Source organism: Centruroides sculpturatus, unplaced genomic scaffold, assembly GCF_000671375.1.
Source record: "Centruroides sculpturatus isolate CEXI.00-Female unplaced genomic scaffold, Cexi_2.0 scaffold1037, whole genome shotgun sequence".
Lineage (NCBI taxonomy): Eukaryota > Metazoa > Arthropoda > Arachnida > Scorpiones > Buthidae > Centruroides > Centruroides sculpturatus.
In genome coordinates this window covers 1-58,630 of record NW_019385488.1, presented here as the reverse complement: position 1 = coordinate 58,630, position 58,630 = coordinate 1, and the positions used below count along the sequence as shown (strand labels likewise).

General features: G+C 31.2%; 4 protein-coding genes across 8 annotated transcripts; 3 read left to right on the top strand and 1 right to left on the bottom strand.

Moving 5' to 3' along the window:
* Positions 1-9,715: 9,715 nt before the first annotated feature.
* On the bottom strand, positions 9,716-12,961 carry LOC111639454 (transmembrane protein 11, mitochondrial-like). Of its 3 annotated transcripts, none has more exons than XM_023385344.1 (3): positions 12,156-12,260; positions 11,223-11,299; positions 9,716-11,151 (listed from the first exon to the last, which is right to left on the bottom strand). In XM_023385344.1, exons 1-3 carry the CDS (start codon positions 12,213-12,215, stop codon positions 10,608-10,610), a joined length of 681 nt encoding a protein of 226 aa, XP_023241112.1. In that variant the 5' UTR covers positions 12,216-12,260; the 3' UTR covers positions 9,716-10,607. The 3 variants fall into 3 exon arrangements, with proteins under 3 accessions (XP_023241112.1, XP_023241114.1, XP_023241113.1); XM_023385346.1 differs by having other exon boundaries at positions 9,721-11,151; positions 12,249-12,330; XM_023385345.1 differs by lacking the exon at positions 12,156-12,260 and adding an exon at positions 12,907-12,961 and having other exon boundaries at positions 9,724-11,151.
* On the top strand, positions 12,581-19,434 carry LOC111639456. Of its 3 annotated transcripts, none has more exons than XM_023385348.1 (3): positions 12,581-12,773; positions 15,771-16,057; positions 18,876-19,434. In XM_023385348.1, exons 2-3 carry the CDS (start codon positions 15,773-15,775, stop codon positions 19,119-19,121), a joined length of 531 nt encoding a protein of 176 aa, XP_023241116.1. In that variant the 5' UTR covers positions 12,581-12,773; positions 15,771-15,772; the 3' UTR covers positions 19,122-19,434. The 3 variants fall into 3 exon arrangements, with proteins under 3 accessions (XP_023241116.1, XP_023241117.1, XP_023241115.1); XM_023385349.1 differs by lacking the exon at positions 12,581-12,773 and adding an exon at positions 12,937-12,995; XM_023385347.1 differs by lacking the exon at positions 12,581-12,773 and adding an exon at positions 12,955-13,009.
* Positions 19,435-28,422: 8,988 nt separating this feature from the next.
* LOC111639449 (vinculin-like) lies at positions 28,423-55,068 on the top strand. Its single transcript, XM_023385339.1, has 22 exons — positions 28,423-28,636; positions 35,976-36,083; positions 36,490-36,661; positions 36,785-36,930; positions 38,829-38,997; positions 43,603-43,757; positions 43,850-44,068; positions 44,148-44,340; positions 44,923-45,068; positions 48,855-48,947; positions 49,026-49,095; positions 49,196-49,344; positions 53,038-53,103; positions 53,192-53,303; positions 53,399-53,596; positions 53,670-53,761; positions 53,845-53,944; positions 54,035-54,159; positions 54,246-54,361; positions 54,444-54,567; positions 54,785-54,875; positions 55,001-55,068. Exons 1-22 carry the CDS (start codon positions 28,580-28,582, stop codon positions 55,045-55,047), a joined length of 2,748 nt encoding a protein of 915 aa, XP_023241107.1. The 5' UTR covers positions 28,423-28,579; the 3' UTR covers positions 55,048-55,068.
* Positions 55,069-57,185: 2,117 nt separating this feature from the next.
* On the top strand, positions 57,186-58,626 carry LOC111639448 (vinculin-like; the record flags this gene model as incomplete). The annotated part of the gene is made up of 4 exons (XM_023385337.1): positions 57,186-57,359; positions 57,452-57,670; positions 57,750-57,942; positions 58,525-58,626. Coding segments are annotated over exons 1-4 (616 nt in total), but the record flags the coding sequence as incomplete, so codon positions are not given.
* Positions 58,627-58,630: the final 4 nt, after the last annotated feature.

Sequence of the window (58,630 nt, the reverse complement as noted above, 5' to 3'; positions counted from 1 at the left end):
AAAAAAACGAAAGAAATGCGTTAATTTTGAAGAAAAAGCTTCAAAGTTTAACTTCCTTTGTCTCGCCCTTCTGTGAAATTTAACACCGATGACTCATTGTTTACACTTCTGGATGATCTTGAACACAGCTGGAGTTGGATTTCCCGGGGCATTTTCATAGACGTCGCGGGAGGACAAGGGTTTAAAGTAGGGTGAACACTAGCTGGCCGTATATTTTTAAATATTTTTGAAAAATTTAGAGACTTAAAAAACATTCCAAAAATTCAAAAAAAAAATTTTCAAAAAAGGCCTTAAGGACCCTGTTTTATGTAACGCTATGTAACCTGCCCGGGTTAACTCGGGCGAGGAACTAAAGTTGTTTTAATTAACTCTTCACATCCAGATGTCAGTGATTTGTTTTTAGAGTGAGCTTTTGCAATTCGGGGATTCCCCTTGTACACGATATCATCGACAAGTCGCTATTACATCATTCTGAGTCTCGCATTGAAAGGTATAAACTGTAATTGTTTTAAAATTAAATTTTATTTTAGCGGTGTTTTGTTCATTTTTATAATAAGTAGTTGTTTTGGTTTTATGCGATTTTAGAAAATTACGGAACGTATCCCTACTTTTTCAAGGCAAGTAAAGTCTTTTTTTATGCGAATTTTTTTATATGCGCTTTTCTGTAGAACGTATCCACCGCATAAAACGAGACCTTACAGTACTTCGGTGGGTTGACGTCATTCAGCTGACCAATCAGGGCTTTGTCCCATCTAGATATTTAGTCGCACGTTTTTAAACTGAACGTACAACTATAATGCACAGGAGAAATAATTGCTAGATGGCGCCTAGTCGACACGAATTTTTTTATACAAGCTGAATAAAGAAAACCATTGTCACTCGCAATATGAAAATTTCTTTGGCAAATTAATTATAATTTCATACTATTGCTGCAATATTTTCAATTAGGGAACTTCACGCTTCTAGTCTATCCAACAAACTACAGACATCACTATTGCAAAAAGCACTGTTAACGTAAAATATGCCAATTTATGTCTTAAGCACCCTTGGAAAATAACTGATTCATTCATTTTTCCTATATTTAGCATTTTTATTAGCTTTTTCATTACGAAGGGAGTCTGGCCCCTGGACTCTTCCTTGGTTTTAATTTTAGTTTTTGCTCTTTCTGTCCTGTGGGCACTAAGAGGGCCTTTTCTAGCAATTCCATTATGGGTTCAATTCGGCCAGGCCCACAATGGAGCGGCCGGATTGTGAAGGACGGGGGCCGACATATCCGGTCGGATCACCCCGAAAAATTCCCAGGTTCGTCCGGATTCTAATCCGGGTCCCTAGAGTGGCCGAGCATCCGGCCGTCACAAAATATATATTTGCCTGATGGGACTTGTTCAAACAGCACGGGAATACATATCGATTGGCGTAAGCGCCGGCACCTATGAATATGAAGGGAGGAAACCGATCAATCCTACCGGCGCTTCTGGAAATTTCGCGACCTTTCAGTGGGCCCATCCGCTATTGATTGTGATTGGTCGAGATATAAACCGTAATGCATTTCATGTCCGTGTCCGCATAAAAAGGGTGACTGGTATTGATGTTATGTTTTCCGGACCACAAAAATCATCTGTTAAGGAGGACGACCACTTTAGAGAAGTGTCCGTTAAAATAATTTTTACTGTATATATTTGCGTTTGTATATGTTTAAAAATTTATATTATTTATATTAAAAACTTTTGATAAATATAAATGTAAGAAACTATTCAAATTATCGAAACTATATAATAAATATAGCCTACGACATTTTATATACTGTATAAATAATTTAAATCTTTCCTTATATTTTTCCTCGTATTAACTTGATATTTTGCAAACATTGTATATATTGGCCTTGAGCCATTTCTGTTTATATCAGCTTAAGATTAATTGAAAGAAAAACATAAAATATTTAAAGAATTATACTAACAGTTTATATATATAAAAGATCAATTAATACAATTAAAATTTAAAGCACTTTTTCTTCCTACGTAGGAACTCATGACACAATTAAGTTCTTAATATTTTGATATACTGTAATTTATTAAAATTAGAAAGATGACTTGAAACTTTTAACTTGTTAAACTTGAAATTGTTTCTCAATCAAAGTTTATCTGCAATCGATAACATGAGATTTTAGTTATGATAAAATTGACGTTGTATGTTTTACAAAATGGTTACTACAAAATATTTATGTAAAAGTTAAACGCGTTATTTCTGAGTTATGTTTTCTTTATCGGTTACAGTGGATTCATTTAATATTTATTTATTACTNATACATGCTGTGATTCTGAAAGTGCTGTCTTAGGCTGTGTACACACTAGGCGTTTTTAAACGCGCGTTTTAAAGAACCAAGAGTTCTACATAGGCATACACACTCAAACGCGCGTTTATAGATTTTTCTTAAAATGCACGTTTTTCAGGCGCTTTAGTAGAACTCTTGGTTATTTAAAACGCGCATTTAAAAACGCCTAGTGTGTATGCAGCCTAAGACAGCACTTTCAGAATCACAGCATGTATGTAAGCAGAGATGTAGGGATCATTTGTGCAGCTAAAGCTTGTTACTGCTTGCAAGTAATAAGGAAAATGCTAGTAGAAGTGAAAAGTGGTATGTCTGTAAATGAGTATGACAAATTAGTAAACACATTGAAGGCATTACATAAGCTAAAACAAGCTTGATTCTAGTTTTCCTGGAAGCCATTCAAAAGTGCTTTCAAAAATTATATTCATCAGTAATTGGAATGTAAGTAGGAGTTGCAGGTTCAAATCCCACTCTGAGCTGATTCTTTTCTTCTAGATTATTCTAAACAGTTTTTCTGTTCAATTGACAAAGAAATTTTTTGCATAATATCAACCAAATCCAATTTATTATCCATGCATTCCTGATGTTGTAATATAGCAAGGGTAGTTCAGTTGTATTAAAGCTGAAGAAGTTGTAGTTCAACCATTTTGTGCAGCAAAATATTCCTGATAGCAAAATTGCTTACTATAAAGCCATCTTGTCAACAGATCAAGCAGTAAACCTAAAAAAGCAGAAATGCTATTTGCTTCTGGATTCAAGAGTCTAGAAATATGCCTCAGTTAAGTAAACATATATTTGAAGATTATGAATATCTCCTAGTAGAACAGAAGTTGAATGATCTTCCCATATTTTAAGATTTTTCAACCAGGCAAGTTACCTATAGAACAAAATCTGGAAATACATTTACAATTGAATTTCAACATATTTAGTATGGTAAATCACAAACATGTTTATTATGTCTGAGAAAAGTGATAAAGATGGATAAATTTTTAATGCAAACAATTTTTTAGGAAAATAAAATCAAATATCAACAATCTTTGGTCAAATTATGTATATAAATTGAAAGAGAGTAAATAAAATGAGTTTTGTATTGTTATATTGCCATTTCTCAAAAAACTGAAAAATGTAAGTAAATTTAATAAAAAATGCATATTTTCAAATGTATCACTGCATTATATATGTTTAAAATTTGCACAATTCTGGTTCAAATTAAAATATCAAGGAAGTTCATTAGTCATGACAATTTTACATTTCAGAATGATAAATGTTGAAATAGTTTATTTATGTAAAATCAGACTTAAGTAGTTTTTAAGTAATATATAATTTTATTTCATTTATATATTATTACAAAAAGTATAGTCAAATTAAAAATCTTTACCAATTATCATCCATACATTATAAAAATCTATTTAATTTCTTAATAAAATAAAATATTACGTTAGAAATTGTTAATATTTGCAGTTTCATATACATTATTAACAAAATTAGGGAGTCAAAATTTTGTTATATTCCTTAAACTCATAGTAGTTAGTAATCAGTTAATTGTATATTAACTGACGAAAGCATGCTGCAAATAAGCAGCACAGCTATTTCTCCATTCACCAAGAAAGATCCGAGATTTAATCAAACAAGATAATTTTAGAATTTTTTTTAATAAATAACTTTAATCAGAGTTTTACTCTATCTTCAATTCCAGACAATCCTTGCTTTTACTCAATAATAAAACAGAATTTTTATCCAAGTTACAATAAAATATGTATATGTTTAATAATATAATTTGTGCATTTCTGGATAAAATAGAAATTATTATATTTCTAGTGCTATAGTTCTACCACTATATTTCTACTGTTTTTTCTAGAAATAAGTATGCTCTGTAAGAGCTTTACTATGTTAAAGGATACTGGAACCATAACAAATGTAAATTGTTTACGCAAAAGATATATTTTGAATGATAAAATTACAAGAGAGAAATTATGTAATGTAAATAATATGAATAAACAAATAGCATATACAATTCAATATTTTATACATAAATATAATTTTTAAAGTAAGGAGCATGACATAAGAGTATTAGGATCATTTCTGAAATTCTTAATATTATCATTTGATTATTTATTTTCTTACCAGATTCCTATTGATCGAAGATAAATGCCTTCTGATCGCTAGAAACCTGGACAACCTTCTCAACGTGGACATGTTAAAATCACATACTGTGCAGAACTCCCCCTAGGAGTGATCGCGATATTGATTTTTAAAAATAAATGTAAAATTATCCGATTTAATTAAATAATTAAAAATTATTATCTATAAATATTAAGTTGTTTCCGATTATCAATAATTGAATTAAATATTTAATCTAAAAAATATACAGTCGACCCCCCTATAACGTGGGTTCCTATAACGGAAATTCCTATAACGTAGCGAAAAAATTGCGGCAGTATTCGTATAAAGGGATTCGTAAAACGTCGTCGCCGACTCGTGTCGCGACAAGATTGGTCGAATCTGGACCAATAGTGGATGAGCAGCCGAAGTACTTTCCTCTGTCCAGCGCCACGCTACAGAAAGTTTAGGCGGGTAAATTGAGTTTGCTATCGTCTGTACAGTATGTAAATTAGGTACCGTAAGTCTAATGCAGCACTAATTTTATACATTTTTTGTGAAAGAAACATTTCTTATTCAACGGCCATAAAAATTATTTCTATTAATGATGTCTCCAAAGGTCAACGAATTTTTCGCAGAAAAATAATTTATCAGAAAACGCGGCCGCCGTTTGGTGCGCTGCTCCGCGACGAAAACAAGCGTAAGCAACGGCATAGTCGAACGGTGCACACTCGGTAAGTAATCCTACAATTTTTTGTTTATAGCATAGTTTATACGGAGTATTGCCAAAAAATTATACGTGTTTTGGAAATGTTGAGTCGAATTAGTCTATAATCGGTTAATTTTATAGAAGAAAACCTTTCAAACAGCCTTAGTCCGTAAATTTCACACGTGTAGGGCTGTGATTGGCTCATGTCTTTAAGGATTCCTACAACGTAAAATTCTTATAAAGTGGAACGTATCTAAGCGTTATAGGGGAGTCTACTGTATATATATAAAAGTCGTCGGGTCTTTACCCAAGGGTCCGAGTTCGAATCCGAACTATACTCGTGCTATTTTTTAAGGACAATCTGGATCACTCATACTGAGAGTTAGATCTACATATTTATATAATGGGAATATTTTAAGCACGTGTGACTATATATTTAGATGTCACAACGCGCTGATTGGTCAGCTGAATGACGTCAACCTACTAAAATCGGAAATGTTGATCGATCAGCCTAAACTTTGTATTGTTGTTGTTGTTGTGAGAGCGGGCAGATATTATATAATAGTTATAGACATTTCTTCTAACTTGTAAAACTTAATAAAAAACACTTATTTATAATTTCACTAGCTCTTGTGTGCATTGACATTAATTGAAAATTTTGCAATAATTTTAACATTAAACTAAGTTACGTGATATGAAAGATTTTAATGCTGAGACATTTTTAAACATAAAGAAGTAACTTTTATCTGTTTTGTATTTTTTTTAAGCTTTTTTGTACATTTACTTTAATAATAAAATAATCAAAAACAACAAATATAAATTGCAAATTAAGTTTTTTTTTTACATTCTTTATTAGACAATACAGTATTTTTAACTTTACAGAAACTTGTATTTAATGTTTTATATACTGTATATATATATATATTACAACAGAATATGCTAAGTGAAAATGCAGATTAGTTAACAATATAATGTATATTTTCACCTAAACATAATCCATACTTTTTAATGCATAATTGTTAAAACATTTAAAATAATAAGTTATTTTTTCTACAAATTCTCTAATACATTCGAATCAAATCCTGTGAAAACTTAAATATAGACACTGGATATATATTTTTCTATGCAACCAGGTATACAGCACATATAAGGCATCTAGAAATAGTTATTCATTAGTATGGTAATATTATTTTAACAAAAAATAAAAAGGATTAAAAAAATAGTTTACTATGAAAACATTACAGTACAAATGTAGCATTACTTTTTCCTAACACATATTGATAAAGAATTTCCATGATGAAATGTATGGAAATTCTTATTTAAAACATATATAACTATTATATTCAAAGGAATTTAAATACTTACAGTTTTATTAATTGTTAAATAATTTATACAAGAATTCTATACTTTTAATTTGAGAAATGGTCACACAAATTTGATTAAACATATTTACACATATATCCACGATGGAACTGGATATATGAAATTTCTGTAAATTTGAAAAGTATTGTTTCTTAACACACAGATTTTGAACTGACATTCAAAAGCACAAAATGTCTATTGACAGAAAGAACTGTCAATTCTAACTAAAACATTAAAAAAAATTCTGATAAGAGTAATCTATGGAGAATATTCTTTATTCAAAATTGTTCAACAATTTTTACATTTAAACTTTATAATTTGTTAAGCAAGATTTGTGAAAATTTCTCTTTCAGAGGTATACAAAACTTAGTTAATTTTATTGTTTCATCTAACTATATTAAGTGCATATGACAAATTCAAAGAATATTCTGACTTATCTTAATTATAAATTTCGTCCTTTCTCAAACTTTTTATGAATAATATCTGTAACAAAGTATAAATTTTGTTATTTATTATCTGTGCACGTAAATTTAAAACACTAATCGCACTATTAAAATGGTCTATTGTGTATGATTTGGTTCAGAGGTGCATAAAGATCAAGTATGAAGTTAAATGTTAAAAAAATAATAATCAGCTGTATTTTCACTTTATACTCACTCCAAATTACGACAACTAGAAAAAAATAATCTATTTCGTCATGATTCGTTCTGACGACCACAAAATATAATCTATACTGTAAGGTCTCTTTTTATGCGGATTATTTTTATGCGATTTTGAAGTTGTGCGGTTTGTATTTCATCCAAAAATTTTTTGGACAAACATACATATAGGCTTGTTTAGGAAGCCCGTGTATAGATAGTCTCCAAAAATCGTGGAACGCTCAAAGCTCACTCCATTTGTTCCACTGACATATAACGTTTATGGATGTAAAGGACAGCTAGATCTACCTTAATCGCTTTAGTTCCTAGCAATTTTTGATATAAATGTAATTAAACATAAAAAATACTTAAAACTGAAAAAAAACAAAAGAAATGCGTTAATTTTGAAGAAAAAGCTTCAAAGTTTAACTTCCTTTGTCTCGCCCTTCTGTGAAATTTAACACCGATGAGTCATTGTTTACACATCTGGATGACCTTGAACACAGCTGGAGTTGGATTTCCCGGGGCATTCTCATAGACGTCGCGGGAGGACAAGGGTTTAAAGTAGGGTGAACACTAGCTGGCCGTATATTTTTAAATATTTTTAAAAAATTTGGAGACTTAAAAAACATTCCAAAAATTCAAAAAAAAAATTCCAAAATGGCCTTAAGGACCGTGTTTTATGTAACGCTATGTAACCTGCCCGAGTTAACTCGGGCGAGGAACTAAATGGGTTTTAATTAACTCTTCACATCCAGATGTCAGTGATTTGTTTTTAGAGTGAGCTTTTGCAATTCGGGGATTCCCCTTGTACATGATACTATCGACAAGTCGCTATTACATCATTCTGAGTTTCGCATTGAAAGGTATAAACTGTAATTGTTTTAAAATTAAATTTTATTTTAGCGGTGTTTTGTTCATTTTTATAATAAGTAGTTGTTTTGGTTTTATGCGATTTTAGAAAATTACGGAACGTATCCCTACTTTTTCAAGGCAAGTAAAGTCTTTTTTTATGCGAATTTTTTTATATGCGCTTTTCTGTAGAACGTATCCACCGCATAAAACGAGACCTTACAGTACTTCGGTGTGTTGACGTCATTCAGCTGACCAATCAGGGCTTTGTCCCATCTAGATATTTAGTCGCACGTTTTTAAACTGAACGTACAACTATAATGCACAGGAGAAATAATTGCTAGATGGCGCCTAGTCGACACGAATTTTTTTATACAAGCTGAATAAAGAAAACCATTGTCACTCGCAATATGAAAATTTCTTTGGCAAATTAATTATAATTTCATACTATTGCTGCAATATTTTCAATTAGGGAACTTCACGCTTCTAGTCTATCCAACAAACTACAGACATCACTATTGCAAAAAGCACTGTTAACGTAAAATATGCCAATTTATGTCTTAAGCACCCTTGGAAAATAACTGATTCATTCATTTTTCCTATATTTAGCATTTTTATTAGCTTTTTCATTACGAAGGGAGTCTGGCCCCTGGACTCTTCCTTGGTTTTAATTTTAGTTTTTGCTCTTTCTGTCCTGTGGGCACTAAGAGGGCCTTTTCTAGCAATTTCATTATGGGTTCAATTCGGCCAGGCCCACAATGGAGCGGCCGGATTGTGAAGGACGGGGGCCGACATATTCGGTCGGATCACCCCGAAAAATTCCCAGGTTCGTCCGGATTCTAATCCGGGTCCCTAGAGTGGCCGAGCATCCGGCCGTCACAAAATATATATTTGCCTGATGGGACTTGTTCAAACAGCACGGGAATACATATCGATTGGCGTAAGCGCCGGCACCTATGAATATGAAGGGAGGAAACCGATCAATCCTACCGGCGCTTCTGGAAATTTCGCGACCTTTCAGTGGGCCCATCCGCTATTGATTGTGATTGGTCGAGATATAAACCGTAATGCATTTCATGTCCGTGTCCGCATAAAAAGGGTGACTGGTATTGATGTTATGTTTTCCGGACCACAAAAATCATCTGTTAAGGAGGACGACCACTTTAGAGAAGTGTCCGTTAAAAGAATTTTTACTGTATATATTTGCGTTTGTATATGTTTAAAAATTTATATTATTTATATTAAAAACTTTTGATAAATATAAATGTAAGAAACTATTCAAATTATCGAAACTATATAATAAATATAGCCTACGACATTTTATATACTGTATAAATAATTTAAATCTTTCCTTATATTTTTCCTCGTATTAACTTGATATTTTGCAAACATTGTATATATTGGCCTTGAGCCATTTCTGTTTATATCAGCTTAAGATTAATTGAAAGAAAAACATAAAATATTTAAAGAATTATACTAACAGTTTATATATATAAAAGATCAATTAATACAATTAAAATTTAAAGCACTTTTTCTTCCTACGTAGGAACTCATGACACAATTAAGTTCTTAATATTTTGATACACTGTAATTTATTAAAATTAGAAAGATGACTTGAAACTTTTAACTTGTTAAACTTGAAATTGTTTCTCAATCAAAGTTTATCTGCAATCGATAACATGAGATTTTAGTTATGATAAAATTGACGTTGTATGTTTTACAAAATGGTTACTACAAAATATTTATGTAAAAGTTAAACGCGTTATTTCTGAGTTATGTTTTCTTTATCGGTTACAGTGGATTCATTTAATATTTATTTATTACTAAGTAAATGAAATATTGTTTAACACGATTAGTATTTTAAATTTTAATGTACATATTTCTTTATTTTTTGAGGTTTTTGACCCTTACGTTGACTCCAGGACCCTTGTGATCCCCGGTCTTCAGTTTAATAATTGGTTTTATAGAGTTTTCATTTCTCGTGCGATTGTTTTACTACAAAATACTAAATTTTTATAATTATGTTTTGCTCTTATAATTTATATATGTTTACACTATGAATCGGGTACATTTTGTTTCTTTTCGGTATTCACTATAACTATTAAAGACATTATTATTAATAATAAAAAATGTGCAATTTTAATATTTAGTTTGATATGTACTGCTTCTTTAAACAGTTAACCACTACTATGTGGTGAAATTTTACCAGAATACAGGCTTAACTAAAATGTAAATGTCTGTATAATATAAATTGTCTTTGCCATTTATAGTCATTTAATTAAATAGGGATAAGACATTCTTCACAGCAGGCACCGTCTGTGGCAGATCACCCAGTGTTGCATTGTCGTAGCCCATTAAAGTAAACCAACATCCAAAGGATGGAGAGTTGTAACTTTAAAATATTTGCAATTTTTTTAAATTTTAACTGGACGAATATTACTTAATTGTATACAAATCGATCAATAGAAACGTTTTATATAAACCATAAACATATTAAGGAGAAATACTGAAAACAATTTTATTCTTTTGTATGATTAAAAAATTTGGGACGAGACTAATTAATAATTTATATTGTCATCGTAGCCATAACATTTTAAAAATTTGTAAAAAAGAAAAATTAGCATTTTTCGGCAGCTATTACGAAATTGCCACTTTCATGCAATTTATAGAGATTCCAAGCGCACAAACCAATTGCAGAAACCGGTACAACAATCCTACAAAATGTTTTCCAGTAGGAGGCTTCTTTAATTAAAACGGTTGGGCATCTCGTTGACACGTAGTGAAGCGGTAGGTTCGATCTATTGACGGGATCTTTCTCTACTTTGTATTTGCTGCAAGGATCAAATTGCCAAGCAAATCCATATATCGAGGAACATAGGAAGGTGAAGGTACCGAGCGAACCGTATAAAAATGGCTTCTCCGGCCAATAGTATGCCGTTGCGAGGGTACTTAAACCGGATATTATTATCAATTTATGCAAGAAATTTCCAAAAACAATCCAAACCGATGCCATTTCGCCAATATCAGGCGGTTCTATGATTATGATTCTTGCACCGAATCCCATCGCTCTCTCCATTTCGTTATCTGCCGTCTCGGATGTTCCGTCCCAATTTACATGATCGGAGAAGACTATGAAGATCCCCTGTTGCTTCAGTTTGTCTCTAAACAAAGATTTTTATATTTTGAAATAAGAATTGTTACAAAAATATATCTTTGGTTTATGCAAACTTACTTTATTTCTGCGATACTTGTATCGGGAATGCTTTTAGAAACAATTCTTTTGCATCTGCTTGCTCTCTCCATTATAATCTTAAATGAAATCAGAAAAATTGTAAATTGGTGACTTTTTAGATAAAAACTAAAGAATTGTTCGTTTTTTTAAGTAAAAATTGATTAAACAATTGCTTGTTAGATGAATTTAACAATGCAATATTGTTACATTAAGCTGAATCAATCACTCAAACAATGGTTAATTCATGAAATATGTTGCGGCCGGATGGCCGAGCGGTCAAGGTGGCAACCTACCGCTTTGGGGACCTGGATTCGAATCCAAACGGGTCGAAAAAACCCCAGGAATTTTTCGGGGGGCGGTCCGTTCGGATATGTCGGGCCCCGTCCCTCACCACCCAACAGCCCCATTGTGGGCCTGGCCGAACCCATAATGGGCTTAGCAAAAAAAGGCCCTCTTAGTGACCACAGGGCGGAAAGAGTTAAAAAAAAATTCATGAAATATTTTTTTCAATATTTAAAGCGTAGTAAATAAGCTAATAATATATTTCATTTGAAATGAAACGGACCATTGGCTTGTTTAGCTGCTTGTCACCTAGAAGTACCCTAAAACCATCTGTGATAAACGTGAAGATGAAATTAGAAATTTTCGTGGTAGGCTAGTATAAAGGTTGGAATATCCACTGAACAAAATGATACATGTGGGTTTAAAAATTTTCATCATCTTTATAGGGAGCTTGTAATCATCAACACGTGTTAAATCCCTTTCTTTGTTCAACACTGTTGAATAAAAGTGGGGCAGATAAAATTTGTAGACTCGTGACTTGTCCATAGATTTTCCCATAAACTCGAGAACATGAGTTAACACATTCTTGCCCCAAGCCTTCAATTGATATTGCCTAAATTATTAAAATTTGATTACAAAAGTGCTGCTTACAACGTTTAAAACACGTTTAAACGGTTTACAACGGGTAACAGCGCATGATATACGACACATCTAAATTACATCGAACAGATATCGACACTTTACCGTTAACTCATTCAATTTCCAATCCAGTTTTAGAAAAAACGATGTTTAATTTCACACGGTAACGTTCGAAACTCGTTTTCCATTACTGTGTTCGAAATTCTTTTTTTTCTTAACATTTTTTTTTTTAATTTTTAATTTTGGCATTCCTCGAAACCAAACACATACAATAAATAATAGAAAAGTTAGTAAACATGTATAAACATATTCATTGTAATATTAAACATGTATGAATTACGAAATAAAATATCGATTTCGCTAAAAATAGTAGTAAAAATAACTGGCGTCCAGTTAACGAAAAAGTACCGAGATATCAAATATGTGTCTCAAATTAACTCGTGTCTCAGTTTCAGACCGATTTGCATTTAACACACAAATATTGTTATTGCAGTAGCAAAGATATTCTATACTTCTGGAGGAATATCATTTCCATTTGAAGTAAACACGTAACATCCTTGTGTAGTAATTGTGAATGGGATTATCGAGATAAGTCCGAGATACCCAAGACAATTTCAAGTGAATTAATAAGTAAGTTACTTATAAAGTGATTCACTTGATATGGGATTTAGCGTAAAGGTTATATTAGATAATTTAATCGTATACATGTCTTCAATAAATTACGTTTATAGCAATAAATTAAATTAAACATCAAATTATTTACCTAGCTCTAAAAATTTTCAAAAATGTTCCGAGAAAAATCAAATTATTTCAAATTTAAACGGAAAAGAATCAGAATTTTGGAATTAAAATGTAACGTAATTAAGGTATTATGGTTATTTTTTATTTGTAAATTAATTTTTATTTTATATAATCCGCTTTTTTATATTGTTATTATAATTATTACAATAATTTTCCTACGAAGAAACACGTTTTACATTTTATGTATGTCTACCTTGTTGGCACTGAGCGCCTTTTAACTTAAGGGGTTAATCAAGCCTGTTGTGTGTTCGGCCAGGTCCACAATAGGAGCGATCGGGTGGTGAGGGGCGGGGTCTATCATATCCGAGATGGACCGACCACCGTAAAGTCATGTGATTGCTTGTCAGGAATCGACCTCGGTCACCCCATAGTGACACGTTAACCGCTCTAGGGACTTTGAAAGAAATCGAAAAACTCAGGAATTTTTCGGAGGTGATCCATCTTGAATATATTGGGTCCCATTCCTCACCACCTGGTTGAATCTACGATGGGATTGATTAAAAGGCCATTTTAGTGTTCACAGTCATATCAGTGGCCAAGTGGACAAAAGAAGTGAGGCTCGAACCAGCGATTGGTCGCTGGTTCGAGCCTCATCAACGGGCAGGCCCGTGGAGTTTTGCAGCTTTTCTTCGTGTGTCTAAAACTTAAATAAGTGTAGTTTTCCAAGGAAAGTCTTCCCGGAAAGCACACTCTTCTTGGCAAATCTCTCACGTGTCACATTATCGTAACCAACCTAAATTTTACTGTTAACAAAAATATATGAATTAAACTTTTATTATAAATATATGGAATCGGCCGAAAACGATGAGGAAGGAAGAATGACGAAAGTGAAAAGACGTGAGGATGCGAGTTCAATTTTAATCAATGAATTATAAAAAATAAATTAATGAAATGGCATTTCTGTAATTATTTGATTTTTTGTTCGGACCACCTACCGAAACTTCCTGAAAAGATTTTCGACCCGTCCAAATTCGATTCCGAGTCCTTTTATAGCGGCAGCTGCTACCTTAACCGCTCGGCCTTCGTAATTGTTTGATTAAAGTAATCGGACATCTTAATTTTCCGGACAAGTCCTACACTCGAGCTTTATTCTGTTGATTTTTAATAATTTCCAATTTTTTGGGACGGACATGTAAATATTTAAACTTTACAACAAAATACGTTGATTTACTAGTCGAACAAGAAGGAGCAAGCGGGACATTCATACAGTACCCCGCTTGCTTCTTCCTGTTCGATTGATCAGAGCAGTGGATTACTCCGCTCTCTATTCGGTTCACTGAGAATAACTGCATTCGGAATAGTTTTTCTGCTCTAGCTTAAGAGTAACAATTGTTCTAAATCATTCGCCGCCATTATTAGATTTTCTCAATTTATCTGAAGAATCATCATTGAATGACAAGGAATGTCATTTTTTCGAGTTACGGGAATGACTCCTCACCAAATTAAATAAAAAAAAAAAACGAGTTGCTTATCTTTCCCGGCTACATTTAAAATTTTGGTGACGACATCTGTTATGATATTTTATTTTAAAAACGTTTTATACTTTTATTATAAAATGAGAAGAAGGTTAATTTCAGTGATAAAAATAAGTTTTATAAAATATTATAAATGCTAATAATGAGTAAAATATTAAGTCCGATCCCGCTCGAGTTTTTTTTTCCTCTCTTTCCGCTCTGTGGGGACTGGGAGAGCCTCTTGGGGCAGGCCCATTATGGGTTCGGTCAGGCCCACAATGGGGGGCCGGGTGATGAGGGGCGGGACCCGACATATCCAAACGGACCACCTAGTTCGTTTGGATATGTCGATTCCTTGACCTGTCCGGATTCGAGCCCGGGTCCCCCAGAGCGATGGTCTGCCACCTTGACCGCTCGGCTATCCGGCCTCCCACTCGAGTTATGACACCTAACCCCTGTATCTTTCCATCTTCTCATCTTTTAACCACAAAAATTTAATTTCAAAAATCCCTCTAATACACAAACATCCCTGAAAAATTTCAGAAATTTTCGAGAAAAAGCACAAGAGTTATTAAGCTTCGACGAGGGTGAATAAAATCGTGTCTCGCTACACACACAAACATTTCATACATAAAGAAACCACCCCGATTTTTTTTAATTACATTTCTCGGCGTTTCAAGATCCCCAGAATCCAAAAATGTAAAAACTTGGGAAAGTCATTTTTTGACCGACTGCCATACTTTTCCTCTGTTATATGCAGTATAATAGAGCCGGGAAAGTAATTGCGTGTTCAATAAAATTTTATAACTTTCTATGCTATTTAATTAACCATTTTTGAACTTATTTCTATATATATACAGTTGTTATGATGCTCGGAGATGCAGGGTTTAACCTAGTTTCCCTTATCCTCTAGTTGTGTCACTGGTGTAAAGCAGTAGTATATTTTTGTTTATTGTCTGTACAAGAAGTGATAAATGAAAAAACGCTTTTATTATATTATTAATTTTATGTTTAGTATCGAAATTCATTGTAATATTTCGTTCCCAACTGGTAAATGAAGTTTCAGTGCGACTGCAACTGATTTTTATTAACGTTACACAGAAATTTTAATATTAAGAGAAAAACATGGTGTCAGTCAGCGCAAAGAAAATTAAATAATTAACTAATGAATTTATTTTAATTTATAATTTTTATACTTTTACTTGAATAAATGCAAATTTAATTTAATTAATTAATTTTTAAGTTTTTAGTTTTTATTATAACATTTTTAAACAATGAAAGATTAAATAATATACCGCTTTTTCATATTATATTGGAACAATTGAAAAATCAAGAGTTGGATAATGAAATAATCACTGTGATTTTTCTTCAGAAATGGACGATTCCTCTTCGACAGACAGTTCCAGGACCAAAAAATTGCCCATTACGAGAGACGTACTGGAAAATATTCTTCCTTTAGGAAACTCTTTCGCTTCTTCCTCTAGAAATTCTGAAATGCCAAATCACAATTTCAAGAATAACTTTACTTACGCCATTTATGAACGAACTATGCCTGCCAGCAATTCTTTGGCATTTAATGATTGTCTTCCTTCTACATCTGGAATTCATAAAGAATCGTGTAAACAAGCAAAGAAGAAAACAAAACAGAAAGTTAAACAAGTAAGTATATATCTATACTAATATTATAAAGAGGTAAAGTTTGTAAGTTTGGATGAACTCATCCGATTTCAAAAATTCTTTTACCAATATTTAGAATGGACCTTCAGGGTGGGCATAAGCTGTATATTATTCCGTTAAAAATTCATATAAATTAAAACATATCATCTAGGTAAGTGTTATATTTTTGGTGTCAGCGGGAGGCGAGGGGCAAGACGCGTACGTATACGAGATAGGTAACCGCGCGGCACAGTCACGTGATCGGCGAGATACGCAGTGTACGTGTCCGAACTTGTATATTATATAGATGTCGAAATCCCCCCGCGGGGTAGAGAGACAAGATTAAGGCTTACCGTGAAGAACTTGTCTTCTATTATAATATTTTAGATGCGGTTTTTTTGCGTTTTTGATTGCGTTTTAATAGGGTACGTCAAGAGAATGTACACTAAAAAGGGATTTTTCGAAATTCCTCCCGCGGGGAGTGTTATACATTTATAATAGATACATTTTGAGCCACAGCAACGCGTGGCAGGGTACAGTTAGTTTTTAAAATAAATTAATCATCTTTATCTCTCTGGAGATAAAGTGTATTTCATTACACTAACTATCCATCTCTGTGGAAGGTAGGGCCATTGGTAGGCCCTACCTTCCACAGAAATGGATAAAATCACTGAACACCGGTATCTGATCCTAGATTCACGTTTGACCAATGGGCTGGCTGCGTGGAGTATTTGTGTCTAATACCTAAATAAAGGCTAGTTTTCTCATAAAATGCAGTCCCTACAGACAACTCCGTTGTCAGACCGCCCTTACTTTGTTCTGAGCTAAAATTTGCATTAATTAAATGTTTGTTCCTCAATAATTCTCATGTCAGGGAATCTTAAAATAATGTTTCCTTGACTTCAATGGCTTGAAAAACTTACCAAAATAGCCGATAATTCGATGACACTAAGTGAGTGAAAAGTAGAGAAACCGGATCACTGAATTGGAGAATGACCAAAATTTCTTTGTGATGGCTGATGACCACTGCGGTCGTATTTCAGGATCTCTATACTCTAAAAATAATAATTTCCTGCTAAATGTGTTTACTAAAATATTTTTATTTTTATGAAGAATTATATCAAAAAACGCAATTTCCAAGTAGAAAAAATTCCATCTTCTTCCAGAACGCGCAAACGACAGGTAGTTTGACAATAAACCATTTTAGTAATTTTACATTCAACAGAGATGTCTTCATTATTCTACTTGTACTTGTGAATGTCATGTAACTGAAGAGCAACACCAAAGAACAAAAAATAAACGACATGAGAGACAGTCAAAGAATTCTATTCATAAAGGTCCATCTAATATTGACATGATTATAATCGACGGATAGAAATGTTAGTATTTTGCATACAGAATATACATATAAAATTTAGATTTTATAGAGTGGGATGGAAAGTAACTAGTCATGAGAAATCGTTAAAATTTTTGTACTATAAACACAATACTGTAATAATAAAATTAATGTGTGCATGTATGTAAATCAATGAAATTTTGTGATTTCTGTATCGAAAGTGCGGGCATTGATCGAGAAAGGCCGCACACTCAGTGGCAAGAAAAGATGGTCGACCACTTGTCTATTCAGGAGCGAGCGCAGATTGCTATACGCTATGAGAAGTGGCGTAGCGTAGTGGAGGTCCCGGGCGGCACTTTTTAGGGGGCGGCAAAATTTCACAATAAATAATAATAATATCTTCTAAAAACTTGAACCATTTCATCACATATTTTCGTCGCACCTACGATTCGGACCGATCGAAATGAGTACGGAATAGTGTTACCATCCGGACAGTCCGGGATATATCGTGCACGACCCGTCGACTTTTTTTTTTTTTTTGCTTGTACGGATCATTCGTATTCATATACACCTCCAATATCCAATAGAGCTAAGAAGTCATCTGGTTACTTACGTTAACCCTACCCAAGTCTCCCTAGTCGCTAACTGTAACTGATTTAGAACCGGCATGCACTGCACATTATTCTTCGCATTGCAAAATGGCATACGCATGCGTCAGAACAAACCTCACCTGCCGTCCGGGTCAGCGATTTTAAAAACGTGGCAACACTAGCACGGAATTTTTCATTACTTATTCTGTGACGAAACTGAATTTTAGTCTTTTAAATTGAGATACCTAAATAAGGGGACGGCGAAATTTTCCTTTGCCCCCGGCGGCTGACATCCACGCTACGTCACTGGCTATGAGGTATGGAAATCAGTGGTTACTGTTTAGAGATGGTGGCGTACGGTGAAGGGATGACGTGCCACATTCCATTTAGAAATAATCAAGAATTGTCGTTCGAAGCTAATTATAAAAGGTTCGGTTCAGAGAAATGGCAGTCCATCCATGTCGTTATTCCCGGTTGTTTAATGAAGTTGGTGGATGGTGTCAGAGCCTACATTGAATTTTAAGGAAAGCTTCCATATTTCTGTTTAATACAGTACAAGAAAAATAATTTTCATTATCCTTTGCTTTAAAAATGTACAAATTATAGCGATTTCTCAATGCCTAATTACTCCCCACCCACCCACCCTGTAAAAATCGTGTCATTCAATAATTATTAGGGATTGCGATATTAAGAATTCTTATTGCATACGACTTGAATTTTAGATACATTTAGGATGCTAATTAATTAATACCTGAACAGATACCGGTGTAGTTTCAAAGTAGAAAGTTCTCTAGGTTGCACCTCATTGGCAGATCGCTTTTGTGTTGCGTAGCATTAGCCTATGAAACACTTATTTTAGTTACAAATTTTAATAATAATAATATTTATATTATAGGAAAATTGGAACAGTGAAACAAATTTTAGAGACGAAAGTAATATAGAAGACCGACAAAATGCAACTGAATTAAATGGCAATGAACAGGAAGAGCAAGAAGTGTTTATTCCATCGCGACAAATCGAAAATTCGGAAAGGGAATCAGACCTAAATATCTTTAACAATATTTATTATTTCGGATACGCATTTTACGCATTTGTTAAAAGTTTTATGGAAGAATTCGTCAGTGTCATAAAACAGCTGTAAATCATCTTTCTGAACATTTATTCAGACAGTTACCTCTATTAAAATTTGTTATTTCCTACGACAAGACAGATACTTACAGTTGTTTGAAAAACTGTTAGAGAAAAAACTGATTATTTTAATAATTTGGAACTCAGAGGGTATAAATGCGCTTTAAATTGTCCATCATTCAATGTTGGTATAATTTTTTCGGCATATTTTTCACTTTTGTTTAAACGACAACGTTTTCTTTTTCCGTTTGTTTCAAAATTTTAAAACTAATTCGTAGCCTGAACGGCGAATAATAAAAAAGCATACTATCGTTCGTGTTGCTTTATCAAGAGTACTGTTTGTTTATTCCCACAAGCTCCGAGAACAACGCGGTATGTTCTGTCACGTGATACTCATTCTCGGATCACTCGTTTCGATCGAAATAACAAATGCTCCCTCATTGAACACGTTGGTACCACGTGATATTTTAATATGTTCTTGTTGCCAGTTTGTGTTCACATAATTCGAGACTAACCGGCCTGATTAGGAGTTTCTGATCCAGAATATCTCATATTTCGTCTGACCAACTAAAATCTCCTGAGTTAATTAATTTTATCAATAGATACTGGAGAATATCTCTTGTTACATAAACATAGAAACCTTAGTGTTTCTATACATTTATTTTGTTTAATTAGCACCCTCAGCACCGCTGTTCAAAATCTCCGGCAACTTTCGGTTGCTGCCAGAGTGCTTCCAGTGCAAGCATCTTTTTCGGTGCTCCATATGCCAGCAAAAAAGATGGCAGCCACCACAAAGTTCGTAAGAGCTGTATTTTGCGTTGACAATTTTGAATTTAATTTATTTGTTGATGAATAAACCCCGAATAAATTAAAATTCCGTTAGTATATTAATAGAATATTTTAATATACTTGTATATTTACGTAAGACATCACATAATTTGTTTTAGTTGTTAAAGTGTAATCTTAGGATTGATTTAATTATTTAAAACGCCTACGAAAATTTAAAAAATCTTTATCCCATTTTTTCTTTTCGAAATACTGTATTCATTTATCATTAAGCTGTTCTCATTAAATAAGTTCAAAAATAAATTTAACGTAACGTGGAAATCCACATCATTCGCCATTTTTGTCGGCGTTTGTGTTCTCTCGAAAACGCCAGCATCTCACTGGATTGATGCTGAGATTTTGAATACGCCCATTGTTATCGTTGACTGACCTATAGAAAAATCAAATTTCACATTTCATTTAGCACTCGAATTCTGACATAAGAAGAGTTTTACATGTGAGAATATTTACGACATAGATCAGAATGAAAATAGCTAATAAAATCAATACAGTAATTCCTCCATTTACGCGAGTAATTGGTTCCACGAATACCGTGCTCAAAGGGAGCCATGAAATGTTGTCTAAATAGAGATCGTTTTTAAATATATTATTTTAATATCACTGAGATAGAAAAGTTTTAACTAAAAACTTTTTAAAATATAGATCTATTTACTTTTCTCAGATTGTTAGTTAATTATTAGCTATGATAATCACTTGTAAGAAAAGGAATTAGGGAATAATTTGTAAGATTAACTTACGAGTTAGATTAAATGAATATTTTGAATTGATGGAGACTAAAGTATATTTGAACAATCGGCATAAACGACCAGATTTAATAGTAACCACAAAGAAGAATATTTGGATACTTTTAACTTTAAAGGATTTATATTTATCATTTGAGATCAGTTTGTAAGTTGCTGTACCTGCAGTGGATAGCGCATTGGACTTCTATTCCAAAGGTCCCGGGTTCGAATCCCTGTAGTGATGTACAATACAGTAGAGCGTCGATTATCCGAATCAATCGGGGACGGGTTGTTCAGGGAAAAAAGAACTGATATTTCGGATAACCGATTGTGTACGAAAAAATACATTAATTTATTCCATGTTGAAATTTTTCTCCGTTGCGTGTCGCTTCGCGTTGAATTTTCGTCGATGTTAAGCCTAACGAAGACTATTGTATCGTTAAAAATTATTTTTTTTATTTTATTTTGTTCGTACAAAATATATTTATTTTGTACGAACAAAATAAATATATTGAAAAATATAAAAACAATAAAAAATTATACTTCAGAAGTTAATTTAGTATCAAAAACGTAAAATATTTGAGTAGCCAAAGATTGCAGCGCCACAGCACTGGCGAAAATTTAAATTTTCCGACTGGAATTCTTTTGGATAATCGACGCTCTACTGTATTTGTATTTTTGACGGTCAGATGGTTGGGACGGTAAAAGACTGCTGGTCTAGGAGTCCAGTTCGAAAGAAGGACCAAGGGTTGTATTTTGGGCTGTATCTCTCGCATGCGAGAGAAAGAGATGCGGTTCTATTCGTACAGTCTGATTGGCAATGACATCATTCGTACATACAGTAATGTTGAAGATCGCACGTATTTTTCAGATACTCTCTACAGTGGCGTGACATGGATGTCAGCCGCTCGGGGCGGAGGAAAATTTCGCCGCCTCCTTATTTAGGTATCTCAATTTAAAAGACTAAAATTCAGTTTCGTCACAGAATAAGTAATGAAAAATTCTTTGCTCATTTCAATCGGTCCGAATCGTAGATGCGACAAAAATATGAAATGAAATGGTTCAAATTTTTACAAGATATTATTATTTATTGTGAAATTTTGCCGCCGCCCCACTACGCTACGCCACTGACTCTCTAGACCAGGGGTGGCCAACAAGTCGATCGCAAAACCAATTTTGGTCGATCGCTCGCGATGTCTTAACTTAATGTGTTACACTTGTGAGTTGTAACCGAACGCAACGCGTGAACGTAACGCACAAACGCAACTGTAATGATATCGGACCTCCTCGTTCTTCCTCAGATGCGGTTTTGTCGGTCCATGTGCAATCCATTTGCGTACAGTTGTAAAAGGGGAATAAGAAATGTAGACAAAGGTCATAAAACTGAAAAAAAGAAGGGACAGAGAGAGTAGGTCAAGACACGGTAGAGAGAGGAAGGGTGAAGTGGTGGTCCTCGAAAGTGTCAACGTTGAGTTTTAATTTTTCTTCTGTTTAAAATGTAAGTTTTTTTTTTTTCGTGTTTTAAACTAAATTGTGGCTTTTCTTATCTATCTAAACATAGTATGTATTTCACACCTCCCGCCCCCTCGCCACTTAGACCAGGGATGGGCAACCTTTTTCTGTATAAGGGCCACATTTCAAAACTTTTGAACTGATGCGGGCCGCATACAAGATAAAAGAGGGGGCAAATGCCGGCAAATTACAATTATTTATTCATATATATTTATAAATTAGAATAGGTGTACTTAATTTAGCTTCTAGAACTGATGTAAACCTAATGCATCGAAAATATTTGATTCAATATTAGTCATTGCTAGTTTAAAATTAGTTTCGAGGTGAGTCTGTTTAGCCGGTTTCTCGTTGTAATTTTTACTAAAGTCATTGCACGAAAAACTATTCATATACATAAGTTGTAGAAAATAACGTTTGAATTTTTGCTACATACTTCTTAAGCTAGGAAATTGATATATTTATACACATTTTATGCGATTCGGGCCACGGGATGCCCATCCCTGACTTAGACTATGCCTACGACAACGAGTCGATCGCGACATATTTTTAAGATAAAAAGTAGATCTTATGTACACAAAAGTTGGCCACCCCTGCTCTAGACAGACGACTTCCACAGCTCGATTCCTCAATAATTCTCTGGAGGTTGAAGAAATGAAAGCAACATATAAGTTTGGAAGAAAGGAATGGCAGTTTGGACATCTGCTTTTTGACTGCGGTTATAGCGATCGTGAATTCCGAGAGTTACGATGCCATCTCGTTATCCGATGAAATGTTTATAAAAAATATTTGGCTGAAGAAGAATATTGTTAGAGAGGTTTAATATTATGTAATTGTGAGGGACAAACAGACCCACAATAAAGTGTTATTTTAAATTTTAATTATTGGGAAAGTCAATCATCTAAATTCGAGCGTTTCATCAAGTTAGGCTAAAAGCCATAAAAATTTATTTCCCACGAAGTTGGTTCCTGGTTGAGGAGGATCCAGCTAGTCAGTGATGTGTCACCCGGAACTTTCGATAAAGTGCCCACATTGGACGCTAGACTCTTAACAACCGCCTGACCTCATGGGAAAAACCCAAGAGGAATAACAAAGGAGAACGAAAAAAACCATCCAAAATCAGTCGTCTTCCAAAGTCCCTCAAGGATTAAACCCGTGAACCCGAATCCTGACGTAAACCCGTGCACCCGAATTAAGAAGTAACACCGTGACAAAAGTAACACCGTGCCTCTTTAAGAATCTCATCCCATTTCCGTGCCTCCACACCTCCGTGCTCCAGTTAAAGGACAAGAATTTTAGCGAACATTCCATCGGCGCCGTCATCTTACTACGGATCTTCAACTCCGAAGAAGGTATTTATTAACTCACGATTCGGTTGTAAACTCTCTTTCGAACGGACTAGTAATAATTAATATTATTTTAATTAATTAAGGGGAACGAATGTGCACAGTGGGAAGAAGAAAGTGAAAGTGATGATGAATTAGATTGTGAAGAAGAATTAAGGGGAACGTTAGTCATGCTTGATATCGAGTATATCTGTATTTTCTTTTGTTATAATTAAAATTGTTATTTATTTGTTACTATAGGGTCCGAGTAAGTCACTTCCTCGTCTCTCTCCTCACCTCTACTCCGAATCCAACCGCTCACCCGCTACCGCTCACGTGACGTAAAGTCGCGATTTTCGAGTCCTGCGAGATTCGGCGGTGTCACATCCTCCACGTGGTGTCAAAGAGACACCGACCCTACGGTCACATAATGTTTTACACCCAATCTGTAAGAACTCCTCACGATCATATTCGGACTACAGTACTGTAGAAATTCAAGTTCTGGCAGTACTACGGCTATACGCGACAGGTAGGAGAAATAATTATTATGTAAAATTAGAAGTATTACACTTAGTAATGTGGAGTGCCAAATTAAAAACAATATTTCTCTCCAAATTATTTTTGCCGCAAGTTAGATTTTGCAATAAACGTGATGGCAGTAATTATTACGTCAGTAACTTGCTTGATATAAAAAAAAATACTACTTTGTTACGTACCATAATCTGGGAGTTTTAAAGATTGTAAGCATATGGCTTTATGGTGACAAGTCCTCGTGTATGTGTATAGCGATTTTGGTTTGATTTTGATGCCCAATACAAAATTATAGGCTTAAATAGCAAATTTTCCGGTGCCAACCATGATTTATTTATCTGGAACCGTAGTGACTATTTGCAAATGCCCATTTCCTGTTTGGCGAGAATGAATGGCTCATGAGCAAGTATTGTACATTTTTTGAGTTTTCGACATGCAAATACTCCATTTTTGTTTGACTTCTAGATGATTCAGAGTATCCATTTATAGCCGTAACTAATGACACCAGGTTTTCACCCAGCAAATCACCCTGGGGAGCACAATATAATAGATCACTGGAATCCAGTAAATTGTTCAGCGTTGCATTGGCGGGTATAAGCAGTTTGCAAATATTTTAACATTGAATACGTACTGTTTTAATACTTACAAAAGGGCATCGTATTATATGTGCCTGTGACATTTTGCATAATATATGTGTAGAACAGTGATTCTCAACATTTTTTTCGTCGCGGTACACTTTTAATAATTTAAAAATTTGGCGGAACACACAGTTACTTCGGTAAGTACCGTAGTACAACCGGTGACGTCATAACAGTGATTTTTAAACGTAGTTGGTTATTTACGTGACATTTTCTAAACGTCATAGTAACTACCGGCAGTTACCGGTAACACCACTTACAATTTCCAAACGCGCCGTAGGAAGGTAGAACCGATTAAACTACTTGTCTGATGTCGCTTATGTATGCAATGGCGGCACACTTCAAAAATCTAGCGGCACACTAAAGTGCCGCGGCACAATGGTTGAGAATCACTGGTGTAGAACATGATGTTCTGTCTCTGGAAGAGAAATCTGCAATATGATGTTCCGACAATGGATAAGAACGACTTGTTCAAAGGTTTCTACAAGAAGATAGATAAGTGAAAAACTAACTTGGGCCTATTCAAAATTATTTTCTGTAAGTAGAGACAAGATGCTTTATTCACCTCTTTACAATAATAAAAGTTTTGTATAGACACAAAGATTCTTCTTATTCACCGTAAACAATGAATGGGTACACTGTTGTTATTGATATGTTTGAAGGCAAATTGATTAGTGCTTTCAGCTCCTCACCCAGTTTCTCTAACCGACTACCCAAACTTTTTAGACCATCAACCACGTTGGTTACCGTTGTTTCCATGAATTCCTGACTCCTTACGAAATCTTCTAGTGTTTGATTGTTTAACTTCCTTTGCTATATTTTGCTGTGAGTGACCGTTTTCGATTACACAGATTCGGAGTCTTCATTCGACGGGCGGAGATTCACCTATGAATAACTACGTATTGGCATACCAGCGATATGCCAAAATCATTTAACTTGCTATATATATAATAATATTGATATCTAAGTTTATCTGCTAAATAATAATTTACTGTAGTATTGATTCAATGAAATACTGTATATGATTATAGTAAATTTAGTAATGCATAATACAATATTCTTATAGTCCAAGATTTCTTGTTCTTTCTCTTCTTCTGGAATTCGAGCATCTTGGTCATGTGGGATCATTTCGGTAGGAACGTTTATTCCTAATCTGACAACTTTGTTTGTCCCTTGAAGAATTATAGTATTATGACTAATGGGATTTGTGGTAGAGTTAAATAACTAAATATGAAGTTTACATATGAAACAAAGATGTATTCTATATATTACTTACATCGTATTTTTTAAAACGATTTTATGTAAATAAAGTACGTAGTTTAGTTCTAGAGTTATCAATTTAATTTACGTCGGATTCATATTCTTCCCGTTCTTTGGTTTCCTATACCGGAAACGACTGATCAGAATGAGTCCCATAGATGTATTCCTCCCACGGATGTTCCTCGGTACCATCTTGCCCTCGTGTCTTAAGTGAAGAATAAGATAAATATTGTAACAAAATTAACAGGCATAAAAGGCTGTTAATGACAACTTATGGCTCTTGTTGAGATTAGTATAACGAATAGTTCGGAAATGGCTAACGAGTTACATTTCCGAACTTGTCTCTATCCCTTGGGTGCAGTTGCCTACTAGTTGGAAGACAATAGCGAAAAACAGGAAAAAAAGAAGTTGTAAGGAAATTGTTATAGTGCAGTGAAAATTGCAAGAATTCTATAACGTTGGGAGTGATTCCCGATGTAATAGAGTTCAGTTTTCCTTTTCTGTGACAGAAAAGGAACGTTAAACTGAAAGTTCGTTATAAATGTATTCACGAAAAGTGGAAAATTTTGTGATGAGTTCCAATGGAGGTTGGGTCGAAGAAAATCTAAAAGTTCGTTATTACGTGGTTCGTTATACGATTTCACTGTACCATAATTATAATTGATTATTTGCATTATTGATTCTGAATTTGTTATAATAAACTAAAAATTGTGGCAAAATCATTTTATGATCCAAGAGACTTTTTCCTTCTTGATTTAATTAATTATACTTTACCATCAATTTACAGACCTTAAACTTTTCATTTAAATGCGTATAATTATCGATAAATCACACAAAATAAAGATAAATAAATGAATAAAATTTTTCATATTTTCTTACATAAAAATTTTTATTATGTTGAAATTTAAAATAATTATTAATTTATCAATACATAAAAACTTAATTTAAAAAATGTATCGTGTATAATCTCTACGTAAGTATGGACACTGATCAATGTAACATACAAATAAATTAATTTATAAAATATTCATGCTTGTCATAATTAAAAAGAGAAAAATTCATCCTATATTAAAATGTTTTTATTTAAATATACCGTGTCTGAATATTAGAAAAATATTCAATTAAACATACAAAAATGTTAAGTTAATGAATACTTTACAAGTACTGTATAATATATCTATCAAATATTCAATAAACAGTAGTAGATGATTTGAATAAAAGTATTAGAATAAAATTAATATAATTAAATATATTTCAGCTGGACATACACAAATAAATACTGTATATAAATTGATTTATTATATATCAAATTAAATGATTCTGTGAAAAATTAATTGAAAGTTATGTACTACATAAATTGATAAAAATTTAAAATATGAATTAAAGATACTATAAATATTGTTCTATTCTCTTAGTTTTAATTTTATACTTAAAAATCAAAATTATTATACTGTATAATTTGATGGTGGAAATGATCATTTTTTTAAGCTGATTATTTATTGTCTAAGTTATAAAATTTGTCTTTTATTAAATCTTTAATTTATATCATAGATAAAGATAGAATTTATATGAAAGTTTGGATATAAATTAGCTTTATAAAGATTGTTTATATCACGTTTTTACTTTATCTACACTATAAATAAACTGCGTACAGTGTAAGATCAACTGATCTATAAGTGGCGAAATACTAACCATTATAAAAATTTCTAAATGATTTCTAAATTACCAAGATTAATGTCTGAATTATGTAAGATTCCTAAGCTTACACAATGGATTAATTATTTAAAAGATGGCCACTATATTTTACAACCGCAAAATTATACATAAAAAATAATTATTTTTTATACATAAAATGGTTTTATATATTAAAAAAACAATTCTTTGAATTATGTTTTATATATAAAACGGAAATTTGTTATCTTTAATTACGTTTCCAGTATATTGTTAACATGTTTGTTATATTTTAAATCCATTTAATAAAGGAATTAGTAGCGTCTGTTATATATAAAGTATCATAAAAAAAATTTATGTCAATGATAAACTAATACGCCTTTGTTAATCAACGATATGTTGACATTTGTTATAAAAACACCCATTTCGTTTCTCTCACCCTACTTACTTCCTGACATTCAGAGCTTCCATGTATGGTCAAGCAAAGCGTAGGAAATGTAGAAGCTCACACCCACTTTGCCTGATACTATAGAAGTGGAAAGCTAAAGTGGCTTTAAATAAACCATCAGTTTATTCATTAAAAAAGACATTCGAAACGCTAAATAATGCCTTTTATAATATTCAATATTAGTTTTTTTCCCGTAAAAGAAACGCTAATTCGCTAACTCTCCTAAACACTAGTTCGAATATAATACGAATGTTTTTATTGGACGAGGTTCAGAATGAGAATTGAATTACTCAATCGTGACTGGTGACACAGATCACTGTGTTGGTGGTGCGCGGAATTCTGACGTCACAGAGGTTTGGCAAAATGTGAAATAAGAGGGCGCTTTCGTTGTCAGACGAAGAAGGTCGTCTACCATTAAGCACGCAAGAAAAATCGGATAAAAACTAATGCATATATTGCACTTTTGCATTAAGAAATTTGATTTGATTAGTTCATTTTTATAAAGAAGAATTTCGTGTAAGATGCCCGTCTTTCATACGAAGACAATCGAAAGTATTTTGGAGCCTGTTGCACAACAGGTGAGTTTTTTCTTTTATTTTTTAAAGTTATTTCTACATTAACGGCTGTAAAATAATATCTGTTATTCGAATAACATTACGCAAACTCCAATTATTACACTATTTAGTACAATTACGAACAAACAATGAATCTTATATTTATAAAAATATATAAGCCGCAAACAAGGCGTTCTATACGTAAATCATGTTAAGTTCAAAGCTAAATTGGACGAATTTTTCTATTATTTTTTACTTGTTTTCGATTAAATTAAGCTATTCTACTGTTAAAAGACACGTTAATTGTGTAAATGAACGCTACATATTAAAATCTGTCAGTTACAATAATCATTTGTATATAAAAGAGCGTTTTTTAGTTAAAAAGCCGCTTAAAATATACAAAGAAATTTTTAAAAGAAACGTTTAACATAATTTACTGTTGTAAAACGGGTTTTATTATTATTACTATTATTATTATTCATTATTTCATTTTAATATTTATAAACTTGCACCATTGACTCGTTTTTGGATTCAGACTAATGTAAATTATCGGGTGAAAACTTTAGAGCTGTTTTTCCTTCTGAGTTAACGTAAACATTGTTAACAGATGTCGAAGTAAAACAGCATCCCTTCTCCTTCCTAATTTCCAAATATAGAGAAGTGAATGTCTGGATATGATGTAACAGGACACACCTTCTTCCAAGTAATGTGACGTAATAACGTTAGTGGTCAGTTTTTGAAATGTAATTCGATAGTTATTTTATATGATTTTCTCGAAGAGTTCAAATCGTAGTCCAAGGACGGTGTGGGTTGTCAACCGTACTTTACTTCTTAAATATGCTAGCATAATGTTAATGAAGTGTGCGCGGGCTGCCAAACAAGTTCAACCGCCTTCACGTTTGTGATGATGCAAATTGCGTCATCGTTACGTCACTTACACAAATATTCTACCTGTAATGGGAATTATACGTATGTATGCTGGTGTACACTTTATTATTGTTAAAATACACACAGTACATAAATCAACTGTCAAAATTAATTCTTAAGTGGTAAGACTGCAAAATGTTAACTTCAAAGATTTTGGCAGTGTTCTCGGTTGGGTTATATTTATTGCACATGACTCACGGCACGTGTTTCTTCTTTTTTTGAATGACCGTTCTTCACTGTGTAAAAATTTATTTAATAAATTTAAAATATAACATATAGTATATAATTTTTTCGACATATTTGTCTGTAAGGAATTAATTAAAAAGTTTAGTTTTAGCTTGCGAATGTATACGTAGAATACCGAGATTGGTAAATGCAGAAAAAGAGGACCTTAAAATTGCCGGATCTACTAATAGTCGCCCTGCTGTCGTCATTCACGTTGTTCCTCCCACATTCCTAGATAACAGGTGTCATTCCACACGAAAAATAGCGTACGTGTTGCCGCTTGTCTTTTAGACACGAATAAACTTTTATTTTTCACCGGAAGTCTAAATAAAACTGAGATTCGTCTTACAAAGCTAAGGGTTAAATTCTAAAATAAGAATGAACGTACTAAATATATTCACCTTTTTTTTTTGTATTTTATTCATAAAATTTCACGTACTGCTGTTTGCTTCCAACGAAGAATCAATATCGTTTCATTACATTTAACTACAATATGATCAGTGTTACTCGATTTGGAGCGCTCGAAAGTGTCGTATTATTTTTGTTTTCTTGTATTATCTGAAGTTAATTTGAAATAAACGAGGGTAACCAAACCACGTGTCACCTCGTTAATTTTATATTAAAGTTATTAAATTAAAAAAAAATTGAAATTGTCAGAGTTATTTTTATGTTTTTGAGGTTGTTGGAAACTTTATACACTCGTAAAAAAATCAATTCATGTAGTAGTTGAGAAATTTAAAAAATTGGCAGAATTTTCTGTGTTATCTATGAGGCGCGCGACAAGCATGACGACGTGACGCGCGTTAAGCGTGTCGCGATGTCAACTCGCGTTAAGTTCTGTCGTGACATTTGCTGCTTGTTTTAAAATAAAATATAATTATATATTATTGCTTAGATGTGCTATTACAGCAACGAGAAACCGATTGATTCAATTGATAAAAAAAAAGAGTTGAAGAGATTAATTAATCATTTTGTACATATTCAACAAGCATATTTTAATTCTAAAATGTGGCCAAAGATATTAAGTTACATATAATTTATGGAGAATAATTTTATCTTAAAAAGAAATTGGATATTTTGAAATAGTTAAATTTTATATTATTTTTTTAATGTTAAATAAGTTAGTAATAATTCAATCTCTCCTAATGTCACAATATGCAAAATGAAAAATTTTCTTTTAAAATTTTGGATTAAAGCCAATATGTACTACTTTATTATTAAAAGTATTTTCATTATTTATACAAATATATCTGAATAATGAAAAAATTAGCATTTACCCCTATTAAACAACAAATAAAATTAAAATTTATAATAATAAAATGTTAAATTGATTTCTTAAAATGTATATTTTACATTTTTGATAGTTTGATTTTGTAGATGTCTGCAGAAAATTTTAGTGGGAGATGAAGCTTGGAGACAATTACATCAATATATTTTTTTTAATTATTGGTTTTTTCGGCAGATAGATTGTAGAATATAGTACAGTATTGCATTAAAGTGTCACGTAGTTGAGAGTGTAAGGTTACGTACCTTAGTCACTTTTAGGATTATAATTTGTGGAATGTTTTATTTCATTCCAGTGGAAGGCAAGTGCCGTGTATACTCCTCTGCAGATGCCCATTTGATTTACTTAAATTTTTTAAAACTAGTTCATTTCTAACATTTAACATTAATGAAACTTGAACAATTCAATCTAAAAACTAATCATGGCATTCCATATCAATAAACGAATAAATTTAATTCATAATCATATTGATATATGTGTATATATATATATTTTAATTTGTAGTACATGTTACTAGATGAAAAAATAAATGAATAATATTAGCTTAAACTTTACAAATTTAAATCAGCATCCAGTGTTTTTTATAACATAAATATTCATTATATATTATCCTTTTTGTCTTTATTTAATATGGCTGTTTACAGGAATACTATTCATAATGATTATTTAGCAATTTATATTCTACTTCCTTGAATCTATTCCAATCTCTTTATTTTTGTTTTTAGTAGACTATCGTTGTTTATATAGACCGTAAAATAAACCGATAATATTTAAGCAAGAATATAGAATTCTTAAAATATAAAAAATGAGCATAAATAAATGAATTAAGAAAGAAGAAATATAAATAAATATTTTCTTTTATATATATTTATATAGTGAAAAACATGTTTTTAATCCTTAAGATAAACAATTTGATGTAAAATTTTTTATAAAAGTTTATGCTGATTAATGCAGATCTAAAAAACATTTCTTTTGCATCAGAATATTTTTTCTTCAATCCTTTTAATTATATTATATATGTATTTAGTGTATGATTATCTAATAATAATTAAGACAATTATTAAAAATTAAACATTGCTACCATATACTTTCATACAGATTAAATATTGTAATATTATATTTGATCACAAGAAGTAACTTTTCAAATTTAAAACTTAAATTGATTAGAAAATTCAAATTCGAAATCAGAAAGCTTTGATTAGAATTATGCATAATGAGTCTGCAAAGTTTGATTATAATATCTGTATTTATATACATGAATCTTGTATATTATCCACATCAACAGACTTTGCAAAAGGATCAAAATCTATATGATGATGCAACAATAAGTTACTAGTACTATTGTTTATTATCATTCAGAATTTAATAATTTTAAATTGCTGGATAGAAATCACTTTAGATTAATAAGAAATATTTTGTTAATCACTTTTTAATTGTTTCTAATTAATATTAAAAATGTATTAATATACAATAAAGATTTTGTTATGGTAATAAAGGTTTCAAACAATAGAATAAATAGGCAATTTACTATATTTTTGTTAATTTTTATTAAGGAAAAACAAAAAACAGACAATTTTTTATCATAAAAAAACTATACAAATTTTTATTAGTAAAGGAAAAATTAATGACAGTTGTTCAACAATAAAATATCTGAAAATATAAAGTTTCTCATATAAACAATTGAGGATCTTAAAAATTTATTACTATAAAGCAAGTGTTTTTCCTACATGAAAAAGCTATCACCAGGCTAATCTCTTATTAAAAAGAACAGAATAATAAAAATCAAAATACTGTACTAATTTATAACATTCTGCAAAGACTTGATATAGCTTTTAAATCAATTTAATACAGTGGAACCTCGGTATACGACCTTAATCCATTCCTGATGTTTGGATTTATACCGAATAGGACGTATACCAAACCAACCTTTCCCATAAGAAGTAATGTAAAAATGATTAATCCGTTCTCATAAAAAATGGCTGGCTTTAAACATCTCACTTTCCTGGCTAGTACCTGCTTGATTTTTCGTGAGATCAGCGTGTATCTTTTTAGCTTTCTCGCAAATAATTGCTTCTGATACACTGTCTCCAGCACATTGTTTTTCAGTTATCCAAAGCAAAAGCAATTTCTCAACATGATCTAATTCTTCGATCTCTTTTTAGAAATTGATTTAACCCCTTTCGCAATGTTATCAGATTTAATAATGTCTTTATTTTTCACGATTGTCGATATCGTCATTCTCGGAATACGGAATGCAACAGTTAAAATCTCGAACACGCATGCCACCTTCATATTTCTCAACAATCTCTTTATCAGTTCCATTGTGATTCTAGTCATTTCTTTAGTTTTCTGTTGCTTTTGGGTTGCCTTTTTGCAATTCATGATTAATAAAAATAACAAAATTTTACATACAAATTAAAATCAGAAGAAATTTATCAAAGTTATAAACTGTGGCACAGCAAACGTCTAGTCTGGTCTAGTACACTGTTCATAACTAGTAGCTACTTGTTCATAGATGGTACGTATAATTGAATTAAGTCTTATACCGAGCAAAATTTGTTTCATCCAAACAGGATGTATTCTGAATTGGACGTATTCTAAAGCAGACGTATACTGAGGTACCACTGTATAAGATACCTGCAAAAATAATAGTGAATATCAGTGTATAGATGTGGATAAAAATTTATTTATAGACATTGTAGACATTGATTTCACGTAACTAAAAGTTTAAAAAACTGGCAGTTGGAAATATTTTAGATTAAGAATGCAGTCATTCCACACAATCTTGTATAATCTTGTTTTCTTGCAGAACAGAAAAAGCAAACTTAATCATCACATATCTACCATATTTTATGGCATATAAGAGATATCCTCATTTCAGCACAGAATATTTAGGATAAAAAGTGTTTAGTGTATGTAAACCATCCTGCACTTTTGGTACTTGACTCACAAACTATTTTTTAATGTATTGTGGTTAAAGGTTCTTGAATTTGTGTGATTCATTCCAGTAATTTGTTAAGAAGATAGTTTATTCTGGTTAAGAAAGCAAAATTAAAATGCACACCTTTATTTATTATGGAAAAAGTAGAAGTTTAAAATAAATCATTTACAATTAAAATTTACCATTAAAACATTCTACATGAATACATATGAAAGCTGCTTAGCTATAGCAAAATAATAATAACAAGTTTAATTAAACAAAACCATTTTTATTCAAGAATTGGGTTTGGTAGAAGTTACTTGCAACTTACTGAAGGCTGTTTGGGAAATTCATTAGACCAGTGATGGGCAAACTACGGCCCGCGGGCCAGATGCGGCCCCCTGAAATGTTCTATCCGGCCCGCGCGACATTATTCCTAATCTGACGAGTAAAAAAGAATACAGGCTGTGGTGGTTGAGGCACCACTTAACTTGAGTGTTCGTTGATTATATAAAATAACCGAAGCTTTATATCTCACCATGAAAGTTTATTTACAATCATGTACAAAATTTTGTTTTACACTTATTGAGTAAAAGCTCGATCGGTTACAAACATGCTTCGGTACAGAACATCCACTCATCGTGCGTAGCGTAGCCAAAAGAGAGAAAAAGAAATATGGCGGACGGCCTGCACATGTTTTTATAGCGCCACCTGGATTTTCAGATGCAGCGCTAGGTTACCATTATATTGGCCCGCCTAAAGTTTTCTTCTTTTCCTTTGGCCCGCTCTCTAAAAAGTTTGCCCATCACTGCATTAGACTATGGAAGATCGCAACTTCATATATAAGATACAGAGCAATTTTTATGAGCCCTTTTTTGGGAACAAGTTGAATCTTACATGCTGTAAAATGTGGTTTTTAAAATAAAATCTATGTTTTCTTTTATATAATATGATATTTTGATGTATAACATAGATGTAATATAGATTTAAGCCATAAAAATCTTTATTGGTAAACAGAATTTCATCAACTGAAAAATCCATAGGCATCTAAAGTTTTTTTGAGTTACTGTATTTGTTGCAGAAGACCTTTTCCCTATGTCTGTTACAATTTGTTTTATTGAATATGTTAATCCAGTTATTAAATTGTAGACACATTTTATATTTGTCCTGTGATATAACAAATATTATATTTTTAAACTTTTAAAAATTGTATTAATTAAAATACAGTACTATATAGTTTATTTTATTTTTTTTAAATATAAATAAAAAGTTATATAAAATTTTGATTTGTTGTAGGTTACATTTACAGGGTGTATAAAAAGTTACTGTACAGTGAGAAATTCGTAATGACATTAAAGTTATACACATAGTATTGCATACAAGACCTATAAGTTGTCCATTTGGTACAAGTTGACCAGTTACATGCATGCAATAATGTACAATACAACTTATACAACTTATAGGTCTTGGACACCCTGTCCTTAAATAGATATTCAATCTTTTATGTGACATGTTACACTAAATAATTTGTGCTGCTAAATTTTACAGCCTATGATATCTATATTTTTGTCTTTTAATGTAGAATTTATCAACTGATAAAATTTTATTACAATAATTTTTGTTTGAAGTAGTAGTAATAAAATATATTTAAATAGGCTGTTTTTTCAATTTATTATTAAATTTAACATATTAAGAATGCATTAAAGCTAAAATATTTGCATTATATCATTAACCAAAATGAAATATTGGTTATTAGCTAATTATTAAAATTAGTAAATTAAATAGCAGTTTATAATTAAAATTATTATTACTGTAGTGCATCTGTAATATGAATCAATTAAAATTGAATAATATTGATTATTGTTTGTTTTTTAAACTGAAATTTAGTGCATAAACCTTTTATAAAATAATTTTTATTAAGAAATTCTAAGAAATCCAGTGAAAAATTCTAATATTGAGTTAATGAAGGAGAAAATTAGTATAAATATATTAAAAATATTATTCAGGTATCTAGACTGGTGATTTTACATGAAGAAGCCGAAGATGGAAATGCTATGCCAGATTTGTCGAGACCAGTTCAAGCTGTTAGCAAAGCAGTGGCCAATTTAATAAAGGTAACATTAAGAAACAGTTATAAAGATTATTATATCAAAATTTTTTATTTTGTCATAAAGTTTTGGTTAATATAAAATTTAAAATTTGTGAGAAGAATTGAAGATTTGTGAGGGGAAGATGTGAAAATTGTAATATGAAATATCTATAAATATTGGTATTACTGTTGTTACTATGTAGTAGCCATTAAAATCATTATTATAAATATTCAGCATACATTAAAAAGAATATTCATTAGAGCATTGTGTATAACATTACATCTTAATTATTTGATTTTAAAAATCAAATTGAGTAATTTATTCAGAATTTTAATTAAATATCTGTGAAGAAATAAAGAAAACAATTAAATATTAAAATTTTAGTTTCCTATTATTGAATATTTTTCATCAGCATTTTATTGAAATCTAGGTTGGAAGAGATACAATTAATAGCAGTGATGATATGATATTAAGACAAGATATGCCTTCAGCTCTCCAGAGAGTTGAACAGGCATCCAAACTTCTGGAAGAAGCATCTCAAATGCTAAAAGCAGATCCTTTTTCTCAACCAGCAAGAAAAACACTCATTGAAGGATCAAGAGGTAAATATTGTAATATATCTAATTATGTCTGTTTAATTAAAATGGAATCTATTCATATTGTAGATATGGTCATTAATAAAATAACCTTTAAAAATTCTAATTATTAAAATTTTTACATAAAAGGCATTTTACAAGGAACTTCAGCACTTTTATTGTGCTTTGATGAGTCTGAAGTAAGAAAAATAATTCATGAGTGCAAAAAAGTTTTGGATTATCTTGCAGTGGCAGAAGTAATTGAAAGTATGGAAGATCTTGTCCAATTTGTAAAGGTAAAATAATTTATCATCATTATAATAAAATTTATTTATTTATTTTTAAAAATTATACAATAGCATTCCTTTGAAACATATGATTACTGTCCCCATTACAACAACCCCCTTGCATATACAGAATACATGCAAAGTTATTTGAATACTAATTAGAAAAATTTCAACACTTGTTCTGTTACTTTAGTCAAAAGTGAGGTAACATAATTTTAATTTTATACTAAATTCAATCATATACATTACTTAGTTTTATATTATTTAGAAAATTAGTCATTTCAGTTAATAGTAAAATAAATTGTATAAGAAAAACTTTGAATAGCTATTAAAAATTTTTAACTGTTTTAAAAAATTTTATTAATGTAGTTAAAAATAAAAACATTTTAATGTATAAAATATAAACTCATAAAGCTACATTATTATAAATGATTATCCAATATCAAACCTCTTTTGGCACTGGAAGCCATGTGATTTTTGGTTGAGAGGACACTTAACACTTCACTATCACAAATGAGAACTTTTAATCTCTATTTTCAGTAATATTGAACTTCTCAAAAATTTATTGTACTTGATAACCTTGTCACTACATTTTACCAAGCAAGAACCAAATCTACTGGTGAAAAGGTTAAAAATTGAGATTTATCAATGACATGTTGGAAATTTGGCAGTCAAAAAGAAAGTATCATACTGCATGTGAAACGCATACTGCAATCAATTTTGGCCAGCTTTTGAACACACTGTTTATTACTTCAGGTTTTACACCTTCAGAATGAGGACAATGGCACTGCTGAAGATAAAGAAGATATACTGTCATTCTGAAAATATTGTAGTGTATAAAAATCATTGATTTGACACGCTTATTAATATTACCTGTTCATAGCTGCAGATTTGTAAAAAATTCTGTCAAGATTATAATTTACTAGTTTTACTGAGTAATTTGTCACTTGGCTGTGTATAAGCACCCCATTACGTAGAAAAGTCAGGCTAGTATAAGTTAGCAGCACTTCATTATGCATGCATGAATGAAACTAGCTACTGGTACATCCCAAATTCCTCAGTGAGTGAAAGGTAAATGACAGTTCATTCTCTCAGTTGAGTCAGATTTTCATAATTACTTAGGCCTATACATAGTACAATGTTAGCATACTATGTATAAATAAATAATTCTACAGTCCTTCATTCATTTTATCCAGTATCCTTTCCTTTAAAAAGTTTTTAAATTAAAAAATTCTTTTTGGGAGGCTACTGCCCTGGACCTGTGTTTTTTTTTCTTTTGCAGCAGCCACCACAAAGACCTGCTGCAGCTTCCCCATGACCTAGGAACAGGGATTCACTGTTCCTATTTTTTGGTCCTCTGTAACTTCATCCTAACAAAAAATGATAGCCATTGAGTGGGGATCACATTGAGCAGTATACCCTGCATTGCTAGTCTCTTTATAGCATAAGTATCTTGTACAAATAAAATGTGTTGCTTGTAGTGCCATAGTGGTGAGTTCTGGTATTAATTTTTTTTACATAAATGTCTTCTGCATGTCCTGAAATGTCACCATATCAGATTTGGTTGCATTTGGATTGCTAAATAAGTCTTTATACAGCATCGAATACTTTAATTATGATCACAGTATTCTGAAATTAAATGCCAAATTGTGTAAGTGAAAAATATTTTTGTAAATAAATAAAAAAGCATTAGACTAATTAAATTTATCTTTTCTTTGTTATTTTAATTTTTTCTATTTTTCTTAAAATGAAAATATATGACACAGATAAAATAGATAATTAAAATTGTAATATATGGCTTTGTAGATAATATGCTAATAATTCAGTCACTCAAATTTTTAAATATTATTATAATAAAATAATAAAATAAATTTTTATTATATTTTTTATTTTTTTAATTGAATTAGGATTTAAGTCCTTGCCTAACCAAAGTGTCAAGAGATGTAGATGCTAGAGAAAAAGAACTTACTCATCAAGTGCATCGAGAAATATTGATTCGGTGTCTTGAATCTGTGAAAACTCTTGCTCCGATTCTAATATGTAGCATGAAAATATTTGTCCAGATTTATTCTCAAGGTAGATAATTTAAATTGATATTTAAATTATAAACACAAATTAGAAATAAAACTTTATAATTTTAATTGGGATATTATATATACAAAGATGACCAAACTGTAACATGTTAGGAGTCATACTGTTGTAGATGCACATGGTGAAAAATAGTCCAATAAAGGGATATGAGCATAAAACAAAACTTCTTTATTTTTTTCACCTGCGTTTTAAATATTATACAGGATTCGTTAGATTCTGACACTCCTTGGACAAAAGCTTTAAAGTTTAAACACCCGGACAGAATTGTCAGTCAAAAATCTCATGACAAAATGATTGACCTAAGATACACGGTGCGACAAAAAAGGGCATGCGAAAAACTTATAATCAATTACTTAAAAACTACTTATACTAGAGGAAAGAAGGGATAGATTATAGGATAAGACAAGACAAGAACCGGGTACCCAAACTTAGCTAGCGACTTTGTGGTGGTGGTTAGAACTCACTCTGTGTTGGATGGGATGAATTTCGATGACTAGGGTTCAAATCTTTTGTTCCCTTAACTTGTTCCTTGATAGGCTTCCAGAGGGGCTTGCTTATTAAAATATTAGGGTCTTTAATAGTCTTTTCTATCTTTGGCATCCTGCCTCTTTCATTCTCCCATCAGTGCGAAATTGAGTTGGAGACCTCACAAAATACATTCTTACAGTTCAACGTCTCAGCCAAAAGTGACCAGTCTATCTCCCCTTTAGCCCCTCCAGGCTATCCATTTCTTTTGCCTTAAAATTAGGTTGTCACCATCTGCAGAGAGAAGTTTCCAGAAGGAGGGAGACAAAGGAACAAAGGGTAGAGGAAGAAGGGGAAATGAAAATATATAGTATGAATAAAATATACAAAAAAATATGACATAAGCCCACAATACAAACCTATCAGAAATACATGAGAGCCCCATTCTCAATTGAAAACAGTACAGTAGAGCGTCGATTTTCCGAATCAATTGGGGACTGGAGTTGTCCGGATAACTGATATTTCGGATAACTGATTTACGTACGAAAAAATAGTTTAACTTATCCCGTGTCGAAATTTTTATCCGTTGCGTGTCGTTTCGCGTTGAATTTTCGTCGATGTTAAACCTAACAANCCTTCTATGATGAGTTGACGTAGTTTATGTAAGCGGGAAGAATAATTAAGATAATTTTTACCGAATGTATATATTTTATTTTTTTTTATTTTATTTCTTTGTTTCGATTTAATTAACTTGTATAATTTTTGCAATTATTTAAACTTGGTAAATGTTAACGTACATTTATGTAACCACTTTTTGAATTTTGTTTTACGTAATTTCGAATTCTTCATTCGATTCAAAATGATAACTGAGGATGATTGCTTAAAGCGTTCGAAAGCGTTTTTAAGATATTAAAAAACGATTTGCTGGATTATTTAAAGGTTTTGATTTTATTTATCTTAAATTTCAGACATTGTTGTTAATTGTAATGGTTTTTACATTACAAAATGTTACTGCCTTAAAAATGTTTATTAAGAAACAAAATAGTTTTTCCTGTAGTTGTTATAAATTTGGATAAATAATAAAGATAAATGAAAAAAAAAAAAAAAACAAGAAGTTAAGTTTTTTGAAATTTTTGAAAATCAACCAAAGACTTGAATTTTTAGATAAACTGATAAATAAAATTTAACAAAATAAGAGATTGGAATGGAAACAATATTACTTTATATATTTTTGTAGGCATAATTTACATTAAAATAAAAACCAAAACTGAATTATATTTTAAAAAACATATTATTTTAATATTAGAAATAGGTTTACAGGTGTTACCTACTTGCAAACAGGTTAGGTTCCAGATGTTGTGAANAAAACAATAAAAAATTATACTTCAGATGTTAATTTAGTATCAAAAACGTAAAATATTTGAGTAATCCAAGACATAGCCAAAGATTGAAGTGCCACAGCACTGGCGAAAATTTAAATTTGCCAACTGGAATTCTTTCGGATGATTGACGTTTCGGATGATTGACTTTCGGAAAATCGACGCTCTACTGTATTTATATTATACCTGTATATAGTTAAAATACATAGTTATCATTGTTTTATAGTAGATATCACTGTTACTTTACCCCACTGCTATTTTATGACCAGCTAAGTAAACAGTCATTTAATTCCTTTGACTTTTTGAAAATATCATTAGCTTTCAATCACCCATTCGAGATTAAGTTGCAAGTTGTGCTTATAATCATTGTGTATGACACTACATAATAGTCATGTAATTTTGTAAGTTTGTTATGTGTAATTAGTATCAGGGCCATATCAAACAGTTTTGGCACCCAAGCAAACCTCATACCTGGTATGCCTTATTTAACATTAATTATAAAAAATTCTACAGCTCATTTTGGAGTGCCTGGGACACATACCCACCCTCATCCCCTCAGTTACATCACTGATGTACAGTACCAAGATTATGAATAGAAATTGTATAAGCATACAGAAGCTGCAGTAAGGATGTAGAAAAGCTGTATGCAGGTTGCAAGGCACAATTTGGCTACTGTGGCTACCATTACTAAGATATATATACAGTAAATTAACTGATTATTATATTTCACAACTATGTGAGGCATATCCAAAATTTAGCAAAGATTAAGAAAAAACGGCATTTTTGTTCATTAAAAACTTTGATGAGTTGCATGATAAATTGGTTATTATATACTTTTGGATGCATTTTAATTCCTTTTTAGAAATTTATTTTTTGCAAATAAATAAAATAAATTGTAAAAAACTCATTTCTTAAATTTCTAATTTCCTGATTCAGTTACATATGTAAATGAAAAAAATATATATACATATTTACAGTCGACCCCCCATAATGCAATAGATATGTTCCACTTTATAAGAATTTCACATTGTAGGAATCCTTAAATACATGAGCCAATCACAGCAGTTTACGGTTACAGTGTGCAGTTTACGGACTACGGCTGTTTGAAAGATTTTCTTCCATAAAATTAATCGATTCTAGATTAATTTGATTCAACATTTCCAAAACACGTATAATTTTTTGGGAATAATCCATATAAACTATGCTATAAACAAAAAATTGTAGGATTACTTACTGAGTGTGCACCATTCGATGACACCATTGCTTAAGCTTGTTTTCATCGTGGAGCAGCACACCAAACGGTGGGTGCGTTTTCTGATAAGTTATTTTTATGCAAAAAATTCCTCATTAATAGACCTCATTAATAGAAATAATTTTTATGGCCATTGAATAAGAAATGTTTTTTTCACAAGAAATGTATAAAATTACAGTACTGTATTAGACTTACAGTACCTAATTTATGTACTGTACAGACTATAGTAAACTCAACTTACCCACTTAAACTCTCCGTAGCATGTAAGTCGTTCGGCTGCTCGTCCACTATTGGTCCAGATTCAACCAATCCTGTCGCGACACGAGTCAGCGATGACGTTTTACTGCATTTTACAAGTCTCTTTTAGTGTCTTTATGTGAGACTCCGGAAGTGGGTCGAAATTCGTGCACAGAAAATGTTTTAATTTCGTATTTAAAAAAAAAAAGTGTTTTTTTAAATTATAATAATAATCATTATTTTATATTGTAAAAAGAAACCGTCTAACGCAAGGCGAATATATTATGTCCCTATATAGTCATATCTGTAGAAATTTCTGAGAAAAAACGAATTTCTCAGAAAGAAACAATAGATGAATTTGAGTACTTAGATCGAACATCTTCGATAGGAATCAAATTGTCAGTCGGGAGACTCACCCCGCGATCTGGGCTCCGATCCCGTTACAATTCGTAACGAGGAGGGAGACCAATTAGAGAACAGGGGCAGATAGACATCGCCCTATCGGAATGTTCGATCTGGGACTCAGAAAAACTTATAAAAATCGCGCAAAAATAGGATGTGACGTTCTTGGTTCATAGTTCTTGGTGCTTGGATACGTAGGGATTCTTCTCCTGGACGTACGTGCTCCTGACCTTTGAAAAAAAACAAAGAACCTTTTGGAACACCTTGGAAGCATCGTTCTCTGGGTGCCTCCTAGCGATCTACAGATTCGTCAGTTCGTCCAACGAGAAGCCGCCGAAAGCCGTGATCAACGCCCCGGGGCCTACGGAATATTTCACCGGCAGTGTCCATCCACAAGTAACGAAAACCGAATTTTTCGAACTTTATTTCGAACTTTACTCGCGCGCTTTGTGGTGCTACTTTGTCCATCAAGGAATTTGTAAGAAAATTTTCTATATTTATTAAACGGTATACGATGGAGGACCTGTCTCAGTAAAGTTTTTTCCACTCCCACACGACAGTGCTGACTGCTCGACTGTCGCGACACTTCCCCCCAATCGGCAAACCTCGCACTGGTGTCCCAGAAGTGGGATTTTAAGTCCCCAATTTCCACCGGGTCAATGACCTCACATTTATATGAATACAGTTGCAATTTTTTGCCGCAATATATGAACCCACATTATAGGGGGTCTACTGTATTTTTATTCTATTTTTATCTATTGTATATATATACAATAGCATCTCTCTGTAATTAAAAAAATGATAAATAAATTTAGACTGTAATATTTGTAACAAATTAATTTGCATTTTTTTTAGGTGGAAAAGGTGCAGATGAAGCAGCAGAAAATAGAAATTATCTGTCTCAAAGAATGACAGACGAAATAAATGAAATTATTAGAGTCCTTCAATTAACAACTTATGATGAGGATGAATGGGAAGCTGATAATTTAACAGCAATGAAAAGAGCTCAGGTAAATCTAATTCTTATTAATTTTACATAAATTTCCATTTAACTTTGTGAATTTTTAATTTATTTTTAATCTATTTTTTTTATTGATAAAAGAATGCCATTACTGGAAAACTTCAAACAGCTCATGAATGGCTAGCAGATCCTGTTGCTCTCACTGGTGGCATTGGAGAAAAATCAGTCCGACAAATTTTAAATTATGCACAAAAAGTAGCAGAGAGAGCTCTTCCTCTAGATAGGGATACATTAAAAAAATTATCTGATGATGTTATTACTATGACTAATACTCTGTGTGATTTAAGACAACAAGGAAAGGTATGTAATTTTCCTTTTTTTTTTTTAATGAATAACAGCATAAATAATTTATATTTTACAATAAGTTACTCTATCTCAGGGATCTTCCCCTCAAGCTCGATCTCTTTCGCAAGCTGTCAGCCAGAAATTAAATGATCTAAATAATGCTATCAGTCAAGCCATACTTAATATGGATCGAAGTGGCATTCAACAGCCAGCACATACTATGATTGGAAGAGTTGAACAAGCTCAGCGTTGGCTGAATACACCTGGTTATGATGATAAAGGACTTGGTAAGTTCAATGAATGACAAGCTTTAACCTTTCAGCAGTGGGATAGTCAAGTATGATGCTACCTCAAAGTAGTGGAGAATAACTGTGGGAAATTTTTAAAGTATTTTTCTGCATGTTTTTTCTAATTACCGTTTCAGAAAATGATTTTGTAAACAGTTATGTCTAGTAAAGAAGTCTTTTTTTTATTGTTACATAATTCATTTTTTAGGTGAATTTTTTTGGCGATAGTTTTTGGCAATACCCCAAAAGAATTTAATGGATATATCCATTCCTCACTGCTGAGTAGTTAATAAATAATAGAATTTTCTACTACTCATTGGAATAAAAGTTTTGCAGCAGAAAAAAAATACAACTAGAAATTCAATATTCATTTTATATTTTATATATGTTTTTTTCTTATTTTATTCCAATTTTCTTAAATGATATAAAAATTATAACAGAAGTAAACATTACAAAAAGATAAACTGAGAAAAAAATTCGGTGTGTCAGAAATGTTTGGAAATTAAAATTTTCATTACCTTTATTCTGTTTTCAAATAAGCAAATATGGATTTTTATTTGCAAATTAAAACTTATTTTGTAGGTCTTCAAGCAATAAAATTAATTGTAGAAGAAGGAAAACGAGTTGCTGAAAGTTGCAATCCCCATGAAAGAGCTGAAATTTATCATCTCTGTAATGATGTGGATTTGTTATCAAGACAGTTAGCAGATATGTGTAAACATGGACAGGTAAGCATATAAAAATGTTTTACTTAAATTAATGTAATAATATATTTAAATATATTAAAATAAAATTTATTGATTAGAATTATTAACTTGAAAATTAATCTATAATGATATAAATTTAATTTTTCTGATGGATACAAGTTCATTTTTTCTTAATATTAAAATATTGCAAACTAATCAACTATAATGACGTGTTTGAAAATTTATTAAATTATCTTTTTCATAGTAACTGTGTAACTGTAGTGATAAGACAGATTTCCTATTTATATATAAATGATTAAAATTTCATTAAATAAAAAATATTATATCAAGAAATAAATTTTATTAAAATTTCCTCTGCACAAGTTTAGAACTTTGTTTGTTTTCTGTAAGATCCTTGATCTGTTTGAAGCAAAGCAGTTGAGCAGGGGAAGACTGACTGCTGTTTATATTATATTATTGCTTTCTCTAATGTAGCAAATACCTCAGCATACATTGGACCAATTTTGCTTTGTTCTGACTTATCATCCTCTTTTTCACTTTTTTTTTAGATTTATTAGTTTCACTCACACATGCCATAATCTCATTGTTAGTTAAGACTGAAAAACTACCACTCACTAGTCATTCATATGCATCTTTTTTTGTCACAATCTTCAAGTCCAGATATCAATTGAAACAAGTCCATAAATTTGTTGACTTTTTCATTCTGATCAGTTTCTTTTAGATCTGAAGAGAGCTTATCGTCTTTTGTTAATGATTTCCAAGCTGCAGCTAACACATAGTGGCAGTCCTTCTTTTAAACACAAGCTTTTTAAAAAATTCAGCAACCAGTTGCTTAACTTTCCCAGCAACATTTGGTGGCACTATCTGTTGTCATATTTTATTTAAAAACTTTTTTTAAATAAAATATATTTTATTTAAAAAAAGCTTTTTATATTTTTAACTATTATAAAATGGCAAAAAGCTTAATTTTGAGGATAGGGATAGCTTTTATAAAAGTTGTAAATGCTAATAACAAGTAAAATGGTCATTAAGTCCAACTCTACTGGAGTACACACAACCCCCTTTATCTCCCCAGCCCCTTGATCTTTAATCACCAAAGTTTAATAGCATCAATCCCCCTAATAAAGAAACCTCCCTACAAAATTTCAGAAGTTTTTGACAAAAAACACAGTAGTTATTAAGCTTTAAAGAGGGTGAACAAAATTTGCCCCATATACACACTAGCATCCATACACACACAAAAACTCGCAACCTTTTTCTTTTTGCATTTCTTGACATTTCAAGATATCCTGAGTCCAAAACTGTCTTGAGAAGGTCATTTTTTGACTGATTGCCATACTTTCCCTCTGTTATATATAACAGCCGAGAAAGTAAAAGGCAACACTGTAAAAGTAAAATATTTAACATTTTCTGCTAAGAGTAAAAAGTGTAGTTTGTTTCCTGTATAGTACACATCCTCTTTAGTTTCTTGTTGATGCCTTGATCCATTGGTTGAACTAATGCTGTGGCAGGTAAATCAGCTCAAAGTTATTACAATTGCATTTATTATATCAGCTGATGGAAGATGTGGTGCATTGTCAAGCAACTGCAACATTGCCTTGTTTTCCTTAGAGTTCATGATGCCTTTTAATGCTTGGTATAAAGTCTTTAGTGTATATAGTATACCCTAATACCATTCACAAAAAAGACCAGAGTTTATCCATGCATTTTTTTTTGTGCCTTGTAAACAGTAAGTACATAGACAACAATTTTGAAATAATAAGGTTTTTTTTAGACTTTCCAATTAACAATAATAGTAATAGTAATGCATGAGTACCACTGGAATGTGTTTAAGCCAATGCAATGATTCATTTTTTTTTCTAAAACCAAGAGCTGCAGATTCCCATCATAAAACAAGTGACTTTTAGGATGGCACCTTCCAGTTTCTTTGTTTCATACACATTGTAGACATTATCTTTGACTATCCCTTGTTTTTTCATGAATTTTATGAATTTTTTATTGAATTAATTGACACCATGTTGTTGCAGGATGATAACTCTCTTTCATCAAGAAATCCTGACCACTGCTGTCTTTGAAATCAGGAGAGCCCCAAAAGACTATTCATATGTTGCACCTTTTCATGTAATAAAAAAATCAAAAATTAATTTCTCATTGTTTCTCCTTTTGAAGAACTGCAAATAAAGTGATCGGTCATATGTTGTATCATTTGCATCTTTTCATAATTTTTCTTAGGCCTATCATCAGCATCAAGTTAGGCACAAATTATAAGATGGCTTGTCAGTTGGCTTTTATATTTGATATTTCACCTTTCCTATCTTATAGTTTCTGGCAAAAGAAACTCCATTTTTTCCTTTGTGTGAACAGTGAATAATCTCTAGTTTCGATTCTATGAGCATTTTTACACTTATTTTTAGATGTTGATACCAACTCATGCAAAAAACCTCTGAAAACCAACTATCACAATGTCCAAAAACAGTACACTAAAAGCAGTACTAAAGGGTGTAAAAGGTTTTCTGCAAAAGTCTCTCTGGCTATAAACAATCTGACCTTTTATATTCCATACTTTGTTTTGTGTGTTCGCACTTCTGATTTCTTCTAAGAAACTCTAAGGACAAGACGACTTTCTTTGGTTACTTTTTATGAATATAGTGACATAGAGTGCCTTGTTACCATGGCCTGAGGCATTCAGTCAGGAACTCTCTGAGTGGAAAAAAAAGACAGCTTGTTTGGATAAATTGAGACATTTGATGGGATAAGATACCTAAGGCCACATTCATTTATTCATTGTTTTGATTTCCTGCAGTGGTTTTATATAATAAGAACACCCATAAAACAGACAATACATACTTGTATTTTAAAGATTCTTTGCTAATTTGTTAACATACATTGTTAAATAGCACTAATTTTCAACATGGCAGTCTCTGTGTGAAATGTGTTCAGCTTTTTGTGTAAGGTTTTATATTAAAACATTATGGGTTTTTCTAATATCAAGGACAAAATTTGAAGCATACAGGGAAACTAAATGCAGGGAAAGACCTCATAATCCAAGTTTGTGGAAGGATAATGAAATAATGTGGCAAAAAAATTACAGAAACCTTGTGCACCTCATGCAGGAATTAAGCCAGTAAAAGCTGTAATAACATGAAAACAGTGTATCTTTCTTGTTCATAATTAAATGCAACAATGGATAAAGTTTCATAGTTTATGGAAAATGGAACCTAACTGAAAATAATTTGTTGGATATATAATAAATTTATTAAAATATAATTAAAATATGTTTTAAATACATGTACCTCAGAAGACAACAATACATTCTGTATCAATAGATTCTTTATTCCTCCTAACATAAACAATTTACAAATTTTTACCAATTTTTGAAAATTTTTTCACCTAGGCACTTTTTCCATCAATTCTTAAACTGAAAAGCATTTCTTATGGTAAAAAGTTTTATTTTTAAGTTTTACTTCTTTAAACATCAATTTCTCAATGAATTTCACCTAATAAAGCTTAATTTTTTTAATAAAATTTTTCATTTTTTATTTAAATATATTTTCTTCTTTGATCTGTTACGGGCAGAAGCAGGGAAAATATATTTAAATACAAAATAAAAGATTTTACAACACAAGTGAAAGTTTTGAGAGATGAAATTCATTTATAAATTAATGTCTAGAGAATAAAACTTAAAAATATGATTGTTTTATTTTAACAACTACAGTATTTTAATGTTTTTACAGTCATTTAGATATATATTTAATTAAAATAAAAATTTATGATAAATAATGATCAATTTTTAAAATAATTTATTAGGGATCTACTCCACAAGCACAGGCTTTAGCAAGAACTGTTTCATCAAAATTATATGACTTAAAATCAAAAGTGCAAAATGCATTGGTTAACAAGGTAACAAAGCTGTTTTTGAAGTAATATTTTATATTATAATTGAATGACTTAATTAATATATTTTATTGTTTATTTTAGGTTGTGGAAGATTTTATAGATATTGGTACACCATTAAAACAGTTTACTGAAGCTGTATTAGCTGTTGAAGGTAGATAACACAATTAATACATATATATGTCGTTTGAGAAAAATATTTTTAATTTTTTTGTTGTAACACGAAAGAATAAAATAATACAAAATAATTACAGGAACTCCAAACAGAGAAGAAACTTTTCAAGAGAAAGCTCGAGCATTAGCTGAATATTCACAGAAACTGGCCAGAACTGCTCGTAGTGTTGCATCTGGAAGTACAGCAAACAAAAAAGTTGCCGAAGCTTTATTGGCATCTACTCATCAGGTTTGATCTTTAAATATTTTATACAAAATAAAGCAGTTGATTCTTAAATTTCATAAATAAAATTAAAACCTTTAAATAATCCAGCAAATCGTTTTTTAATATCTTAAAAATGCTTTTGAACGCTTTAAGCGATCATCTTCAGTTATCATTTTGAATCGAACGAAGAATTCGAAATTACGTAAAACAAAATTCAAAAAGCAGTTACATAAGCTCTGTACCCATCAATTAAACTACCTCCCTGCTTTTGCGCTCTCAGAGACTTTTTGTTAGCAAAAATTAGCAATTCGATGAAATACCACATGCAGATCTTGGAGTTGGCAGATTTAATTTGCCACACATCTTTCTTCCAATTTGAAGATAAAACTTACTTGCAGGCACGGGGCGTACCGATGGGTAGCCCCATGTCAGCTATACTCTGCGAATTAGTGTTGCGTAAACTCGAAAACGATATACTCCCCTCATTCCAGGAAGACATATTGGCTTACGCAAGATATGTGGATGATATCTTTATTTTATGGAAGGATAATCGCATGGTTAACCAATTTATAGATCTGATCAACGACAACCCATATGGATTAACCCTGGAACTAGAGCAGGAAAGTGGAAACAATGTTAATTTTTTGGATTTATCTATAACTTGCAAAGACGGGGAAATCAGAACAGACATATACTGGAAACCCACTTATCTTCCTATCGTCATTCCTTCGCAGACCCTGAGTATATAAAAATCGCCGTTTTTCGTTCATGGATAATGAGGGCACACACGCATTGCACCAGCATCTGCGACACGTACAAAGAATTGGATTATATACGAAACGTAGCGATACAGCAGGGATACCGTAGAGAAAGAATAGATGCTCTCATTGCGAATTGTCGGAAGCGCCACCCCTCTCAGGGAGGGAATCAGCGTAAAGAAAGAGTCGTGCTTAATTACATACCGTTCCTCAAAGGAATGGTTAAAAAAATTACCAGAGATAAGAACATACAGATAGTTTACAAGCGTAATCCCACCGTATACAGGCTCTTAAGGAACGATAAAGGCAGTTACGAACGCAACACGATGGCAGGGGTATACTCAATACCGTTAAAAGACCGTAGATTTAATTCTAATTTGGTATACATAGGAGCAACCATGAGAAACTTAAAGAAAAGAATTGCTGAACATAAGCACTCGGTAAATAAAAACGTAGACTCTACGGTGCTTGCTGCCTTTGCCAAGCAACAGAATATCGAGGTCTTTTGGGATCGGGCGTCGATCATTAAAGCTACAAGATCCAGGCAGGCCATAAAACATCTGGAAAAACTAGAAATTCACAAGGCGCAGTTGCACACAAACTGTATTAATCATAGGGATGCTGACGGATTGTCATCAGCATGGATATCCTTTTATGATGAGTTGACGTAGTTTACGTAAGCGGGAAGAATAATTAAGATAATTTTTACTGAATGTTTTTATTTTATTTTATTTTATTTCTTTGTTTCGATTTAATTAACTTGTATAATTTTTGCAATTATTTAAACTTGGTAAATGTTAACGTACATTTATGTAACCACTTTTTGAATTTTGTTTTACGTAATTTCGAATTCTTCATTCGATTCAAAATGATAACTGAGGATGATTGCTTAAAGCGTTCGAAAGCGTTTTTAAGATATTAAAAAACGATTTGCTGGATTATTTAAAGGTTTTGATTTTATTTATCTTAAATTTCAGACATTGTTGTTAATTGTAATGGTTTTTACATTACAAAATGTTACTGCCTTAAAAATGTTTATTAAGAAACAAAATAGTTTTTCCTGTAGTTGTTATAAATTTGGATAAATAATAAAGATAAATGAAAAAAAAAAAAAAAACAAGTTAAGTTTTTTGAAATTTTTGAAAATCAACCAAAGACTTGAATTTTTAGATAAACTGATAAATAAAATTTAACAAAATAAGAGATTGGAATGGAAACAATATTACTTTATATATTTTTGTAGGCATAATTTACATTAAAATAAAAACCAAAACTGAATTATATTTTAAAAAACATATTATTTTAATATTAGAAATAGGTTTACAGGTGTTACCTACTTGCAAACAGGTTAGGTTCCAGATGTTGTGAAGTTTAGTTTCCATTATAATAGAGAGACACTTTTTGCATTACCTCTACCGTAGATTTACTATTGTGTTTTGAACACATTTTTGAAGCAATAATTGTAAAAGTTTATAAAAATTTCAAACAATAGTTTATAAACATTGATATTCTAATGTTACAAACTTCAATGTCACCTCACAAGTAGCAATGACACATCAGAATTCATGTAAAAATGAAAAATGAGCTATGCAATAAAAAAAATCAACATTAAGTATTTATTAAAAATTTATTATTTATTACTGTCCAAAGACTGACTTCAATGCTACCCCATGAGAACTTCAGAACTTTGCACAGAATTTTTAAATTTTAAACATACAATCAAATTGTTCATAAATTGAACATTCGTAAGTAAGGGAGCTTCTGTATTTCATATTTAAATATGTATTTATATACATAATTTGGCTTAAGAATGTTCTTAATATTAAAATAATTTTTTAGTGCAGAAAATACAATTAAATATTAAAATAATTGCTTTAATTTAAGAATATTAAGAATTATTTTCTTTTATAATTTGAATTAAATCAATATAATCAAGCTCCTTAATGATTTAAAATTTTATTATTACTAAAATTAAGAAAAATTAACAATTATTTGAAAAATTAGAACAGTATCTTAACATGGAAATGCAAAAATCATTGATATCAATTTCAATAAAATTCAAAAAACAATAAAATATGTAAAAATATTTGTTGTATATGTCAACAAATTCACTTTGTATGAATAAAGACATTATTTGATATTCTTTTAAATATTACATGCTGAAATAGTTTCTTCTGTACACTTATAGAAAAATAATCGTTACATTAAAAATAAAAATATTCTTTTTTGATGTGGTAAATATATCAAAGAATATAACAAATATTTTTATATATTTTGCTATTTTTTTTTAGTTTTATTGTCATATTTAATATTAATTTGACTGCATCATCACAAGAACACAGTAATAAACATTCAGCAAGTATTGTTAAAAGGAACATTAGTTGATATGTTTATGTTTTTATTTTTTTGATAAAATGAAGTCATCAAAATAAACAACAGTTATTTTTATAAATTTTGTTATTGTTTTGAATATGATTGAAATTGATATAATAAATTGGTGTTTAAATTATAAACTATATTGAACATAAACATAATTGGCATTAAGATGGTCTGCCATGTGTATCAGTTCAGATATTTTGTTGACCATTCAAATTGGCCATAAAATTACAATTAAATGCTAACATTTAAAACATAACAGATATAATTCTTTAATATACTGATATTGAATTATATTTTAAAATAAATGTTTCCATTCCAATCAAATTCATATTTAAATTATCTTTAAAAAATATTTCAGGCTAAAATAATTTACATTATTACATATTTTACAATAGTTTAATACAAGTTTTGCAGATTTACATTTAGTTTATTGAATAAAGATATTGATATTCTTTAAAAGTGATTTTATCTCATTATCCTAATATCTTAAGATAATTGGTTCTTCCAAACAGTACCTATGTTACAAAATATCATTTGTATAAATAAATTAATAAATTTTATTTTGCCAATTTCATTTTAGTTGGAAAGTCTTACACCACAGCTTGTAAGTGCAGGCCGAATTAGAATGTCTTATCCTGAAAATAAGGTAATATATTTATTTGTATTCGTAAAAATGACTTATGCTGTTTGTAATCAATTTATAAACAATTTATTTATAATATTTAATATTACAGGCTGCTGATGAACATTTTGAAAATTTAAGAAAGCAGTATTCTGAGACAATGCAAAAGATGCGCCAATTGGCAGATGAAGCTACAGACACCGTTAGCTTTATAAAAGCAACAGGTAACAAAATAAAATTTTATAAATTTTTAGTTTTGATTGTTTGATATAAGTTTATATTTTTATTTGCTAATTACAAATTATATTTTTAATTTTAGAGGATTGTATTAAACAACATACTAATTCATGTGAAGATGCCATTGTTCATCATGTCCCACAACAGATGGTAGATAACACTTCAAGTATTGCCCGTTTAGCAAATAGAGTTTTAATGGTTGCTAAACAAGAATCAGATAATTCAGAAGATCCGCATTTTGTTTCGAAAGTTAATATAGCTGCTGATCAACTTCAATCAAGTAATTTAATATTATGTTCATTGTATAATTCATTTTCAAATACAAAAATTTATTATTATTTGTTTTGTTTCAGGTGTGACACCAATGGTGCAAGATGCAAAATCTGTTACATTGGACATGAATAATCAAATGGCCATATCACGTTGGAGAGATTCAAATAAGGCGGTAAATTATAAATTTTTTAATTAAATATTTATTTTTAAGAGATTTTATATAACAAAAAAGAAATAAAATATAATTTTCAATAGTTAATAACAGCTGTAGGTCAAGTAAGACAGGCTGTAACTGTGACACCAGAGGAACCACCTATACCTCCTCCACCAGATATGAGTTCTCTTAATCTAGATGGTAACTTAATGTATATTATAAATTCTAATAAAACAATAATATATTAAATTATTATAAAAGTGAAAGCTATTTAATTATTTTTGCATTTAGTTGCTCCTCCACGTCCGCCTTTACCTAATACTGAGGACTTAGCTCCTCCAAGACCACCTCTGCCAGAAACAGATGATGAATTTGAAGCTCACTTTCCTTCTCCTCTTCCAAATCAACCCATCATGGTCTGATATTTGTTTTTACAAATATAAGCATTTCTTTTCAATAACTTATTGAAATGTAAACCATTTAAACAAAAATTGTTTTACAGTTAGCAGCACACGGTCTTCATCAGGAAGTCAAACAATGGTCTAGTAAAGATAATGAAATAATTGCAGCTGCCAAAAAGATGGCATTACTGATGGCTAAACTTAGTCAACTAGTCAGGTAATACATTTTTATAAAATACATATTATCTAAAATTATTAATAATTTCTGACATATGAATAATGATTAATCTATATATTAGAGGAGAAGGAGGATCCAAGAAAGATCTCATTGCTTGTGCTAAATCCATTGCCGAAGCTTCAGAAGAAGTAACTCGTTTGGCAAAAGAACTTGCACGCATGTGCACTGATAAACGAATGAGAACTGTAAGTGTAACATTTAAAAATTTTTTAACTAAAGTTCAGAACATTATGTAATTTATATTAATTTTTAATTGCTTTCTAAAAAGGAATAATTATTAGAGGTAGGTATGTGAATATGAAAGAGTTTAAATCTCGTTTATTTGAATGAAATTTCAGTAGTTTACTGTTTATATTTTAATAAGTATATTTTTTCATTTAATAATAATGACAAATTTTTCAGAATATTCTCCAAGTATGTGAAAGAATTCCTACTATTGGAACTCAACTACGCATCTTATCCACAGTGAAAGCAACAATGCTAGGAGCTCAAGGTAAAGTTGTATCACATTTGTAAAGTTTTATCTTTAAAATTAAAAGAAAGACAATGAAAAAGAAAAAAAGGTGTTGGCAGTTACTATTAATGTAATTATATATTAATGGCACATTTTTATTCCAGCACCTATAATTACTCCAGATGGGAGCCAAATTATTTGTGGTAATTAAAGTTTTAAATCTCTGCATTATGAAGTGCATTGTGCATCTGTTCATATGCATGATTTGCTTTTCATTGATAGTAGGATGAGAAATAGTTTTTATTTCAATTTAATTTCATAAAAGATGGTTATGTATTGGCATTAAATCAACTAAAATAGGATACTTGGCTAATTCTTTCTTTTTGATGAAATTTCAAATTTGAACACATTATCATTCTTAGCTGTATGATAAATTATTTTCATATTTGCAATATCTTGTTAGTGAGGTTAAATACACCCAATTCCATTTTTATGGATTTTTTTTACGTGATTTTGATTTAACACAGTTTGGAAAAATAATTATCTTTTAACATGATTTGTTTTGATCTAATACATTTCAATAAATTTGCATTTTTAAAAATCTTCATTTGGTGTTAATCCTAAGAAAAATATTTACTTTCTTTTCTAGAAATTTTCTCTTTTTTAAAGAGAAAACATTTAGAACTTGCTTTTAAGTTGTTATACATGTTCAAGTAAATTAAGAAATGGCTGTTTTTTAGGAATTATTTAAACTTATGTAGTGACAATCAATCTTTCACCCCATTTAATTTAATTTGAAGTTTAACAAATTGTTTGTATGATTGCAATTCTGATTTCTTTCAATACAGAATAGCTTTTGTATAGTGTTTAGCCAAGACTGTTGAGAGAGTTTGAGCCCAGGATTGAGCTGGCTCCTTTTGTCTCTTAGTGGGTTCCCTTTAACCATTTATTTTTTGAACAAATAAAATACATAGAATGTTTTTTTTAATAAAAAGCAGTCTTATTTCAATAAAATAAAGCAGAAAATTTTATTTTCTGCTTTATTTTATTTAAAAACTATATTTTAAAATAATGTTAATTTTACTGTGTATACTGATAGGAACAAGCCTATAAGTTTTCTCTGGGCCAAAGGAAAATCCCAGCTCTCATCCTTTTGATATTTGCTGTATTTTAATGTTTAATGAAAAATAAGACAAAAATAAAAATAAAATACGTCTAATAATATAAATTTATTAAAGTTTGCTGATAAGTAAGTTACAATTGTCCCTCCTCTGNCGAAATTTGTGCACAGAAAATGTTTTAATTTCGTATAAAAAAAAGTGTTTTTTTAAATTATAATAATAATCATTATTTTATATTGTAAAAAGAAACCGTCTAACGCAAGGCGAATATATTATGTCCCTATATAGTCATATCTGTAGAAATTTCTGAGAAAAAACGAATTTCTCAGAAAGAAACAATAGATGAATTTGAGTACTTAGATCGAACATCTTCGATAGGAATCAAATTGTCAGTCGGGAGACTCACCCCGCGATCTGGGCTCCGATCCCGTTACAATTCGTAACGAGGAGGGAGACCAATTAGAGAACAGGGGCAGATAGACATCGCCCTATCGGAATGTTCGATCTGGGACTCAGAAAAACTTATAAAAATCGCGCAAAAATAGGATGTGACGTTCTTGGTTCATAGTTCTTGGTGCTTGGATACGTAGGGATTCTTCTCCTGGACGTACGTGCTCCTGACCTTTGAAAAAAAACAAAGAACCTTTTGGAACACCTTGGAAGCATCGTTCTCTGGGTGCCTCCTAGCGATCTACAGATTCGTCAGTTCGTCCAACGAGAAGCCGCCGAAAGCCGTGATCAACGCCCCGGGGCCTACAGAATATTCCACCGGCAGCGTCCATCCACAAGTAACGAAAACCGAATTTTTCGAACTTTATTTCGAACTTTACTCGCGCACTTTGTGGTGCTACTTTGTCCATCAAGGAATTTGTAAGAAAATTTTCTATATTTATTAAACGGTATACGATGGAGGACCTGTCTCAGTAAAGTTTTTTCCACTCCCACACGACAGTGCTGACTGCTCGACTGTCGCGACACTTCCCCCCAATCGGCAAACCTCGCACTGGTGTCCCAGAAGTGGGATTTTAAGTCCCCAATTTCCACCGGGTCAATGACCTCACATTTATATGAATACAGTTGCAATTTTTTGCCGCAATATATGAACCCACGTTATAGGGGGTCTACTGTATTTTTATTCTATTTTTATCTATTGTATATATATACAATAGCATCTCTCTGTAATTAAAAAAATGATAAATAAATTTAGACTGTAATATTTGTAACAAATTAATTTGCATTTTTTTTAGGTGGAAAAGGTGCAGATGAAGCAGCAGAAAATAGAAATTATCTGTCTCAAAGAATGACAGACGAAATAAATGAAATTATTAGAGTCCTTCAATTAACAACTTATGATGAGGATGAATGGGAAGCTGATAATTTAACAGCAATGAAAAGAGCTCAGGTAAATCTAATTCTTATTAATTTTACATAAATTTCCATTTAACTTTGTGAATTTTTAATTTATTTTTAATCTATTTTTTTTATTGATAAAAGAATGCCATTACTGGAAAACTTCAAACAGCTCATGAATGGCTAGCAGATCCTGTTGCTCTCACTGGTGGCATTGGAGAAAAATCAGTCCGACAAATTTTAAATTATGCACAAAAAGTAGCAGAGAGAGCTCTTCCTCTAGATAGGGATACATTAAAAAAATTATCTGATGATGTTATTACTATGACTAATACTCTGTGTGATTTAAGACAACAAGGAAAGGTATGTAATTTTCCTTTTTTTTTTTTAATGAATAACAGCATAAATAATTTATATTTTACAATAAGTTACTCTATCTCAGGGATCTTCCCCTCAAGCTCGATCTCTTTCGCAAGCTGTCAGCCAGAAATTAAATGATCTAAATAATGCTATCAGTCAAGCCATACTTAATATGGATCGAAGTGGCATTCAACAGCCAGCACATACTATGATTGGAAGAGTTGAACAAGCTCAGCGTTGGCTGAATACACCTGGTTATGATGATAAAGGACTTGGTAAGTTCAATGAATGACAAGCTTTAACCTTTCAGCAGTGGGATAGTCAAGTATGATGCTACCTCAAAGTAGTGGAGAATAACTGTGGGAAATTTTTAAAGTATTTTTCTGCATGTTTTTTCTAATTACCGTTTCAGAAAATGATTTTGTAAACAGTTATGTCTAGTAAAGAAGTCTTTTTTTTATTGTTACATAATTCATTTTTTAGGTGAATTTTTTTGGCGATAGTTTTTGGCAATACCCCAAAAGAATTTAATGGATATATCCATTCCTCACTGCTGAGTAGTTAATAAATAATAGAATTTTCTACTACTCATTGGAATAAAAGTTTTGCAGCAGAAAAAAAATACAACTAGAAATTCAATATTCATTTTATATTTTATATATGTTTTTTTCTTATTTTATTCCAATTTTCTTAAATGATATAAAAATTATAACAGAAGTAAACATTACAAAAAGATAAACTGAGAAAAAAATTCGGTGTGTCAGAAATGTTTGGAAATTAAAATTTTCATTACCTTTATTCTGTTTTCAAATAAGCAAATATGGATTTTTATTTGCAAATTAAAACTTATTTTGTAGGTCTTCAAGCAATAAAATTAATTGTAGAAGAAGGAAAACGAGTTGCTGAAAGTTGCAATCCCCATGAAAGAGCTGAAATTTATCATCTCTGTAATGATGTGGATTT

Excerpts from the sequence above, each read along its gene's own strand:
- LOC111639454 (XM_023385344.1), bottom strand. The coding sequence starts at position 12,215 with ATGTGTCGTATATCATGCGCTGTTACCCGTTGTAAACCGTTTAAACGT. Across the intron at positions 11,300-12,155 it reads TTAAACGTGTTTTAAACGTT|ATTATAATGGAGAGAGCAAG; the intron begins GTAAGCAGCACT and ends ATTTCATTTAAG. Across the intron at positions 11,152-11,222 it reads ACAAGTATCGCAGAAATAAA|AGACAAACTGAAGCAACAGG; the intron begins GTAAGTTTGCAT and ends ATCTTTGTTTAG.
- LOC111639456 (XM_023385348.1), top strand. The coding sequence starts at position 15,773 with ATGGACGATTCCTCTTCGACAGACAGTTCCAGGACCAAAAAATTGCCC. Across the intron at positions 16,058-18,875 it reads CAAAACAGAAAGTTAAACAA|GAAAATTGGAACAGTGAAAC; the intron begins GTAAGTATATAT and ends TTTATATTATAG.
- LOC111639449 (XM_023385339.1), top strand. The coding sequence starts at position 28,580 with ATGCCCGTCTTTCATACGAAGACAATCGAAAGTATTTTGGAGCCTGTT. Across the intron at positions 36,662-36,784 it reads ACTCATTGAAGGATCAAGAG|GCATTTTACAAGGAACTTCA; the intron begins GTAAATATTGTA and ends TTTACATAAAAG. Across the intron at positions 53,104-53,191 it reads TGTCTTATCCTGAAAATAAG|GCTGCTGATGAACATTTTGA; the intron begins GTAATATATTTA and ends TTAATATTACAG.